Below are 72,089 nucleotides of genomic sequence, written 5' to 3'. Positions count from 1 at the left end.
TTGTATTTTAGTTGTGAATTTATATCTTAAATATCTGTTCTGAATTTTGCTAGACATTAATGAATAAAAAAATAAATGAGGTACTTCTTTTTGAAAAAGGTCGTTATGGATTCTTAGTGTTATCTGGTATTTATTTATTTATTTATTTTTAACCTTTCTAGCTTTAAATAGTATTCAGTAAATTCAAAAGCTTTTTAAAATTTATAAAAAGGTTTTAAATGTTAAGAAGAGTTGGGAGAAGTAGATCCAATATTTTTGCATTACCTCAAAAGAAGCAAAAAATGAGGTGGTCATCAAAAGACTGCAACGTCACGCGAAATGGTTCAAAAAGTGAAAAAGTGACTTGAGCGAAATCTCACGAAGTGGCAATCAAATCAAACTGAAAGATTTGAAAATATCTGACCATAGCATCCACCGCATACTGGAAAATTATCTCAAAGTCAAGCCCTACAAGATCCAAAAGGCGCAAAACCTCACACCAAACCAGCAACAAGTCAGACTTGAGAGCGCGAAGGAGTTGCTGTGCTTGACCGAAAGCTGTCAATTTCCGTACATTGTGTTTTCTGGCGAGAAAATGTTTCAAATTGAGCAATTCGTTAACTCCCCAAAACACTAGGTTTTATTTGACTGGCCGTTCAAACGAGAATTTGAGGCATCGATTGGCCACCGGGAGGCTTTGGGCCGCTTTAACCGCATATTGGTGCTCTCCAATCGTTTTCATCGAGCCTGGCGTCAAATATTATCGGGAAAGTATTTTGGGCACACAAACATTTCGATCGCAGACCATGGATGTTTCAACAAGACTCGGCACCGTCTAACAAACTCGAGTGAACCAAGAATGGTTAAAAAACAACGTTCCGAACTTCATAACGTCCACACAATGGCTCTCAAATTCACCAGACGCAAATCCGACGGATTATTCTCTTTGAGCCATTTTAGAGAGCAAGGTCCGAACTAAAAGATTCACCAGTTTTGAGGCGCTGAAAAAAGTCGTTGTGCGCGAGTGGACCAAAATATCTGCAAGTCACATTCGGGCAGCTTGCAACTCGTTTCTAGACCGTCTCAAGGACATAGTCAAGGCAAAAGGTGGTCATGTCGAGCAAAAGTAAATTAATTCTTAATTTTGTATTATTTCCACACATATTTTTCATTGAATTGAATAAAAGTAATTCTCCAAACTAAATTTATGGACTTTTTAATTGGTTACACTTCGAGTGCCGGACCCTGTAACTCAAATGTAGTTAGGGAAAGTATGTTTGTAAAGTTGTTTATAAGAGGCTTTGGACAATTTTAAAAACACACTTTGATTTAAATTATTACGTTTCACCTGAATTTATTTTAAAACAAATATGTATGTAATTATAAATATTTAAATTGCGAAATTTTTCCATTAACGCAAAAATGAAATGTTTGCGTGAGTTATTTTTGGTGCCATACTTCTGGCAACCCGCTATTCCGGCTATCAGCCCAGAGATCGGCAATGCTGCCAAGTATTGATACGAGTTCCTGGGCGCGCTCTCACATAAAACGAAAGAGCATTTGCGCATCTTATTATCTACTTTTTGGTTGCTCACAACTCTTTGCCTTAACGACAAAGCAGTGCCAGCCGAATATTTTTCTACTTTTTTATTTTTATTTATTTTTTATGCAGACCAAATGTTTTTGGTAACTTGTATTTGAACAATTGGCAAATATACAAACATATGTATGTATGTAAATGCCCTTTTTCTTAGAATATTTATCGTAGTGTAAATAAATAGAATATAGACTTTAGTAAGCCATCAACAAAAATATTTTGGCCGAAATTCGAAGGAAGTACTTAATAACAGTTTTGGTTTATACGAGTATTTGATCATTAAAGGGATAACAATCTAACATATTATCCTCTTCATCAATTTATGATAATTGATCATTGATCATTTTTTCTGCAAATAAAAAAACACCTATCTAGCCTAAAAGTGTTCACACTCACCATCGAAAACGTACGCCCGTATCAGCTGACACGATGCAACCATGTAAATAAATTCTCACCACCATTCCGTTCCGTAGTATCGTAGATCGTTGTTTCATGCTGAAAACAGTGAACGACGTACGCAGTCCCTTACCGCAGCCCCTAACGAGCACAAAAACTCAACCCGTGAGAACAACTGCGTTCTTTTAGTTACATATTTACACAATACATCGATTTGTGTGTGTATGTGTTTGGTTGTATCTACACAATGTTGCAATTGATATTTTTGCTTACACACTTTTTCACACCTCCGCGTTATCAGTTACAATTTTTCATTGTTTAATAAACCAAAGCCAAAAACCTACAAATGCAAATAGTTCATTTATCTATAATTAACATTATTCAACAGTGTTTTTAAGTTATTTTAATAAAAATTATAATTTTTCTTAGTTTATTTTGTAAATGATTTCGAAATGTACTGTTTGGCAACACTGTGTGGTGAGAGAACAATGAGCTGACAGAGTTCTACGGGAATTTTTAAAAATCCTGAGATAAAATCTACGATACTACGATACGGAAGGAAGGAATTTTTCATTTAAAGGGGTTCTCATTAGTTTGATCGTAACAGCTGACAGGAGACTGCGTTTACGTCGTTCACTGTTTTCAGCATCATCGTTTCAGCTGATATGGGCATACGGCATGGTGAACAGATTTTTAGAGGTGTACTACCTAGCAGACCGTTATTCGGTTCTGAGTGAATTTGACAGATATACCGACGTCATTAGTTTTTTGTTTCACTAAGCTAAAGCTAAATTATGTGAAATACAAAACGAATAACGTAGATTCCAAAGTTCCCCTCAAAAATTTTATTTTCACCATACCTAACGAGCAAACCTGGTATCTATCGTCCTTGGGCGTACGTTTACGTTGGTGAGTGTGAGCACCATACAGGTTGCATTAGGGAAGAGGCGAGTGAGAGAAGGAGGCACTTTACTCTAACTAGAAATTCCATAAAAAGTTGTTATTTTTTATTTAAGTGATAACTCAACCTCCGGCCTGCACTCTTATTCCCTTGCATCGAGATTGCCGCCCTTTTTCTATCAAACCTTGGTCATTATTGCATATAAAGTTTTTGAAATAAATTAACCAATAACAGGTGGGCAATATGGAATATTCTTTTTAATATTTGTATAATTTTTATTACAAATCTGCACTAAACATCAACCCACCATCCTAGTTACAGTACATACATACGAAACCACGAACCGCACGCCTAAAAGTATGCTTCAATATAAAATCAGATGGCAACAACCACAGAAACATAATATATCTTGTATAGAAAACGTACCAAAAAGCGGAACCTGTCTAGCTTTTCATAACTTCTATTTCTGCAAGTGAGAACTGGCCCGGTAGTGATTTGATATTAAGCATTTAATTAATAAATTTAGGAAGTCCACATCAAAAAATTGTCCTTAGACGCCCTTTGTGCTTCACGGCAAAGTAAGTCGTGAGAGCGGATACGTGGATACGGCTTTTGGAGAAAAAATTTGACATTTTTTTTGTTTCTAATTTAATCTTAATAATATTTTTACGAAACTAATATGAAAAATTTCAAACTTCGAACAAGTTGAAAAAAAAAATCTCATTAACTTTTCAAAACAATATCAAACTTTTTAATTAGAATTATAATACAAATTTGAAATATGCAGTTTTATAGTTTAAGGAATATTCCAAGTTTCTAATGGCTCGAAAATCGCCATTTTGTAACTGATTTTTATCAATATTTTTGCTGACGCCGTTCGGTATATTGTGAGTGAGTGGGTTATGTTAGAGATGATAATAAATAAATTTCTGTGAAATCAAAATAAAATGTTTTGCAGTGTCACTCTCGTTCTTTAATAGCCACACTGCGTATTAAACCAGCTTGATTTTAGGTTAGCCGAATGGGTTGATTCGTGACTATCATTCGAAAGTGCGCGGGCTCGAATCTCCGGGCATGAAACACCAAGTGATAGAAAAAAAGTTGTTTCCTCGACAGGCAATGGTAAGCCTTCAAGTGCATCTGTGCCATCCAAACAAGGCTGCTCATAAAAAACCGGTTTGCCATTCGGCGGCGGCATAGAACTGTAGCTCCCTCCATTTGTGGAACTATTTACATCTAACCGCACACCACAAGTTGGAAGAGGAGCTCGGTCAAACACCAAAGCAAAGGGTGTAAGCGCCAATTATGTATGGATGTATGTATGTAGGTTAGAATGGTGGCGAAAAGTCTCAATGCCACGGCAACAACTAAATGCTGTTACTTTCATAGCAAAGTCCCCGGAAGTCTATCCTAAAGCAAACAACGCAGTTGATAAAGTTGAGGATGGCATAGATATTGTGAATGCACAAATCGCGCAGCGAACTCTACTCAAACGCGCCTGAGCAATCCACCGTTTCCTCGATAAAGCTGCTCATCTACATAGAAAATGAGTTTACTGTTCATTTTGAACCCTACAACTTCTGTAGTAATCCTTGTGAGCTGTAGACGGCCTGTAAGTACGCCCGTTTATAGGTACCAATTTTTGTGCAATCAAAAAACAAAAAAAAAAAAATTAAATTTTCTAATACTTTCTATAAACGTGTTTTATTATTTCCATTTAAATTAATTTACTAATTTATTAAATGCAACACGAAATAACGAGATTTATTGAAACTAGTTGTCACATTTTTCATAAGAATTATTTATTTAATATTTGCGTCTGTGCGTTTAATTTTTTAATTTCTTTGCTGTATTCTTGATCCATTTACGAAGCTTACTGATTTCTGTGTAAATGACTGGGTGGCCCTTATCACCACAACAACCATAGCCCCATGAAACCAAACCAACCAAATTTCTTTTAATTATCAACGGTGTGCCCGGTTGTGCATCACATACTTGCGCATCCACCGGCGCTGCACAGAGCATACTAGCGGTTAGGTCATCACTCCTATAGGCATATTGGCCAGAACCACATGCCTTAGTGCTGATAATTTTCGCTTCAGCTTCGGCGAGCTGCTCATTGGCATTCCAACCGACTATCGCACCAATTTTTCCAGCTTTTGGTTCCTTCTTAGGCATTTTTATGGTACGCACCTTCTTTGTTTTCTTAATTGATTTTGCCAGCTTAATTACAACCAAATCATTGGCCATGGTGTCGCAATTGAAGTCCTCATGAATTTTGTAGGAGGCAATGGAAATGCGCTCTCCACCACTGCCATAGTCGCTGGTGCCCAGACGGACGTACAGGTCTGCAGGATCGTTGTACTCCAAGCATTGCGCAGCAGAGACGACCACACTCGTGCTGACTAAAGCACCGCCACAGACAACTGTTCCATTGCTTGTCTCCAAAGAGGCCACGGCTGGATAATTCTGAATTTTGGTTTGTATACCGCCAATGAAGCCATCGGCATGAGAAACGGTGGTATAGACCGCAATCAAAAGCGGCAGTGCGCGACAGGCAATGTGCGCAAACATTTTAAGTGCGAAATTATTAAGTACTTTTCGCCGTGACTATTATCTGCCAACTGTACATGGAAGTGGTGGTGTTTTTATACATATAACTAGAAATTGGCGGATGGTTCATTGTTTTGACTCAATCTTACATTCTACGCCAGCCAAATGTGTTGTGTACGTATTTTGTCCTAACTTATTTTCAAAAGTTTTTATTTGAACAACTGCGAACATTGGTGCTTTTTGGTGTTTTTAATATTTCAGAGTAAATAATTATGAATAGATGTTTAAATATCCGTTAACTTGCGTATTCTGCGAGCAAATATGTATATGTGCGATCGAGCTTCTGTGTCAATTTCATTGGCAGAACTAATACATCCATAAACAACCCATTATGGTTAGGCTTACCATACATTTTTAACGTTTAACTATAAAAACAAACAAGTAATGTATTTGATTTTTTCTTCCATAAAAAAATAAAGCGTCGAGCATTCGTTTTATGGAGCAAACGCAGCGAAGCAAAATGAGCGTAGACCAAAATGATTGTGCCCTCCGAATTCGCCGTTTCGTAAAGGCCCATGAATAAACAAACAAAAAGAAGGGAATTACTTGTTTGAGAACGGGAAGAGTAGGCAAAAACAATAGAAAGCTACAGAAAACAACAGAAATTTTACACACACACAGACACACCTTATTGCCACGGGGTTACGCTTTCGATGCTTATTGCCACGGTGTCATCCGCATTATAACGCAGAAAAACTGCATTTAGGGGAATTTTTATAAATTGTGCTTTCACAACGCGGCTCTTCGTTTTCACAAATCACAAGCCATTCAAGCAAACATGTAATTTCTCCTACTTTTGTTTAGTTATTTTGTATTGGGTATCGGAATAAGTTTCCCTTCTTTCTTAGTCAAAGTTACGAATTATTCAAACAATTAAAGAACCGCTCTCCAATAAGGGCTGACGGCAATGATCGCAACAGATGGTAATCCGAAGCTGCAATGTCTAGGGAATACGACGGGTTTCCCAATGCAAGATTTGGCAATTCAGTCCCTATAAATATTTCTGGACGAATTTAGCAATGTGTGACCTGGCGTTGTCATGCAGCAAAATCAGTTTGTCGCAGGTCCCATTTCGGCCACTTTTCTTTGAGAGCTCGATTCAAATGCATTAGCTGCAGTCGGTAACAATCGCCAGTGATGGTTTCAGATGGTTTAAGGAGTTCATAACAGATTACACCCTTCTGAACCCACCAAATGCACAACATAATCTTTGAAACATGATTTTTTTTTTTTGTTGTCGATGGTCCTGGTTCACCTGGCAGGCTCCAACATTTTCGACGCTTAGGGTTATCATAATAGATCCATTTTTCATCGCCAGTGACGATGCGATGCAGAAAACCTTTTCTTTTCTGCCGTTCAAGCAGCATCTCACACGTCATCAAACGGCTCTCGATACCCCTCTCCTTCAGTCGATGTGGCATTCAGTTACCTGCTTACTGGACCATTCCTATCGCGTGCAAACGTTTACCGACGGTTGATCTGTCAGCATCCAGCTCTTTAGACATATCATATCGAACCCTTGATGACATGCGTCTTCAACCAATAATTGTTGTAGTTGAATTCGAATTTTTTTCGGTGCCCCTTCGCGAAATTGTGCGATTACCGTAAATATTTAGCTGCACTTTTCTTTAAAAGGTAATAATGAAGCATGACTTCCCGAAAGTGCTGCTTTTTCGGAACGTCGGGGCCAACGTAGAGGGCGTATGAGGGCGGAAACTTATTCCCGTACCCAATTTTTTTTTTTTCAAAAATTTACCGCAGATATAAAAGTTTACGGTCCAAAGGGTATACATTTTATCCACGTAGTGAAAATAATGAAATTTTTTTGATATTTTTAAGTTGGTTCAGGTCACCACAGTATTATATGGTGCATAACGTCAGCTTTGTCAAAATCGCAAAAAATAAAGAAACGGTTTTCGGAAGTCGCCACCTTCGATATTTAATTCGCTTGAGCGTAGACTGTATTGATTGTTTGCGTATATCACCAACACAATCTCAGTTTTTTCGTAAACAAATCGCTGTCACGATCCTGGCTTCGTCAGCCAATCAGCTGATTCCTTCAAATTCGCTGAGAACCGGCTAAAGGTCTGATCTCGGCCACACATCCCAAAAAATTTGGCACCATGCTATAAAGTTGCACATATTGAAATGCCTTAAAAACGTGAATTGTTGAGTTCAAGTTTTATTGAGAAATGCATAGCAAGGCATGTTAGGCAATCAAGAAATATTATTTAATGACCAAATATCTGACGTCTGGGTTTGTTGCCACTAAGCGTGTTTAAGTGCAAACACCAGCCAAAACACTTGTGAAATCGCGTTCAAATATTTCTCATAACAAAAATCCATTTGAAACCCATCTTTCACAGCGTGTTGTGTTGGGCTTATTTAGTATATACGTTTATGAATGGCGCTTAACCCCTTTCTGGGTGTTAGGCCGAGCTCCTCCTCCTACTTGCGGTAAGCGTCTCTATGAGGAGTTTTTGAAGTGAAACTTCTTAGGCGTCGATGGACGAGCGAGAATGGAGAGTAAAATTTCAAGGCCATGCAACGTTTTCGGCATTTTCGTTCCGCGAAAGAGAAAAAAGTTATAAAGTAGAGGAACAAGAGAGAGCAAGAGAGAGCAAGGAGAGAGAAAGCTATACCTTATATATTATATAACTTAGATACACTTCAGGCTATTCACGTCTCCCTTTGTGCGGTCCTTCGTCTTTTCTCCCACTCCTACGCTAAAGCTCTAGTCTAAGTCGTACGACGTTACTCGTATTGTAGAAACAAGAGAGAACCACGTTTACATTATATACAAGGCGTTAGAATATAACAGAGAGAGAAAGAGAGTGACGTGTAAACGTACAGCACTAACGCCATATTACTATAGTAGAGCGAAAGATAGCAACATATTGTTAGAATAGGATAGATAGTATTGCGCATGCACGTGCCTTGTCTATGCACGTTACATCGGAGCGAGAGAGAGCAGCGTATAGTTAGAATACGACATATCGTATTGTGGGTGCTGTGGCAGTACGCGTTGGCGACAAACGCTATATATACGCAGTTGTCTATTTGTATTCTCTGGAAATGTTGTGAATTTATTTAGATGTGTATTCTTTCTCTCGCTCTCTCTCATTCTCTCTCGGGTCTCTCCCTCTTTCTTCTTTCACTTCTGTTATGTGTACTACGCTACACGCACTTTTTTTCTGGGCAGAAATACACTCGGAGGTTTGCCATTACCTGCCGAGGGGCGACCGCTATTAGAAAAAACTTTTTCCAAGATTTTTGTGTTTCATGCACGGAGATTCGAACCTACGCACTTGCAAATAGTAAACGCGCGCCAATGCACTCGGCTATGGCGGCCGATACGGCGGTTTTATATGCATTTTAATATCGAATGTTGTCAATAGTGTTTATATACGTGATTGTTTCTGTTTTGTTATTGCATTCTTATCAGAAAATGGGGCCATTGTTTTGCAGCTTGTCAATATCGAAACGATGTGATTGGCTGCTAGCGTCTAAAATATATAAATACAGTGAAACATCTCTCCTAATGGGCAAAAAAAACCTCTATTCAGGAGACGCGAGCCTCTTATCAGAGGACGTAAAGATTTCTTTTCATAACAAATCAAACAAAAACCCCCTTTGAGCGTACGTGTTCTCTTCATAGGCGGACAAAATATAAAAAATGTGAGTGAACAGCGAACAGTTACTTGGGTTACCTTTTTCATTTTTTCTTTAAATCTATCCGACCTCCGAAGAAGTCTGAGTAGATCTTGTGGTCGCTTCTTAACACATCAGTGCCAAAGACCTCAAGCCAGATTCGAGCAAAGGCCGGGCAGACGCACAGAAAGTGATCCGCCGTCTCATCCTCCTCTCCACATGCTGGGCAGAGGGCATTGTCTGAGATGTCTACCTTTCCATGGGCTTCACCCATAAAAAGTGACCCGTCATCAGTCCAAGTAACTACCTACAGTCCACAGTCCCTTCTGCTTAATGACAGTCGGTCGGACATGACAGGTAACATGAGTTTTGTCCCTCTACCTCCTCTCTCAGCCTACCAAACTCGCTTGTGGATTGAAATGGAAAAGAGATGACTTCCCGGATAGGTGAACGGTTCCATCAATTGCATTTACCGTACATTTATATATGCAGCCAGAAAACGCATCCCGGTTTATGTTGGTACTCAAGTCTCTCACTCATGCCGACGAGTTCGGCCGTTTTGAATGTTCAGTTAATTATTGACAGCTGCTTTGCTTGCACGTGTTTCGACGCGTCTTCGATTTTTACCTATTCAAAAAGATGGATCAAATAATCTGTTTTAAAATTTGTAAAAAGTCTCACCTAGTAAAAATTCAACGACAGCAATCGAAGATTCTTCGAATTTTGACCATGTCTGACAGGTACACGAAAAATGATGACATCCACAGGACTTTTAATATAGCAACAGTAGACGAAGAGACCAAAAAAATAGCAAGAAGCCACTTTGAAAAAATACAGGAACACAATAATGCAGAAATCAACAAACTTCTGGAAAGGGGAAAAAACACTGAAAGACGCTTAAAGAGAACTCGACCAAGCGACTTAATGAATGCTAGAAAATAATAAATGTGCAAAGGGGTTAAATTGCTGTTAAAGTTTTGTAAAATTGTAATTATGTAGAGTAAAACTTGTATTGAATATTATTTAATTGTATATATATTAGTATTATTTCGTTTATTTTAATTTTTATCGCTTTGGCACTGGTCATTAAGCGATGGATGTAAATCCTGGCCAAATTGTTAAACAACGTACTTAATGCCAATGGACAGATGTATTAAATAAAGGGGACAAAAAAAAAACAAAAATTGATTTCAAAGACAAAATTGCTCAAAAATGATTACAATTTTAGCATATGTATATTCACTTTAGCTCGATATGACCACCTTTTGCCTTGACTATAGCCTTAAAATGGTAAAAAAATGAGTTGCATGCTGCACGAATGTGATCTTGAGGTATTTTGGCCCATTCTCGTATAATCGCTTTTTTCAGCGCATCCATACTGGCATATTTTTTAGTCCTCACCTTGCTCTCCAAAATAGACCAGATGGAATAGTCCATCGGATTTGCGTCTGGCGAATTCGAAAGCCATTGTGTGGAGGAAATGAAGTGTGGAACACGATTTTTTAACCATTCTTGGTTCGCATGAGCTTTATGAGACGGTGCCGAGTCCTGTTGGAACGTCCATGGTCTATGACCGAAATGTTTGCGTGTCCACGGCTCTAAAGCAGCTTTTAAAACATTTTCCCGATAATAAGTCGCATTCACTTTGACACCAGGCTCGATAAAAACGATTGGAGAGCGTCCATCAGCGGTCACTGCGGCCCAAACCATTACTTGCGATGCGAAATTGCTTCGAGTGGCCATACGAAGGCTCAAATTCTCGTATGAGCGTTCGGTCAAGTAAACACGATCGTTTTGAGTGTTTATGAACTGCTCAATTGGGAACTTTTTTTCTTCAGAAAACACAGTGTTAGGAAATTCGCCACGTCCGTGCAAGCGTAACAACTCCTTTGCTCTTTTGCACCGAACTTTTTTTGCTGGGGTGAAAGATCGTGTTCTTTTTGGAACTTGTACGCCTTGACCTTGAGCTCATTTTTCAATATGCGTCGAATGCTGTCTTGCGATATTTTCAGTTCTTTGGCCATTTTTCTTCCACTTCGACGTGGATTTCGTTCAAGTCGAGCATTCACTTTCCGAACCATTTCTGGCGTTGTTACGGTTTTTTTTGGTCCACCTCCATAGCGTTTTGCAATGTTACCAGTATCGTTGTAACGTTTTATAGAGCGATACACAAACATTTTATTCGCTTTGAGGTGACTGAGCTCACGAACAATGGCTGGTTGTGATTTTCCAGCCAAATATAACGCAATCACACTATTACGTTTGAATTCCATCACAGAAAAAAATCAACAAAACTGAGACGCAAATGTTTTTGATGGCTTACTCGTATAAACAATATATTGAACGGTCATTAGAACAATTTTGACGTTGATGTCATGAGCTGTGTTACAGATACAAGCAGTGTGAAGTTGGTAACACTTCATATCGTTCACCCTGAATACTTAGTGCCACAAGCACAGCGCATTGCTTTAAATTTTGTTTTAAAATATCCAAATGAACACACTTATTCATTGTAGAATCAATAAATTGCAGTTTTCTCACTTCACCAGTTGGCATACATCCCCACACCATCAACTTTGACACAGATTTCTTTCACACCATTTTTCCTCCTTTGATAGAAAGGTAGACAGAAACCTGAACTCAAGGCCGCGGCGAATACAACCTCCAAGTGTTACCCATGCATGCACGTCGGATTTGGAAGTTTCATTCCTCAACCCCAACAACCTTATCCTTCCAATCCTTACTCCCACACAAAAGTCCGCGCTACTTTGTGTGGCTGTTAAAACAAGCAAAAAACAAAGAAAAAGACACAGTTTCACATTGCATCAGTGGTGCCAGCAAGAGGAAGCGGGCAATCGCGGTAATAGCGCAGACACACGAGTTTATCGAACTCCTCAACCATCTGTGTGATCCTTCTGCCAGAAAAATGTGACACACAGATGGCGCTTCAAGCACTACTTAGGACTGGTAGCGGCAGGCTAAACACCTACCCTGTCAGAAAGCAAAATAGATTAACGAAACCAACGCAAGACTGAGTTCTGCCGAGGCCCTATGCTCTTGAGTGCAGTGAACAAGGAAAAAAAATCGTGATTTTATTCAAATAATTCTACGACTAAAACAAAAGGAATTGATGATGATGGATCTTGCACTTTTTCGTTTCTGTTAGTCTCCAAGGATGCTCTGCTCTTGGCCTTTAACTTATAATTCCGGTATTTTCGTATTTTTGAATTACTGTCCGAACCGATGTCCACACCCTGCCTGCTGTCCTTCCTATTTCTCGATAATTTTGGACTTTTTCCCACATTTCTATTATAATTTTCCTCTCGCCAAATTCAATTTCTTTTATTTTTGCCTCCATTGTAAGGCTACGCTCACAATTCTATTGAAAACCAATAAATTAATAGCTTAATAAATGAAAATAATAATTTTCCTTACAAAAAAATTGTCCTAACAAACAAAAAACCAATCTGCAAATGATTAGCGTACACTTTCAACAATTGCCTTACTCCGTATTACCGATTACCAGTACCGTTAGACTTAATGGCGACACATTGCGGTGATAATATTTTGTCGTCAGCATGACTACCACGAGACTAAACAATAAAGATGAAAATGAAAAAGAATCTAAATTCGCACTGATCTTACCTTTAGAATTTCATTGACAAATAGTATTTAAAAATAGGAGGAGCGTAGAATTATGACACTCACTGTATATCGTAGAGTACAAACCCACGCATTCTGGAATAACAGTCGGTATGTCGTCGCGTACAAATAAAAGAAATAACGACCACCACTTCCCTGCTTACATTTCTATGCTCGATTAACTTGACGAAAAATTTGCATGTGAAAGCAACAACAAAGATATCGAGTAAGATTGGGCGCCGCTCATTAAACTGGTATAACTCACAATCTTACAAACACATGTCACCTAAGGCAATCACTTGCTAACGTTTGGCGAAGAGAAGAGGCCTATTATTTTGCCGCTGGTCTCTGTGAGTGTGAGAAGGAGGCACGGAGGCGAGAATCAAATTTTCATTTCTATTTTTAAAACAAAGAATCGCATTCCTAAAATTATGTTTTAGTTCTTTGGCTAGATACTAGTAGATGCCCACAACCACCAGAATATACCCTGTAGAGAAAACGTATCGAAAGTGGCAAATGTCTAGCATTTATTTCGTCAAGTTTGAACAAGCATGGCAGTGGCTTGGTTTTGCAATATCTTCTTATAGAAGTCAGTGGAAAAAGTTTGCAATACGGCCTAACTATAACAGGTGTTATTTTGAATAGCCCGCTTTTTCGGTAGATGTCACTTTTGAAGCTGTCATTTTTTGATATTTGACAAGTAGAAACAACGCCATGAATAAAAATGGAACGGTACACGCTTAAGCAACGCATTGAAATTATTAAAATTCACTATAAAAATGGTAAAAATTTGGCGGAGACGGTTCGTAAAACTCGAGCATTTTTGGGTCATCGTGAAGCTCCTTGTCGGATCGAGCTGTTGGGACAAGTTAATAATGTGAAGAATAAAACCCGTGCCCGTCGCTCAAGAACAACCGAAAATATTGCTGTTGCAGCCGAACAGGTTACAGGTTTGTCCATTCTTCGTCGTTCTTTGGAATTAGGCATTCCACAAACGTCATTACACCGTATTTTGCATAAAGATTTGGGTATTAAGGCTTATAAAGTCCAGTTAACACAAGAACTCAAGCCGGCCGATCATCAACAACGCCGTGTCTTTCCTGATTGGGTCGCTGAAATGCATGAAAATAATCCGGAATTCCACCGAAAAATCATGGTGAGTGATGAGGCCCATTTCCACCTCGTTGGCTTCGTCAACAAGCAAAATTGTCGAATCTGGGTCTCAGAAAATCCAAGAGTTATTGTTGAAAAACCTCTCTATCCACAGCGAGTGACTGTTTGCTGCGGTTTATGGTCTGGCGTTGGACCTTACTTTTTAGAAAATGAAGCTGGAGCAACAGTTACGGTGAATGGAGTGCGCTATCGAGAGATGATTAACGATTTTTTATGGCCGGAATTGAATGGTATTGATCTGGACAACGTTTATTTTCAACAGGACGTCGCTACGTGCCACACAAGCAACGCAACCATTGATCTTTTACGGGAATAACACCCTTATTAGAAAACCCTCTATTAACACCCAAAAAACAAAATTCATGGTTGTTTCAAAAACTTCTCAACAAATCACCAATTCATACATTTATCTACATGACAATCCGATCCAAAGAGTATCCCGATTTAAGTGCCTAGGATGTTGGCTCACTGAAACATGGACAAATGACAGAGAAATTTGCTGTCGGGAGTCTGAATCAACAAGTGGCCTTGAACGCTCTTGGAGTGCTTTAAAAAGTTATTCCTTTAAAGTAATTTGTGAGAGCCCGTGCTGCTTTTTTGGAAGAAAATCCGATGCTGCTTGGCTGGAAATTTTCTCTCTTGAATTCGGTAACTCTTGCTTATGTAAACACATCTGACTATACCGCACCGGCAGCACTACATGCAGCCATCACATCTGGTAGCTCTTTTTTGAACTTGGCAAATCTCCCAATTCCTTTTTGATCACTTTTTTGACTGGCAGTTATTTTTCAGTTATAAGCAATTTTCCGAATACATTTTTGACACTTGAATGTGGGCAAGGCGAATCTATTAAAGGTGGGGTCACTAGACCAACAACAATGTTTTGTACGTTTGATTTTCACGGCAAAGTATTAGAAAAGTAGAAAACAAAAAGTTAATTTGCCTTGTTTTATTCTGTACTGACAGCCACATAGACAAAGCCAAAGAAAAAAACAAAAAACAAATCAGTTGATTTACCAACACCACCTTTAATATATTCGCCTTACATGTTGGCTATTGTTATGGAAATGCAAAAACAAATTGTTGGAATTTTCAAATGAAACTTGGAAAAAATGCCACTTAAACTTGTAATTTTTAGGTACTTTTCGCCGAGACTTTATTAAAAACTATTCGCGCATAGAAAAAATGGCACAAAGGATAGCTCTGTAATAACTATTGTTAACCTGTGTCGCTTCTACAATAATAAAAAAAGAGAACATTTTTTAATACCAATTTCGTCCGATAAGCTCAATTTATATTTCATTTCACTTTGCTATCCATTACATGAACAAAAGCAAGGCGAAGCTAAATTCATCGTCTGTGTGTACGGAATAAAAGACATTAAGAGATTCTTATGCTCATCTTAATGCACTCCTTAAAAAACTGGAGGAATGTCTACAAGAATACAAGACCATATTCAGGCAGCTAACAGAGCATACTTTGGCCATATCTAACTTATGAAGTCTTCATTGATATCAAAGGAACAAAAACTCCAGATGTACAAAACTATAATAAGACCGGTTCTCACCTACGGCTGTGAAACATGGGTCCTTAAAGTTAATGACGTGAATTTACTGATGCGATTTGAAAGAAAAATTCTTAGAAGAATATTCGGCCCGATACGATTAGAAGACGGTACATACCGTATACGGTATAATCACGAGCTCAGAGTTTTAATCGCTGTAGGAAAGTAACACGGTTAATAAAGTCCCAAAGATTACAAATAATGAGCAGCGAAAAAACGACCACAAAAGTATTTGAAGCAAACCCTGAAGGAACAAGAAGGAGAGGCCGACCAAGGAGTCGACGGTTGCAAGACGTAGAAGACGATATACGAAAGACGAAAATCTCACAAAATAGAGCGAAAGCGGACTGTCGCGAAGAATGCAAGTGTATTGTAGTGGAGGCAATGGTCCACCCCGGACTGTAATATCAAAATGATGATGAACTCTGTCAGCTATTTTTTAATGATGAAAAATATAAAATAACCACAGAATCTTGTGTAAAATAGGGATCACGAAAAGGAACATCCAAACAACAAATAATCACTGTAAGCCCAAACAGAGAACTTATCGATTTTCGCTTTCGAAACTTACACTGCCACCAATTTTTTCGAAAAAAGTTTATAAGTTAAATGGAAATATTATATATAGGTATATATAAACGCACCCATTCGCAAGAACACTTTTTTGCTGTTAAAAATATGATATCACAAAATTAAAACACTAAATGAAGAGAAAGGGCATTGAAAGCTTTTAGATGAAAACAGCGGAAGCATGCCTGATGAAAAGATTTTTAGAGGTGTGCTCTTTAGGGTACCAACATAAGGCTCTGAGCGAATTTGACAGAATCAGAATCAACGGAAAAAATCATCCAATGGCACTTCGTTGCCGTTTGAACTACGACTGATTGGACGAGTGTGTGAATATGTGTGAAATGTTTGTGCAAATTTCGGCTGACGATAAGATTGTGTTAGTGATGTATGAAAAATAAATCAACACAGTCTATGCTCTATAAATGGACGAACGTTTTAATGCATGTGAAATGATTGTGCAGAATTCGGCTGCCGCATCCCCTGTAACGTGGCAGCCAAATTTCCCCTTACAATTTTCTTTTTCGCCGCAGTTAAAGAGCAAACCTGGTAAATCGATCATTCTTGGAAGCATGGGTGAAAAATTAAAAAAAAACCCGTTAAGTTCAAAGAAATGTTTCACCAAAAAATTTAAAGAGCTTTTGTAATTAGTGTCCAGAGGCACTCTTAAGTGTTAGAGGGTTACATAAATCCCGCCTTCTAGCGTGAATACATACGCGCTTTTACTAATTATACTTGGACTGGTACGGATTTTTGTACAGTGGAGCATTTTTGAAAAAAGAAAAAGAAAACATTGCATTTATTGGTCAATCCTTCTATTAAATTATTTTGTATACTCGTAGATTAATTAATCTATTGAAATATTGAATACTTGAAGTACACACATTTATTGAAAATATTTGGCACATTTTTCGTAAGAATTCTTTATTTCTTATTTATGTGCGCTTACTTTTCTAATTCGTTTGCCGTCTTCTTTATCCATTTGCGGAACTTGGTAATATCGGTGTAAACAGCTGGGTTTCCCTTATTACCACAACCATGGCCCCATGAAATCAAGCCGACCAAATCTTTTTTAACTATCAAAGGACTGCCTGGTTCAGCACCACATATTTCCGCATCCACCGGCTTTGCACAGATCATAGTTTTCGTTAAGTCATCACTGCTATAGGTATAATTGCCTGAACCGCAGTCTTCGACACTGATAATTTTCACATCAACTTCTGCAAGCTGCTCCTTGGCACTCCAACCGGCTAGCACACCACTTTTGCCAGTCTTCGGTTCCTTTTTGGACACTTTTATCGAACGGCTCTTGTGTGTTTTGTGAATAATTTTGTTCAGCTTAACCACAACCAGATCACTATCCATGGTGGTAAAGTCGAAGTTCTCATTAACTTTGTAGGAGGCAATGGAAATGAGCTCTCCACCACTGGCATAGTCACTGGTGCCAAGACGGACGAACAATTCTGAAGGATCGTAGAACTCAAAGCATTGTGCAGCAGAGACGACAACACTCTTGCTGACTAAAGCACCACCACAGACATGTGCTCCATTGATTGTCTGCAAAGAAACCACGGATGGATAAGTCTCAGCTTTGACTTGGGTACCGCCAATAAAGCCATCAGCATGAGAACGGGGGTATAGACCGCAATCAAAAACAGCAATGCGCGACAGGCAATATGTGCGAACATTTTAAGTGCGAAATATTAAGTACTTCTCGCCGAGACTTGCAGATAACTGTAGTGGCGCAAACATAACTGGTGCTGTTTTTATATAGGTATAAAATTTTAAATTGCTGGCTTTCATGGTAAAGAAAATATTGTTTAGGTAATTAAAACGCAAACCGTCATATTGCATAGCGGGTCGTTGTACCAAGGTCAGGGTTCAAAACCTACACTAAATGTGAAAAATGAAAATTGTTAAGAAAAATCTGAAATAGCCTCTAAAACCATCCGTTTGTGTTTCGAAAAAAACTGTTGATTCATTATATGTAGAAAAAAAGAAATGCATCTATCCTCTGCATTGGATGGATCAGATCGAGAAGGGCTTGGCTTCACTTGGTGTTTCCAACTGGCGCTGTTGGCAAGAAACGACTGGTGCGCTTTGTTAAACTCGGCCAAATTCGGGTTAGCGAAGAAGAAGAATATATATTAGTTTGGAGAAAAAGAAATGAATTAAATTCAAATGGCTTAAAACTGTTTTATGGTCGCTATTTAGCTCCTTGGTGATGCTACGACTACTAACAACCCGGTCAACTTTGATTATATCTGGGAGTTTAACATCAAAAATGACTCAATGCCGGAATCGACCCTACAATGAGCACAAACTTTAAATTGTTTGTCGAAACTTTACGAGACTTCGATCACCGAGAAAATAAAGTATTTCAAAGAAGAGCTTGGGCCTCAGTTGCCAAATAAGAGCTTTCGAAAAAAATTTTGCTCACTGAGAATAATTGACGTTTTTTGTTTATGTTAATACATAAAGGGTGATTTTTTAAGAGCCATAGGAAAGTTTTAAAAAAAAACACACGTAAAATTCAGAAAAATGCATGGAATTTTTATTCAAATCGATAGAACAGTCCATATAATTTAATGTTTGAAGATTTTTTCATGCAAATGTTGACCGCGACTGCGCTTCAAATGGTCCATCCGCTTAGTCCAATTTTGGCATACTCTTTCCAATGTTTCGGCCGGTACCTCATATTTTTTTTTTTCCTGAAATCAATAGCTTAGATATTCATGAACATGAGACACAAATTTTCAGAGTTAAATTCCAAGTATTTGCAGAGCTACAGAGCCGAGCGTAGTGCGGCGTCGAGCAACCGTGCGTTTATTGTTGTACTTTGAAGCGCGTTTTCTCGGCTTTTCATTTTCACGATTTTACCTAATTTATGTACACGATTGCAAAAAAACTAAACGAGCTATCCATTTCATTCAAAATGCGTTATCTTCAGTATTGTTTTCTCTTCTATGTGAACTAAAAAAACATCCAAAAACTTTTTTTAAGCGACTTTTTTACCCAGTTGAAGAGTTTTTTTTTTCCTTGAAAAACCACTTTTTTTTCTACCTTCCCCAAAAATTCGAATTTTACGTGTTTCTCCCAATTTTCTTAGTTCACATCGAAGATAATTACATCAAAATTAATAATCTTTTTTTTTTGTTTTCAGATGAAAATTGCAAGTTGTATCTTGTACAGAAGTTGGATACTTCAGTGGCAAGGCGCTCTGGGAATCTATTGATAACTCGGCTTACAATATATTGTTGGAGATTGTACGAATTTTTTTTTTTTTTTCAAATATATATTAAACTATCCCCAAAACTTCATTTGGTTAATTGTTTTTTTTCTCATCCTACAACGCTTCGCGAAAACTACTGAATTTATGACATCTAATTGGCCCGCCGGCCTTAACATAGCCCTACAAAAAATAATCTAAATGCGTTATATTGCACGATCTGGGTGGCCAATTGACAGGTCCCGAACGTGAAATAAAATGTTCACCGAACTCGCCTCTCAACAAGTCAAGCTCTTGCACTTTGGGCAAAAAAAGGTGGATATCATTTCACAGTAGCGCTCACCATTCACAGTTACGTTACGGTTCGCAGCATCTTTGAAGAAGTACGGTCCAATGATACCTCCAGCCCATAAACCGCACCAAACTGTGACCTTTTCTGGATACATTGGTAGCTCTTGCAATTCTTCTGGCTGATCTTCACTCCAAAATCAACCATTCTGCTTATTTACGTACCCATTGATCCAAAAATGAGCTTCGTCGCTGAACACAATTTTTCGATAAAAAGGTGGATCTTCGGCCAACTTTCCAAGAGCCCATTCACCAAAAATTCTGCGTTGCGGTAGGTCGTTCGGCTTCAATTCTTGCACCAGCTGTATTTGAGGGGTTTCACACATAAATCCTTTCGCAAAATGTTCCACGTTGTTGAGTAACAGAGGCCCAGAGATGGTCATCATTAACACTGGCCGATACAGCTGCGATATTTTCTTCAGTTCGCACTCTACGTAAGCGTGTTGGTGGTTTGATGTCCAATAATGTAAATTTCGTTCTAAATTTAGTCACAATAGCTCGAATAGCCGTTTCAGTGGGTCGATTAAACTGACCATAAAATGGAAGAAGCGCGCGATAAACTTTCTTAACAAAACACGCATTTTTATAATAATAGGTTAAATTATAGACCAAACTGAAGATGTTTGACAGTGAAACAAAACACGAAATGTGCGTCAGCTGTTTAAACCAACTGTTTAAAAAGATAATAGTTAAAAAATCACCCGTTATAAAGAAATCTAACGGGGAAGCAAATATTTTCTTAGCTGTAGACCTTTTTATTGTCTTTTTATTTGCTGTCTTCGACGACATTTTTTCTAATTTAGCACAACGTAGTTATTTCGTTTGAACAGTTGGCAAAACCGTGAAATAATTGGTGGTATTTATTCAAGATGTCAGCATCAAGCGCAAGCTTTGGTGTGCTCGAGAGAAGTTGTTTTTATATTAATTTACTTATTTTTTTTATGTTTCAGTGAGACGTTTTAAAAATTTATCCAAGCCAAGCTAAATATAAATGCCACTTTCACTTACCTTTTAAATTCGTTTAAATTTTATTATAAAAACCTGCTGGCATTCTATCCAAATTATTGCTTTATTTAAAGTTTCTTAGCGTTTTTCGTTTTTTATAAAGTTAATATGTTTTAAATTTTTATTGCATTAATTAAAAGTGAATTTCGTATTAAAAATGAGTTGGTAGCCCTATTGAAATGGGTTTACAGTGCTTTAATGAGGAAAAAGTCATCCATTATTTTCTCGGTAGATGGCTGTAGTTTTCCACATCTCATAAAGTATCGATCAAACAATTTAAAGTTTATGCTCGTTTTCAAGGTGACATTTTATAATAAAAAATTCTTTTGCTATTTTTTGTTTATTCCATTCAGCTGTGAGTTACAGGGTGTCAACAATGGAAGTCAGCAAAGAGAAAATTCGGTACAGCTTTTCTTTGATAAAAGCGAAAATGCACGACAGGTCGCCCAAGAGCTTAATATCGATCATAAAAGATTTCTAAACCACCAAATAATGGATTTCTTTTTTCCCAAATTAAAATGTATTTCATATTTTTCTTTTAAGTAATTTAAAACAGATGGCAACCTTATCAGATTGTTAACTGAGATAAAACCTATATAAATAAAGCTACTCTTAACATTTTTGCTTGTGAACATTTATTGTAAAATAATTAATTAAATACGAAGTTCTTACTACAAATTAGGTGGCAACACTATTAAAATAATATTATTGATTAAAATTAATTAAAGTACTTCTCATCTCATGCACAAGTCATAATAATGCATTTAATTTTAAATTTCTTGCACTTAAAAAATGTTGTGAACAAAAACCCTGAAGTACTTCTAATTTTTATTTTCTTATTAGAAATAGGTGGCAACCATATACGAATAATTTCAGTGGTAATAGAGATAAAGCTTTCTTAACATCTTTCGTTCGTTATTTATACATCTGTGTACAGGGTTGCCAATATTCGATGGACCCATCTGGCAACCCTGTATCTTTTGACGGAGACGTCAGATCGCTTAATATCATACCGCGTTGGAAGCGTCAGTCCAAGCAGATTTTTACCATGGAACAGTACACGCCACGCGAGGGCTCCCAAATTGTTGAAATTTCCATTCAACAAAAGAGGTCAATTGTGAAAACTCAACGTGTGTATAAAAAATTAAATAATGTGAAAAGTGCGCCTTCTAAGAACACCATTAAACGTTTGTACGAAAGGTTTTCGAGTGGTGATGCTCTTTCTAATCCAAAGAGGCCAAATCAAAACCGACCAAGGCGTCGCCAAGGACATCCCAAAATCGCCGTTCTCAGCAGTTGGGCATTGCTCGGACCACTTTACAACGAATTATCCGCATTGATTTGCATTTATTCCCGTATAAAATTTAATTGACACAAGATTGTTTGCTGCGGACAAGCCTCGTCGATTGGAATGGGCCCAAAGAGTCATCGAAATCCGGCGGGTCCGTCGAATATGGGCAACCTATGCATTGCATCGCAATTTTTTTAAATAATTAATTAAATACAAGTTTCAATTATTAAATGCAACTTTATTTGAAAATATTTTAAGCATTAAAGTTCTTATTTCAAATTGTAATATTTCATTTATTTTTAAATAATTTAAAATAGATGACACCCGTATAGAAATCAGGCATAGACTATTTCGTATGTGATTGTTTAAGTAACTAAATCAGAATTAAGTGGCAACCACATTGCCAAATTTTTTTGAATTAACAGTATAAAATTAATTTTTATTTATTAAATTAATTCTAATTTATAAAATTATTGTTTTCCCCATAGATAATTTACGTTTTACAATTATTAAAATATTTAAAAGTTATAAAAAACAGTATTCTCTCGGATGGAGTCTATCTATGTAGATAAAGAATTTTCACTTCTTTCACTTATTAATTGTAAGACATTATTTAATAAAGAATTTTTTTTTAATTATGTGGCAACACCATTCCCAAATTTTTCGGAATTCAAACTATAAATTACCTTTCATTTCATATCCTCATTCTGATATATATTTTTTTTACGTTTTCAGTAATTTAAAAAAGATTGGAAGCTAATACAAATAATTTTCTGTTTAATTAATAATAGACGCCTGTATAAATATTTTAAGGATTACAACAAAAACGTGTATAAATAATTTAAGGATAACAACAAAACAAAAGGATTCAAATATATTACAACAAAAAAACTGTACAGTTTTTCCAAGCCCTTTATATGATATAATTATTAGTGAGCTAAAGTTATTGAAAACGCTACCAAAAAATGTATATGCACTTCAAAATGTATCCCCTAAATGCTTGAAAAATGTCAAATAAAATAATAAAATTTTTACATAAATTCCAACGCGATTAATTTCACGAATAACCAACAATGTGCTGAGCAAAACTATTTGGCGGAAATCATAAAACATACCGATTTTTATGATTCATTCGGAAAAAGAGCAAATATCTTCTTTTTTTATGTTAATCACCTTTTCATGCACATACAAACATTCTGGTATTTATGTTCAGTTCATTTCAATTTGTACAACGAATTGACAGCAACATTTGACTCGATCCACTGACGCACATGCGACACATTCACATAGACACCGGGGTATTCCGGACGTGCACAACCAATGCCCCAAGAAATGATACCGGCCAGTTGACGTTCCACCAATAGCGGACCACCTGAATCCCTCTGACAAGCATCCTTGCCACCATTAACCACACCCGCACACAGCATAGCGTCCGTAAAGCGGTCGCCATAGGCCAGACTGCATTCCTTTTGGTCCAGCACGAAAACATTGACTTCTTGCAATTTGCTCGCAGCCACACCACCCTCTTCAACTGTACCCCAACCAGTGATGGTGGCCTTTGCGCCAACTGCTGGTGCAGTCATTGCCAGTGCAGCAGATGCAATAAATAAATTGTCGATTGTCAGCGGTGTGGAGAGAAAGAGCAATGCCACATCATAATCCGTTGTAGAAGCATTGTAAAGTTCGTGCATGAGCAGTTTGTCCACGCGCGCCACTATGCCATCGCAACTGGCGCGTTTGTCGGTGCCAGCGATCACCGTAAAATTACGCACATCGCGATTCAAAACACAATGCGCCGCCGTCAGTATGGTGTCCTCGTTCAGTATGCTACCGCCACATTCGTGCACGTAGGCGCACTCGACACAAGTTCTGTGTCGCAACGAAACTTGATGCGGATGACGTACAATCGATGCATCTTTGCCGCCTATGATGCGACCCTCGTTCAGCTGTATTCGGCTGTTGTCATCTGTAGCGGCTGTGGCCACAAGCAGGAGCGTCAAAAGAATTAACGAAACAGCGGACATTGGTTGGATGAGGTTGGATGATACGCTTGTACGGCACTCAAAACGAAGACTAAATGCAATTTCAAGTGGAGGTAATCATATTAAAATGAGTAGTCTCAACCGTTAACTTTTACTGCTACTAAAGCTGTAAACTTTTGCCACACTGGTAATGCCGCCTTAGCTAAAAGTGATAGTGCACGGCATATCGATTCTTAATTAGGGAGTCATGATTTCGCACCCAACTCTGTGAGTGAATTATTCGTAGGCGTAGAAAATGTTATAACTTAATGTGATTGCTCCTTGAATGGCCAAGTTAAGCGACCAGTACCACGAAGGAGCTCCGTATAAACATCAAGATGCGAAAAGAGTAGGGTCTTTATGCCAAACAATTCAAAGACCCACAATACACAAATGAAAGAATATTCTCGGCCTAAACTTGACAACGTCTTGTGCGCCACACTACTTTTATTACTATTATCAATACCGTTATCGCGCACACTAATTGCCAATAGACAAAAAAAAAACGAGTATTATTTCGTATGTGTTTACTTAATTTTGTACAATCTCAAGAATCTATAAAGCTACAACGGTCATATAATTTAGAAACTATGTATTTATAAATTTTTTTCTCCATTTCTTCATAAAACACTTGAAGCGATGCTTGGCTAATTGCTGCCAAAATGCTGAGCACTTGAATAAACTAATAAACAGTAGTATTTATCACGTGAGGAAAAGGTCCCACGAGGTGTAGATGAAACTTTTAAAATCAGTCGAAACAAGTTGTTGAAAAGTTATGAATTCTTTGTATTTTCAAGCAAATATTTTCATCTGTCTTTATTCTAATTCTTTCATCGAGTTTACTACGGAAAGGATACAACTTTTGTATGAAAATTTCCTCTTGTCTATTTTCACCACGAACTTAAATGCAGTTAAGAGCTCTGTTAAGGTGTCAAAAACTGTAAAGAGTATGTACAGGGTGTCCGGTAATTAAAAACGAGTTGCTAATGATAAGAAAAATTCATTTCAATAATTATTACAAAGCAGGCAAGTGCGCATTTTATTTTTCAAAAATAATTTGCTCTAGAAGTTGACCTTTTTTTTCCTTGTTCACTCCACTCGGAAGCATAGGGCTTCGACAAGTCTCAGTCTTGCGTTGGTTTCGTTAATCTATCGTTGTCCATTACGTCGGATAAATTTGACCGCTGTACTTCGTGCCACTCGCTGGACAATATACATAAGTACATATGTCGAAATGTCATTGCTGCAAATGCTGCATCTATACCTGCTATGGGCAATTTCATACGATACATCGTAAGAGATAAATAGCTTGTGTAGACCGTTCATAACAAAAGGTAGAGTAATCAAGTAAGATATATCGTATGATTTAGTTCGCATGCCATGAACTATCGAATTCAGGATTTGACAGCTAATTCGGTAGATTTTCTTTGAAGTCAATGAAGCGGAAAACAGTGAAATCCGTGAATAGCAACATTTGGATATTCAATATTTTCTAAATTTTTTTTTTGATTTTTTTTTTTTGAATATTTGTAATAATTTTCGAGTTAAAATTTTTTAAACTGGAGACTTTATTTTTTTCTGCAAAATACGCATTCCGCTCATGCTTAATTTTGCGCTTCACTACCCCAAAGTCTCTATTTAGCTCGTTGGAGGTTTGTATTCATACGTTTTTTTTCTGAACTGAAACTTCTTAGGCGTCGATGGACAAGCGAGAATGGAGAGTTTGGGCATTTTCGTTCCGCGAGGGAGAAATAAGATATAACGTAGAGGACAAGGAGAGAGAGAGCTATGCCTTATATACAATATATCTTAGATACACTTTAGGCTATTTTTCCTCAGTTTTTCCATGTGGTTGCTAATTACTAGTGAGAAATAATACTGCCTACTATTTGGCGCTTGTTTGTTGGTGCAAACTTGTAGGAAATATATTTTTGGCGTTATATTTTATTGGGGCCTACTGTTTGGGGCGTTTTTTTGGTCCCAATTCTTTTGGCGTTTTTTTTTTTTGGTGCTTATTTCCGTTTCCTGGCTAGTGCTTGTGCGTACTATAAAGTGCTATCCACTCCGGCGTCAGATTTATTGGTATTGCCTTGCGGTAATTTGTGCCGTTGCTGCTCCTGGAATCGCTGCGTTGGGATGGGTGATACACGCTTGGAGTAGTGCGCGTTGTTGCCACGGTTCGTGTCCGGCGTTTATCTACACCGGTCGACCCTTCTCCGTTTTTTGTAAATTTTGTATATTTGTATTCTCTGCAATTGTTGTGAATTTATTTAGATATATATTCTTTCTCTCTCTCTCATTCTCTCTCGGATATCTCCCTCTTTCTTTATCTGCCTTGAAAGTTTCACTTCTGTTATATTATGTGTAGTACGCTACACGCACTTTTGTTTAATTTTTTTTTTTTGTAATACTTGTAATATGATACTTTTCGAGTTAAATTTTTTTGATTTTGCGTTTCACTACCTCGAAGTCTCCATTTAGCTCGTTGGAAGTTTGGATTCATGCGTTTTTTTTTCAAGTCTCAGCGTCTTGCAATGTTTTGATTGTATTAAAGCAGCGGGTGCTTTGCTCGACGACATTTTTCAAATGAAATGATATGCGATGAATTGCCGACGAAGAGATTCTCTCTTTAGTTGACCGTTTCGTTTGGGAGAAAACTGAGAGTTCGTATGCGATCGGCAATCGCAAGTATAAATGTGCAGTTAACCTCGCGTACAATATTTTATTTTAGTTCTGAAATGGTTGTTGTTGTTGTAGCAGCATAAACATTTTCCATGCATATACGGTGAATGCTCCTGAAGTGACAGTCCTTGGCCGGATATAAATCCGGGTCGTTCCGGTTACGTAGAACCAACTGCCGTGGGAACGGTTCTGAAATGGTCGCTGGGTTTGCTTCATATACTTTGCTTTTGAGGTACCCCCACATAAAAAAAATTCATAGTAGTAAGTTCGGGAGACTTGGGTGGTCAGGATAGGTCACCGAAATGGCTTATCGATTTTGTTAGGTAAGAAATCACGCGGTATCGTCATGGCCTCTGCGGCGTCATGCGATCTTACCAAAACCATATGTGTGTGTGTACTGAAGGAAGGCTGTTCTCTCATTATGGGCAGAAAATCATCGATCAGCATGCGTCGATGTGTCTTATAGTCCACAGAAATTGCATGCCCTCGGCGATTTTCAAAAAAATTTGGTGCAATTTTACGCTGCTTGGCAATGCACACCAAACCGTCACTTTGTGACTAAGAAGTGGCTGTCGATGTTTTATTAGTGATGACCTTTAACGACAATTTTGCTTATTTACACTTTCATTTAAATGAAAATGGACTTCATAACTAGAAAATATAGTGTTTACCGTACGAAATCGCTCCAACATTGTCTCGCAGAAATTTTTGCGCAAATTGTGGTCGTTAGGTTTAAGCGCTTGCACGATTTGAATTTTGAAGCGGTGAAGCCTAAGATCTCGCTCAGAAAATCCTTCCGTATCACTACATATTATAAAACAAAGTCGTTTTTTCTGTCCCTATGTCCCCTTATACGCTTAAATCTTTAAAACTACGCAACGGATTTTGATGCGGTTTTTTTTAAAGATAGATTAATTGAAGAGGAAGGTTTATATCTATATAATGTGAAGAAATATGTAAAGGGGGCGTGGCAATCGGTCAAAATGTGACAAAAAAACATAATTTTTTTGTTTTCACGGCCATAAATCATAAACGAATCAACCAATTAAAATGAAACTTTCTTGAAGTTTAACTTTGAAATATTTACTTTCGTTCTGCATCAAAAAAAATAATTGAATTATTTGTTATTTAACCAAAATTGTTTAAACAAAAGCAGCTCTTTTTCCAAAAAAAGCTGTTTGTGTGTGTGTTCGCTGTCAACCGAATGAAGCAACAGGCGTTAATCGATAATCTCACCACACCTCATTAATGTTGAATTACATCGTATGGTGACGTATGTATGTATGTATTTACGAATCGCTCGCATTATTTCATTTCGGACATATGTACATATGTATCTATGTATGTACTGAATTCCATGTAATTATATGTACATACAATTTTACAGCGAAATAAAACGCTATTTTCAGGTTCTATATTAGTAAATCGCACATAATTAAAATACAGGTTTTGAATAGTTTTTATTGATTCGGAGCGCGTTTAGTTTGCTATCAATTCCATACAATAACATTTTTTGTCATTTACTTTTTACGACAACTAATAGCTTATTTTCGAAGCGATTTCAACAAATGGGTACAACATTAATCCTTATCCAATTAAATACCTTAAATACATTGTTGTTTTCATATAGATCTATGTATATGGCTCTTTACAGCATATAATTAAAAACAATATTTTTCAAGATATTACAACAGTAATTATTAATTGAGATCTACCGGAAAAATTGCGTTAGCTGTTGCGTCATCCGGCATTGCCGCTACTCTTTTGGAAAGAGGCCGAACCACACACTCTACAATGAAGCACCCGCTGAAAATCGCCACCGATGATGATAACAGCGTCTGTAGTGTTTCTAGACAGAGCAATACAGGAAAATTGATGCGTGACTGCTCATTAATAGTCTGGGACGAAGCTACCATGTCAAACGAGACGTCTGTGGAAGCACTGGATAGGACAATGCGCGATTTGCGCAACAAAAATGCACCTATGGGTGGATGTACAATTCTGTTCTCAGGAGATTTCCGTCAAATCCTACCAGTTGTGACTCGAGGAACACGTGCTAACGAAATAAATGCTTCGCTAAAAAGATCCCACCTTTAGTCGTATGTCAATAAATTAGAGCTTAAAACTAATATGAGGATTTCGTCATCTTCACGTGAGAACAGGCTATTTCCAGAGATGCTGCTAAAAGTTGGCAATGGAGAATTAACACAAAGTGAGGGAAGGATTAACCTAGAAAACCTTTGTGTTTTGATAGACAACATCCAAGAGTTAGTCAACAATGTCTATCCAGACATTGATAACATAAGTTATAAGACAATATCTTGGTTTAAAGAAAGAGCTATTCTGTCACCAACTAACGAACAAGTAGATAAAGTAAATAACTTGATTATTTCAAAGATTGATGCGCCGACGAAAATATACTACTCGGTCGATACTGTTCTCGATTTGGAAGAAGCTGTTCAATTTCCTACAGAATTTCTAAATTCTTTGAAACCGTCTGGACTCCCTCCTCACAAAATGGAGCTGAAGATAGGTTGTCCTGTTATTTTATTAAGAAACCTAAGTCCACCTAAACTTTGCAATGGCACGCGTTTGCTGGTAAAATCACTGAAAACTTTCATAATAGAGTGCACAATACTCACAGGATGTGGTACCGGAGAAGATGTATTGATTCCCCGAATCCCTCTGATACCATCGGATTTACCATTCCAATTTAAACGCTTACAATTTCCGGTAAAGACATCTTTTGCAATGACCATTAATAAATCTCAGGGTCAAACCTTCAACGTTGCAGGCTTAGATTTGAGTGTTGACTGTTTTTCACATGGCCAACTGTATGTCGCTCTTTCAAGAGTAACCTCTAGAGAAAACATGTTTGTATTGTCTAATGACAAGAAGGCTATGAACGTTGTATATAAAGACATTCTGTAATATAGTAATTGTTGTAAAAATAAAATAAATACATATGTAAAAATGCAAAAAGTTAATATGCAAAAATGTAGGGTATGAATTTAGATATCCCAAAGATAGCAGGAAATCTTCATGCTATAAAGAAAGGAGAATTGTTTTACTCCAAATTTAACGCGTGCGGGCCACGGGCAATAATGAATAAGCCAAAACTACTGGATCGATTTTAATCATTTTTTCAGTGAGTGACATAGGGTATATATTTTATACCCGTGCGAAGCTGGGCGGGTTGCTAGTATAAAATAAATGAAGGGCAGTTGCACGCTCAGCGGTTAGGAATAAATTTTCAATTTAAAACCAAATTCTGCCACTGGACACCCTGTACTTCTTGTATGCGATAGGCGAGAGGCTATTTTTAGATAATCGAGCATAACGAGAAATCGATGAAGCTTTAATTCATAGCCTATAATTTAGACTTTCTATAGGATTTTTAGGTTATGTATAATACTGTGGAACTTCAAAACGCCTTATCTGATTTTAGTTGAATTTGCTTTAGGTACATTGATACAGCTGTTATGAATAATAGTTAACATATAGCGTTAAAATTGCAAAACAGTTAGAAAGTTTTTAGTCATTTTAGGTGGTTTTATATAAAGTCTAGAGAGTTATTGACCGAACCGACACAGCTGGTCGAGATAAAGCTGTTCAGGAAAACTTTCGCAGGTAATGTTCGTGTGGGTGGGAAGCGTGCGATGCAAAGTGATGGAGGCGCATGAAGAGGTGCTAAGGCGGTTTAACCGCAGTTTCTTGATATTAAGTGCGCAACTGAGTTTCCGGGTTAGACACATTATTGTTGCTAGCGATTTATACAGTTGATTACGTGCATACAATGCCTGTAGTTAGTTTCTGTTATAGGCTGAACATACAAACATGCACCTGTGCTCACATAAATAATTGACTTAGCAGTTTTCGATACTCGCAAAATTTTCCATGCCAATTTTTTTTCGTTACTTTTTAAGAAAAATATTAATTCATTAATTCATTGTACAACAATGAACATAAATGAAGGTTCCAAACCTTATAAAATTCAAATAGCGAAAAATATATATTCTATCAAATCAAGAACGTAAGCAAAAATTCTCTCCCAAAGAGAAGTAAAAGCAAAACAGTTAACGAACGGAAAATTATCCACTTGCAAAGCAAATAGAAGAAGACATATGAACTGAGTTTGTAACCAATTAAAAAGGCCATACGTTTAGTTTCTAGAATTACTTTTATTCCGTTTAAAGTAAAAAATTTGTGAAAATAATACAAAATTAAGAATCAATTTACTTTTGATATGACCATCTTTTGCCTTGACTATGGCCTTGAGACGGTCCAAAAACGAATCGCAAACTGCCCGAAAGTGACTTACATGTATTTTGGTCGCGAACAATGGCTTTTTCCAGCGCCTCGAGACTGGTGAATCTTTTAAATGCTCGTGCATCAGCTGCGCGAGCGGTCCGAAGTTGGTTACACATCGAGTGCCGGACCCTGTACACTTTTTTCTTGGAATGTACGCATCTGTGTTTCAAGCGGAGGTGTATGCTGTTCAAAAATCAATGAACTTTGTTGTGGAAAACAGGTTGAGAGGCAGATCTGTATGTGTCTGTAGCGACAACAAAGTTGCCTCATGGCCTTAGATAGCCCTCCAAACACTCGAAGGGTAGCTGAGTGCTGTAAATCCAGGCTGAACTATGTCGGTAGACCTAATATCCTGATGCTAATATAGGGCCCGGAACACGTGGGTAACGCGGGTAACGAGACCTCTGATTTTTTAGCTAGGAGCTAGCAGCTATCAAAGTCAACCCACAAGCGAGCTTGGCAGGATAAGAGAGGCTGTAGATGGACAAAATTGATTTTACCTGTCATGTCCGATCGACTGTCATTAAGCAAAAGGGATTGTAGGCAGCTGGTTGGACTGATGACGGGCCACTTTCTATGGGTGAAGCAGATGGAAAAGGTAGACATCTTAGACAGTACACTCTGTCCAGCATGTGGAGAGGAGGATGAGGCGGCGGACCACTTTCTGTGCGTCTGTCGGGCCTTCGCTCGAATCGGGTTTGAGGTCTTTGGCACTGATGTGTTAAGAAGCGGTCATCTTGGCTCCTTGGCACCACAAGATCCACTCAGATTTCTTCGGAGGTCGAGTAGATTTAAAGAAAATTAAGAAGGGAACCCGATTGCAGTACAGTGGACTTAATGTTGTCTGAGTGTTGTATGAACTTGCTAGTTGGCCGACAAAAAACAAAAGATTCGACAAAAAATTAATTTGTTTGTTTGCAAGTGGTGCGTTACTATCATTCGGAAGTACCCAAGTTTGATAGAAAAGGTGTTCATCCAATACCGGCCACTCCTCGGCAGGCAATGACAAACGTGCGTGTGTATTTCTGCCATGAAAAAGCTACTAATAAAAAATATCAGCCGTTCGTAGTCGGCTTAAAACTGTAGGTCTGTCTCTCTATTTGTGGAAAAACATCAAGACGCGCACCACAAATAGGTGGGGGAGCTCGGTCAAACACCTAAAAATGGTATAAGCGCCAATTATATACTTATATATAACGCGACTATTATCCCGCCGAAAAAAATGTCCCCAATAGGCTTATTTTTCTCGCCGCTTAAACCAGTCAAATACATTATTCCTCCAAAATTTTTATTAACCTTTTAGCCACCTTGACTACAGAAACTTTTTTCTGTTATCTTTTATTTATTATGAAATACGCGACTTTACCATATATCAAACATTTGCACGCGTTTTTTCTTTACAACTCTGCCACAGCATTCAATATCCACTGGCGTAGCTCTGGCGGCACGCTAGCATACGCACCTGGATAATCTTTCTTTGCACAGCTTTCTGCCCACGAAACAACAGTACACCGTCAGCCACCAACGGATCACCCGAATCGCCATTGCAGGCATCCTTCTTCAATGCATAAGCACAAACCATCGACTCCATAATTTGATCCCCATACTTATAAGTGTCCGAAGCGCAACCTTCGCGTTGTACAATGTCTACATCAAGCGCCTGCAAGATCCTTGCTGTTAATATGCAAAGACTGGCACATTTAGTACCCAACCGGATACCACAGCCTGAGTGCCAGTGGGTGGTACTGTCTCTGCTAAGTCAATGAAGCGGATACTTTCCGATTGCGTCACTTTTTGCGCCAAACGTAAGACTGCAATATCATTGACTGTAGTTTTGCCGTTGAAACCTTCATGATATTTCAAAGCAGTCACCTCAACTAAGAGGCCACCACTCCTGGAATTGGTCGAACCTAAACGCACAAGCATATCAGATGGTTCAAAGCCAAGTCGACAATGCGCTGCTGTCACGACGATATCTTCACTAACGCGACTGCCACCACAGAAGTGCATTCCCTCTTCAATTAACCATAACGAAACTTGGTAAAGATGCGCTTCAATAGAGGTATCCTCACCGCCAACAATACGCCCACTGGATTCATCTAGTATAGAAGCGGTAAAGGCGGAGCTAAGTAGAGCACCTAAGATTAGGAGACGATACATGACGTTGTAGAACTTTTAGGAAACTGCTGATAAAACGGATTTGGAAACGTGTTCTTATAAGTAACAAAACGATGATTTAAATACAGTTAGATCAAACTTCTTTCGCCAAACATTTGGCCGAGCTTCTCCACCAAAAATGGGGACTATAACCTATTTTTATAAGAACCTCTATTTCATGTGAGAAATTCACTCAGCCCCTTGCTAATTTCTGTGGAGGGCGAACGCTAATTGAAAAAAAACTGGCACTTACATATATTTTAAAATTTTTCAAGCTTCATAGTAGGCATTGAGCTCTTGGCGAGTAGAAGGGTAGTCACACATATGCCCACTTGGCTTCGATGGCCGAAGAAAACGAACGCACAATTTAATCTTTCAAGAGTAACGGTAAATATACCTACAATGTTGACCAAGAAATTTCAAATGCCCATAATTTATGATAAACGATTACGTAGCGCAAATCAAACCACAAATCAGACACCTGTTTCATATGCATTATTTATATCTATATCTATTTAATCTCTACCTAGCGGCCGCTGTAGCCGCTGGAATGAGTTGGTATGTGACTACTATTCGGTAGTGCTCGGGTTCGAAGCACCGGGCATGAAACAGCAAAATGAGAGCAGCAAAGAAAAATTAATAACAGTCGTCCCCCGGCAGGCAATGGTAAGCCTCTGAGTGCATTCTGTCATGAAAAAGCTCCTCATTAAAAACTATCTGCCTTACGAAGTCGGTATGAAACAGTAGATCCCTACAATTAGTGGGAAAAATTCAAGAAGAACACCGAAGCTTTCACCTCTGTCTTCACTGACGGCTCGAAGATGGAATCGGGAGTCGGAGCAGGGGTTTCCTCTGAATCTCCTTTAAGCTGTCGACTACTGCTAGTGTTTTTCAAGCAGAAGTCTTTGCGATCCTGCAGGCATGCAAAATGCTTAGGGAACGCGGGAGCGAGGGAGATATTAACATTTTCTCTGATAGTCAAGCCGCGATGAAGGCTCTGGCGACGCCATGGTGCAGAACGAAATTGGTAAACTCCTGTAAGGAGGAGATCAAATATCTTGGGTGTGCAAGTAACATTTGTCTGATCTGGGTTCCAGGACATAGGAACTTAGAGGGAAATGAAATTGCTGATGAGCTTGCCAGGAAGGGGACTGAATTGGCCTCAGAGACGTCCTACCCGGTCATCGGCATCCCCCTGACAGTTGTTAAAGGGGAACTGCACAAATTATTTCTCAGGAGAGCGTACAAAAGATGGAGCTCCATTTCTTCATGTGATATTTCGAAAACCCTTTTGCCCCCCTTTGACAATATACGAAGGACTCAGAAAGTTCTGGGGACTATTCGCCATTCAATTTCCAAACTCCTAGCTGTGTTTGCCGCTCACAGACGATCGGCACACACGCGGAAAAGCTAGGGTTACCATTTTACCCTCATTGCAAAAGCTGTGGGACCTTTCAGAGAAGGAGACTGTGGAGCACTTTCTTTCTAAATGTCTAGACGATTAAGGTCACTGGGTGCTCTTTTCTTCGACGGCCTGGGGTAGTGCGCCAACCAAAATCCCATCAATCTTCTCCCTTATATCAGCAGGCTGTAGATATCTGTCTGTTGGAGGTCTCATAATGGTATCAAAACAGCGCTTCAGTGTTATTTGAGGAGTGCCAGACTAGCACTTCAACCATTTCACCTGCCTACCTACACCACAAATAAGAGGACAAGCTCGGCCAAATACCCAAACAAAGGTTTCAAGCGCCAATTATATTTCATTTTATTTATCTATTTAATCTATCTTATCGGAGCTACCGATGAAATGAACATATGCGCTTGTGTTCCTTCCCCACTCCTGCCCATACAAAGTCTGCTATGAAGTGACGACATGAATTGGAATATGCCTGTCACGAATTAAATGATGCCCTGCAGATGTCTAATACGGACCACAAGAAGGCCAGTGCCTTAGCTATCATTTGCTACTAAAATAAAAATGCATTTCTTCAGTTAACTACATTTGAAAATTTTAAACGCTTTCCGCAAACTTTCTTGTATAAAAGCACCTTTAAATTTCGGCGGTCGCCTCCAATATCCAACCGCGCAACGAGGCGACATCACTGTATACACCAGGGTAACCCTTTTTAGCACAGGCATAACCCCATGAAACGATGCCGACCAGTTTTCCCTCAGCAACCAATGGACCACCCGAATCGCCCTGGCACGAGTCCTTCTTCAACGCATAGGCACACAACATCGACTCCTTGATTAGATCGCCATACTTGTAAGTATTCGAAGCGCAATCTGCACGTTTTACAATCTCCAGCTCGACGGCTTGCAAAGTGGTAGGCGGTATTAAGCAGTAGGCAAAACATTTGGTACCCCAACCCGTCACTACGGCTGATGTGCCGGTAGCCGGAGACGTCTGAGCCAATTCTATGTATCCTACACTCTCCGTTTTTTGTATAGCTGTAGCAAGTTTTAATATGCCAACATCATTTTCTATGGTTGAGGCATTATAGTTGGGATGATATTTCACAGCTGCAACCTTCACCAATTCACCACCCTTTTTATTGTTCGTGGAACCGGCGCGTATACGGATACTCGAAGCCTTGAAACTCTGCAAACAATGGGCAGCAGTAACAACAATATTTTCACTAATGAGACTGCCGCCACAAAAGTGACCGCCCAACTTGGTGGAGAGTGAAACTTGATAGGGATGTTCTTCAATAGTCGTAGCCTTGCCGCCCACGATGCGTCCATCCAGATGAGGAGGCATGTATGCACCAAATGCTAGGCTGAGGAGTGCGCAAATAATAATTACGAAGCGCAACATTGGAATACTTTACTGATGGCAGCAGACATCGGGGATGCACTTTTATAGTGGGAAAACTTGCGTCAGCAGCTTAAACATTGAAATGCATAAAAATGTCTGCTTTATCAGCGTGCCAGTGCCGGTGGATGGGAATCGTAAATAAGTGGCATTAGCTAAGTAATGCATAAATAATGCAAGCTCTAAAGAATCTCCCATAGTTGATCGTAAATATACATTGTGCTGAAAGGAACGTATTTTTATTGGCCCTATACCCACTTAAGGGGACAGATAACTGTAAAATTTCAAAAAAAAATTTTTTTTTTTTTTCAAAAAATGTTAATATAATCTTTTAAGAATATGTCAAAAAAATGTAGAACGTAAATTTAAGTATTTCTTCTATTATAGATCGTCAACCGTGACGACTCTATTCTTTGCGTTCGAGCGCTGGGAGAGGTATAGTTACGTTGCCGACTTTAGACGCCTTTTTCTCAAAACTATATTTTTTGAATTGGCGTACACGATAACTCGAAAAGTTATTGAGCGATCTCCATAAAATTGTGCACACATCTTTTTTATGATATTACTTTCTATGTGTTTCAAGTTTTCTGAAACAATTTTTACTAGAAAAAGATATTGACATAGCATTGATTGCAGAAACACACTTCACTGATAAAAGTCTTCTGAAATTTCCTAAATACAAAGTGTATGTGACAAACCATCCTGATGGAAGAGCCCACGCAGGGACTGCTATAATTATTAAATCAAGCATAACGCACAATGAACAACTCCAATATTCGACGCCTTATCTTCAATCCACGACAGTACAAATCTATGACAAAAATGGACCAGTATCTATCTCCTCCATATACTGTCCACCTAGACACATAATAAACTCGGATCAATATGACAAATATATAAAGACGCTTAACAATAGATTTATTGCAGCTGGAGATCTCAATGCAAAACACATTGATTTGGGCTCAAGACTCACCAACAAAAAGGGGGGTATTCTTATTAACGCAATTAATAAAAACAATTGCAGATTTATAAGTACCGGAGAACCTACCTATTGGCCAACTGACGTAAAGAAAATTCCAGACTTGATCGATTTCTGCATAACCAAAAACATAAGCCATAACCAATTGACAATTCAGTCGTGCTATGAGCTTTCTTCTGACCACTCGCCGATATTATATTACTTGAATATGTAAGTCATATAAAATCTATAGATATATCTTTTCGCATACTTAATGACAGAACCAACTGGGAAAAATTCCGCCACCATATTGACGATCAACTTATACCAAATGTGATATTAAAAACGCAACTTGACATTGAGCGTGCCATTATCCATTTCAATGACGTAGTACTAGAAGCAGGGATCAGATCGGTACCAAAGCAAGCAAGTAGAACAAATACACCAACAACTGACATTACTATTAGAAAAAAGAAAGTTAAGAAAAAGATGGCAAAAAACTAGATCATCTGAACAAGAGAAAACTAAACTTAGCTACAAAAATTCTTAAGGATACCTTAAATAAGAGAAATAACAAAGAAATCGAAAACTATTTGAAGAATCTGACTCCCTATCAAGATACAAACTACTCTATATGGAAATGTACTAAAAAATTAAAAACTCAAATAAAACATCAACCACCACTAAAAAAAGATGACAATTCATGGGCTGTTACAAAAGAGGAAAAAGCGAAAACATTGGCAAATTTCTTCGAAAAAGTTCTATCAAATGAGGAAGAAAAGAAAATCAACAACCAAAACAACTTCCACTATGATTTTACAAAAATAAAAAGGACGAATACACACGAAATAATAGCTTGCATCAAAAAAGGAATAAAACATAAAAAAGCTCCCGGATATGACATGATAACAGGAAAAGCATTAGCGGAGCTACCAACCAAGGCATATATATACTTGCGAAACGTTTTTAATGCAAAGTTTCGCTTACAATACTTTCCGAAGCTGTGGAAAGTGGCAGAGATTATTGCTTTGCCAAAACCGCGTAAAGATCCAACTACCGTGTCATCATATAGACCAATAAACTTATTACCGACAATATCTAAAATTGCTGAAAAATTACTGCATGATCGACTAACCCAATTTCTAGACCAAAAACGTATAATACCGGATCATCAATTTGGATTTAGAAAAAAACATTCGACTATTCAACAGATCCATAGAATTACAAATAAAATCCAATCAGACCTTGAAAACAATCGATACTGTGCCGCAGTATTTTTGGACGTAGCTAAAGCGTTTGACAAAGTGTGGCATGAAGGCTTACTCCACAAAATAAAAAGAATGCTACCTTTTGACTACTATCTCATCATAAAAAGCTATCTAACCGACCGAAGCATCTATATTAGATATGACAATCAATGTTCAGGTATTCATCAAATAACTGCTGGAGTTCCGCAAGGAAGCGTTCTTGGCCCTCTACTATATGTTTTATTCACCGCAGATATACCACCTCCTGACGAAACTAATTCTTCAATTGCTACGTTCGCAGACGATACAATACTATTAGCGTCAGACAAAAGCTTAATTATCGCTACTGAAAAACTGCAGCGATACACAAACGCAGTTAAGGAATGGTTTGATAACTGGTGCCTAAAAATCAATGAAGACAAAACCGTACAGGTTATATTTACTAACAAAACAAAATTTACTGCAGTTTCAATTAAAATAAATGATAAAGCAATTACAATAGAATAGGAATAGGAGGATGGTTCCATGTGTAGAAGTCTACGCAAGTGGGGAAAGTTACCGATCGCCATTCACTTGGGAATGGCCAGGACGATTCTTCTGCATATGGTTCAAGCAGCTCACAACGGCCGGGATTAGCCCACGTATCCCCTGGGTAGCTTCCGAACACCCGTTCGGGAGTGAGCTAACGCGAGAAGGCGAAACATTCCATAATAGCTGGTTGTGCGTTGGGTTTGGGACCCGCCACTTAAAAATCCCCCCCAATGAAAAGTTTGAAAAAGCCTCGGATGAGACCTCCCTATACTGATGACGACCCCTGCAAACGAAATAAGGAATATGATTTGAGGGCATGCATCTGGAATGTCCGGTCCCTTAATGGGGAAGCTGCCTCTGCCCGGCTGGTTGATGCCCTCGTGAGAGGAAAGGCTGACATCACTGCCATCCAAGAGATGCGATGGACGGGGCAAGGTAAGAAAACCATAGGACCTTGCGACGTCTACTACAGCTGCCATGTAAAGGAGCGCAAATTCGGTGTCGGATTTGTTGTGGGAGAGAGACTTCGTCGCCAAGTACTATCGTTCACTCCGGCGGACGAGCGTCTCGCAACAATCCGCATCAAAGCCCGTTTTTTTAACATATCGCTAATTTGCGCCCACGCCCCGACGGAAGAGAAAGACGATGCGACCAAAGATTCTTTCTATGAGCGCCTGGAACGCTCCTATGAGCGCTGCCCCCGCCACGACATAAAAATCGTACTTGGCGACTTCAACGCCAGGGTGGGCAAGGAGGGAATTTTTGGTCCCACAGTCGGAAAATTCAGCCTGCACAACGAAACATCCGGTAACGGACAGAGGCTGATCGACTTCGCCGGGGCCCGAAACATGGTTGTCTGCAGCACCAGATTCCAGCATAAGAAGATTCACCAAGCCACCTGGCTGTCTCCTGATCGAAAAACACGAAACCAGATCGATCATGTTGTGACAGATGGAAGACACGCTTGTAGTGTATTAGATGTACGTACGATCCGTGGACCCAACATCGACTCGGATCACTACCTTGTTGCAGCCAAACTGCGCACAAGCCTCTGTGCAGCAAAAAACGTGCATCTACCTACGCAAAGAATGTTCGACATTGAAAAGCTGCAATCACAACAGACAGCCAGAAGATTCGCCACTCGACTCTCACTCCTGCTCTCAGAGAGTACTGCCCAACAAACCGGCATCCACGAACAATGGAGCAACATTTCTCGTTCTCTACGTACCGCCGCCGAAGAAGAAATCGGATTCCGGCGAGCCCGAAAAAACAATTGGTACGACGAGGAATGTCATGCTGCCGCAGAAAGAAAGGATGCCGCCTATAGAGCCACGCTGCGATCGGGCGCAACGCGAGCCATGTGGGATCGCTACAGAGAGCTGAAAAAGGAAGAGAGACGTATTATCCGAAAGAAGAAACGAGAGGCCGAAATACGTGAGTGCGAAGAGCTTGAGATGCTGGCCAACAGGAACAACGCCCGAAAATTCTACCAGAAAGTTCGGCGGCTTACAGAAGGTTTTAAGACCGGGGCGTTTTCCTGTAAGAACAAAGACGGCGAACTGGTGACTGACGTACAGAGCAATCTTAAATTATGGAGGGAACACTTCTCGAACTTATTAAACAGTGACAGCTGCGCATGTCACCGAGAAAGTGAAGATCCCGATACCCCAATCGTTGACGACGGAATTGTCGTTCCGCTGCCCGATCATGACGAGGTGAGAATAGCGATAACGCGGCTAAAGAACAACAAAGCCGCGGGCGCCGACGGACTGCCGGGTGAGCTATTCAAACATGGCGGCGAGGAGCTGGTAAGGTGCATGCATCAGCTTCTATGCAAAATATGGTCGGATGAAAGCATGCCTGCCGATTGGAATTTAAGTGTGCTCTGCCCAATCCATAAGAAGGGCGATCCTGCAATTTGTGCCAATTACCGCGGGATTAGTCTTCTAAATATCGCCTATAAGGTTCTAGTGAACGTATTGTGTGAAAGGCTGAAGCCCACCGTCAACCAACTGATTGGACCTTATCAGTGTGGCTTCAGACCTGGAAAGTCTACCATCGGCCAAATATTCTCAATACGCCAAATCTTAGAAAAAACCCATGAAAGGAGAATCGACACACACCATCTTTTCGTCGACTTCAAAGCTGCATTCGACAGTACGGAAAGGAGTTACCTGTATGCCGCGAGGTCTGAATTTGGTATCCCCGCAAAACTAATATGGCTTTGCAAGATGACGTTGCTCAACACCAGCAGCGCCGTCAGAATTGGGAAGGACCTCTCCGAGCCGTTTGATACCAAACGAGGTTTCAGACAGGGTGACTCGCTGTCGTGTGACTTCTTTAACCTGATGTTGGAGAGCATCGTACGAGCCGCAGAACTTAATCGCTCAGGCACAATTTTTTATAAGAGCGTACAATTGTTGGCGGATGCCGATGATATTGACATCATCGGCCTTAACAACCGCGCTGTTAGTTCTGCCTTCTCCAAACTGGACAAATAGAGAGGCAAAGCGAATGGGTCTGGTGGTGAACGAGGACAAAACGAAGTAGCTCCTGTCTTCAAACAAACAATCGGCGCACTCGCGTATCGGCACCCACGTCACTGTAGACAGTTATAATTTCGAGGTTGTAAAAGACTTCGTCTATTTAGGAACCAGCATTAACACCGATAACAATGTCAGCCTTGAAATCCAACGTAGAATCTCTCTTGCCAACAAGTGCTACTTTGGACTAAGTAGGCAACTGAGCAGTAAAGTCCTCTCTCGACGAACAAAACTAACACTCTACAAGACTCTCATCATGCCCGTCCTAACGTATGGCGCAGAAGCTTGGACGATGACAACATCCAATGAAGCGACGCTTGGAGTGTTCGAGAGAAAGATTCTGCGTAAGATTTTTGGACCTTTGCACGTTGGCAATGGCGAATATCGCAGACGATGGAACGATGGGCTATATGAGCTTTACGACGACATAGACATAGCGCAGCGAATAAAGATCCAGCGGCTACGTTGGCTGGGTCATGTCGTCCAAATGGATACAAACGCTCCGGCTTTGAAAGTATTCGATGCGGTACCAGCTGGTGGTAGCAGAGGAAGAGGGCGGCCTCCTCTGCGTTGGAAATATCAGGTGGAGAAGGACTTGGCTTCACTTGGTGTGTCCAACTGTGGCCGGTTAGCACGAGAAAGAAACGACTGGCGCGCTTTGCTAAACTCGGCCAAAATCGCGTAAGCGGTTATAGCGCCAATTAAGAAGAGAAGAATTACAATAGAATCAACTACTAAATATCTTGGAATTCACTTGGACTCCAAACTAAATTGGAATCACCACATAAAGCAAAAGGTTAAACAAATAAAAGAAAAACTTCGACAACTTCACTGGTTAGTCTGCTCCAAATCCAGACACACTATACAGAACAAGCTGTTAGTGTACAAAACTATGATTAAACCAATCTGGCTATATGGATTACAGGTGTGGGGAACGGCTAAAAAAACTCATATAGAAAAAATCCAACGACAGCAATCAAAGATTCTTCGAATTTTGACCATGTCTGACAGGTACACGAAAAATGATGACATCCACAGGACTTTTAATATAGCAAGAGTAGACGAAGAAATCAAAAAGATAACAACAAGGCACTTTGAAAAAATACACACACACAGTAATACAGAAATTAACAAACTTCTTGAAAGGGAAAGAAACGGGAAAAGTCGTGTAAAGAGAACCCGACCAAGCGACCTAGTATGATAAATGCTAAAAAACCATAAATATGTAAAAAAAATAATTAAAAATAGTTGTAAAATGTAATCATGTAAAGTGAAACTTGTATTATATTATTGTTCAATTGCTATTATTCGTATATTTTAACTAGCGTACCCTCGCCCGCTTCGCTAGACGATAAATTCAATGATTTGCTGAAAGAGAATAAAATTAATACGAAACAAGGCAATTCTTTGATACAATTTCATTCGAACTTTATTGTAACACTTTTTGGTAGACAACGTTTTTGGTTTTTTCATCTTTCGCGTAAATGAATAATGACGATGGTTTGCCTACTCGTGAGCAAGCTACATACAATTGTCCATGAGAAAAAATTGCGTATTCTAAATTAATACCGCACATTTGTAGAGACAAGGCGAATAGGGAACTGCAAACGTTTGAAATCGAATGGTAAATCCGTCGGAATCAGTGGAATTCAGGGTATCAAAATGTCTTCTCCTTTGTACTTCCCTTTCAAAATTGTTGCTTCAATAATGTTACCTATTAGCTTCTTCACAGCGAGTCTGGTACCGTTGCAAAGTCGTGGCACATTAATGTTGCGTAGCATAATAATCGGTGCTCCAATTTTTAATCGTAAATTATGAGGTGGTAAGCCTGGCAAATCGAGTGAGTTTAAGAATTCAGTTGGATAATTTACGACCTCATCTTGATCAGTAATAGTATCCATTGACTTATACGCAACTATGTCACCAGGTATTTGATCTAAAATAGCTGAATTTATATCATTGACGTCCTTATTTTTCCCAGCTAAAATTGCTCTTTCGCTGAGTCAATCATGGTTTTTGTAATGTTGAACTATGTTTGGAAATACACTCTGTATCAATGCCTCTTTAGACTGTGCAAAAGTGCAGAAATTGTTAGGCAATGTTATCATTCCTGTTGTTTTTGAAAAAAGGTTTATTTTTTTTTGTTAAAAAGTGTTTTTTGAAGTTTTGAAAAACACTTCGCTCTAACAAATTTCTTCTCAGTTAATTGCTGAAAATTAAATATTTTGAAAAAACAATTTTTTTTTTAATTTAACGTTTTTGAGAAAATTTTGTTCTTGAAAAAATTTCATACTTTTGTAAAAGTTTAAATTGATTTGTTAAAAAAGATTTTTTTCCGCTTTGAAAAACACCCCCTCGAAAAAATGTATTCTCTATTAATAGTGGAATATGAAATGCTTTGAAAACACCATTTTTTTTTTTAAATTTTGTTTGGTTTTCAGAAAATTTTGTTTTGAAAAAATTTCATACCCTTATAAAAGTTGTATTTTATTTTATTTGTTTAAAATTTTTGAAATTTTTTTTTTGTAATATTAGAAAAATACCTCTTCGAAGAAATTTCTTTTATCTTTTTGAGGAAAATTTGGTTTTGAAAAAATTTCATGCTTTCGAAATTTTTTTATTTTACTTTATTTCTTCAAAATTTTTGAAAACCATTTTTTTTATAACTTTCGAAAAACACCCCTTTGAAAAAATGTTTTCTATGTGTCATAGTGGTATTCCATTAACTTTTAGGATTATAGTCAAATACTTACAAATATCTACGCTTTCACAAATAGCAACAATAAACAAATTTCCTCAAAACTAAAAAATTTACTTTTTTTCTAAAAAAATTCTAAACAAACAACGTAATAAATTTAGAATTTTGTGTTCACGAAAAAACAGTATTGTTTTTATTGTATTAACTGAAAACCAAAATGTTGCAAAAAATCAAAACAAAACTAAATTATTTTTTTGTGTTCATTTGGTCCATATGTTCCATAAAAAGTTGATATGGTAAATAATATGCAGGGTCTGATACACGCAAATTTCCATTGACCATTATAGTGACAAAATTATCGATCACCAATTCCAACAGGATTTCAAAATCAGAGTTGGAATGAGTTGTTGTATGGTGTACTTCTGAAAAAAATGAGAAATAAACAAAATAAATCTAAAAATTCGAATTCTAACTTTATCTTGTGTATGTTCTTATTACCTTTGAATTTTCCAAGAATTTTTTTTATCATTTCGCGTTTCTTTCCTTTTTCATTCGATTCCAACATTTGTTCATAGCCGAAAACATCGTTTGCAAACGCATTCATTTCCATATAGAATTGGTCAAAGAAAGCATTGCTCAATTGAATTGAAACATTATTTTCATAAATACTTAGGACCTTAACTAATGCACCTTGGTACATACCTAACGCAGATATTCATCGCGACCTTGACATCGATACTATTGATGAAACAATACAAAGCGCTAGCAGAAGACACATAAATAGACTATTAACGCATACAAATCCTATGATGAGAAGACTACCAAATAAAGAAAAATCTACCCAAAGTCGGCTTAACCGTCAAACACCAACAGATCTTGCAAAATCCTTGTAATCAATTGTCAACTAATCGTATATATCATTGTTTGTTAACCACTTGTTTTTAAATAATATGTATATATTTCTTCTAAATGAGCTTGGGGGCATTGGCCTTTCAATATCACTCTCATTCCATCTTTTTGTAAATCAAATTACTTATTGTCTAACGACAGGTGTAATATTTTATGGAAGAAATAAAAAAAAAAAAAAAAATTTTCATTCGAATCATTTGAAATTTCTGTATACAATACATTTCTGTATCACAATACAAATACAAAAAATTCAAAAAAAGTTGTACACATAAAATGAATGTCGATTCGAAACTTACTTTAATCTAACAATCGAGCAAGTTTTGTTTTGGACAATATTTTAATTTTTTTTTTTTTTTATATGAAGAAAATATTTAAAAGAAATTTTTTTTTGCTAAAAACCTTCCCCTAGTGGATCCCTATAATATGAAAAAAGAACGAATAAAATTGGCCTCGTATCGGCCCAAAAAAATGCGGACAAACGAACATCATTTCATTTTTATATATATAGATTTTATCGCTTTTGACACTGGCCATTAAGCGATGTATATAAATCCTGACCAAATTGTTAAACAACTTAATGTCAAAGGACAGATGTATAAAATAAATGGGGAATATAAAAAAAAAAAAACAAAAAAAAAAAAGTTTTCGGAAATTTTTTTATAAAAAAAGTTTTTTGAAGCAAAAATAGTACAAAAATTCGCCCCAAAATTCATTTTTTTTAAGCATTTTATTCCGCGATTTTTTCTCCATTTGTTTTTAATTCATATAGAAATTATGTATTAATGTCATAAAGCAAATTTTTGGTTTCAAAAAATGTATATTATTTTAATGTATAAATAAACTGTATGCAAATTTTGAAAAAAAAAAAATGTTTACTTCTTCATTTTAAATAATTTTAATGAAAATCAGGGAAGCACTTTTGTATGTTTTCAACTATGCGTAGCAGTGATTTCCTTTATTCCAGGTGAACTAACGCATAGTCTTTTTAAACAGCAGAGGCAGATATGTAGATGTATTTGAATATATTGGACTTTATTATCTAATCAGCAAAGCTCGTTTGAGACGGCTAGAGTTGCAATGCAAGCACTAACTGATATTGCCCAGTCATAAATAAAAGCTTGAAACGTACTACGAGCCCTCTCCACCAACGATCGGAATCTTCCGGCACTAGCACAATTTCGTTGCACTCTTTACAGCACAGATGACACCGGGCGTTTCGGCAAGCACGTACTCATATTCATGAGTCTACGGACTTATCACATTTTCAATATTAATATTTTGCGACTATTTGGATATAAAGTATCTATTCATAAGATGGCCACTGTAATTAACAACAAACGCATTCGCTTGACTACTTCAAAGTAATGTTTGGCGGTGTTCGATTGCATTTCGCTTCTTAACAAAACATGAATTGGTGACAACCCACCAGAGATTAAGCTACAGTCTAGTGGGCTTCCCGTAGTGAATCGTAGCCAAGGAATGTCAAGATGTTTCCGCCGGCAAATGAAGTAGTAGAAGTAGTTTTTTGGTATTAAAAAGGGTAGATCCCAAACAGTCGAATGAAGAGAGGCCATCGATGAAACGAACGTTGGATAAAATAGTGTGTCGAACTAAAAAGAGGCTATGTTGGAAAAAAAAGCTTTTTTTATTTAAATTTTTTTTTAAATTATAATATTTATTTATTTTTATTAAATTTGTTCCTTATTTAAATTTTCACCCAATCATTGAATTTTCCTCGTATCCACAAAATATCGTTAAATTAAATACTCGAAAGTAAGTTTGTGCGGAAAGAAACAAATTGTGTGCCATTATGTGGTTTTGTGTCGACAATTATTTCACCCATTTATTTTGCTCTGAGACTGCTTTTAAGCTTATATGTAAGTCGAATTTTAATTTATTTTGTCATATTTATTGTTGCTTATTTGCGACCGAGAAAGAGCGAAAAACAAATGCATGCAAACTTTGAAAGTTTACTGAGTTAGCAAATATCGAATTCTAATTTTACCGAACTTGGACTCAAGACGCCGCGTAAGAGTGTAGGTAAAGGACCTTTCAAAAGAGACGCACAGATGTCAGTAGTGAATAACTCCAACTACAACATAGTGCGAAAATTCGTTATTTTTTTGTGGAAATAATCGCCCAAATGAGTGGAGAATTCAAAGGCTGGTGAAAAAATTAAAAAAAACTGGTTTTGTTAAGGATATAAGAAGACGGGTAGACTAAAAATTGGACGTTCTGTAGCACAAAGTACTGCTGAACAACCTTCAACATCGATATCTCGACGTTCGCAACAATTATGAGTCGACTGTTTGGAGAAATTTACCCGTAGACGAGCTCATGGTGGACATTTAAACGATGTAATTTCTCACATATATTGCTAAGAGCCTTGTTTTGAATACAAAATAGTGAAACCTGAAAGAATCTACATTTTTACATGGTTTATTTTAAACAACATCTAAGCGCATTTTTGAAAAACCCTTTAATACAAGGCTAAATGAGGTGCAAGCAAAATCACGCTTAAGTAACAGTTCTTCATTTGGTCTCAATCAAAACGGATTCATATAATATGTATATACGGTGGTCACCGTAGCCGAAAGCGTTAGTGCGTGACTGCTATTTAGGAGAGTGGAGGTTAGACTCTCTCATTGAGAGTACGAGTAAATGATCTAACATCAAGTCCGATATTTCCGGTTAATCGTCGAAATAAAATTCAAACACAGTTTTTTTTTAATATTTGCTTTTTGTGAAAAAATTCTTTATTTGCTGAAAATTATCGATTTAAGCCATGCTAGCCATGGTAAACTCGACCCACGAGCGTAGTGAAGGTACATCAGAGTATACACCAGGGTAGCCAGTCCTGGCACAGCCGTAACCCCATGATACAACACCAACCAATTGGCTGTTAGCCACCAATGGACCACCAGAGTCACCCTGGCAAGCATCCTTACTCATTGCATAAGCGCAAACCATTGTTTCCTGGATTTGCGAACCATACTTGTACGTGCTAGAGGCGCAAGCCGCCTCATCAACAATATCTACTTCGACTTCTTGGAGAGTAGTGGGCAAAGATATGCAAGTAAGGTAGCGTTTAGTACCCCAACCGGTGACTACAGCCAAAGTGCCAGTTGCTGGTGTCTTTTCGGCCAATTTGATGTATTTAATATTGGCGGACTCTGCCACTGGAGAAGACAAGCGGATCACAGCAATGTCGTTGACCATGTCTTTGAATTGTAGCCAGGATGGTAAGTGAATGATTTTACAGAAACCAATTCGCCACCACTGTTGTAATAGGTTGAACCCAAACGAACGTAGATTTGTGATGCCGAATACGTTTGCAAACAATGGGCGGCGGTAACGATGAACTCAGAGCTGACGATACTGCCACCGCAAAAGTGTGAACCGGACTTGAGTTGCAAGGACACCTGGTAAGGGTGAGCTGAAATGGTGGTGTCTACACCATTCACAATACGTCCATCTAATTCGTCTGGCAAGGACGCACCACAAGCCAAGCTAACCAAAGCGAAGAGGGCTACAAAGCGAAACATTTTCAAAAATTGACTGTTGATTGTGTAAAATCGGCAACGGTTTTATATAGTGGCCGGTGTGACTGATATCACAAGAAGGGAACAACAACAATAACGCAGATAATGGACAAACTTAAGCGCTATCTCTTGATGGAAGGACTATGCCATAATAGCAAACATTTGATATTATTATCTCTGCTATTTGATATCGTTCTTATAGCTTTTAATGCTTTCGATACTCGTAACATGTCTTTCGCCGGACGCCTTTATCAGTGAAAAGACGCACTTCCAATTAAAAAGATTCAAATCAATTTTTTCTTTATATAATATAATTTTTATATATAATTTCATATAATTCCACTAAGTTATGTGGTCATTCTTGTTGTGACAATCTTTCAGACTATTTTATGCTAAAATATCTTCTAATGCCAGAGTGTGGTTTTGTCGATACTGCTCGCGATATTTCTAAGCAAAATTCTTTGACTTGGAACTGTTTACTGTCATAAGCTGTTGCTGAAATTACCCAATTTGTTTACAACCTACAGCTACGCAATTTGTTTACAAAAAAATATGCATCTGAACGCAAAGAGATGAATTATTCTACATTCTATGATTGACTACCGTTCGGGAGTGCGTAGGTTCCAATCTCCGTGCATGAAACAACAAAATTGTAGAAAAAGTTTTTTCGAATAGCGGTCGCCCCTCGGCAGACAAGGGCAAACGTCCGAGTGTATTTCTGTCATGAAAAACTCCTCATAAAAAATATCTGCCGTTCGGAGTCGGCTTAAAAGTGTAGGTCCCTCCATTTGTGGAGCAATATGAAGATGCGCGCCACAAATAGGAGGAGGAGGAGCTCTTTCAAATACCTAACAGAAGTTCAATCTGGAAAGTAGCGTACCTCGCAAACCTTCAACGTCAAATTCTCAACAGTTACTCCAGTGAAGAATACCAGCTTTTTCAAGAAGAGGCAAGCGTTTCTCTTATTGAAAGAGAGACGCTCTCAATTTAAACTCAAATGAGTTTCTTCACTGGGTCTTGAACATAACATAAAGTATGATACTTCCATTCCTCCTGGAAATATAGTGTTTTATAAATTTTTAATATGAACCAAGAAAATGCGATCAACTACGGCATGAAAAGTTGGAGCAGGCAGTTGAACAAGTACATATGAGTATGTGCCACCTTTTTTTTTTTGTTCACTCCTCTCGGGAGCATAGGGCCTCGACAAGACTCTTCCATCGTACACGGTTCTGTCTACTGTTGTTTTTATACCGTCCCATGAAATTTCGGCATCTGGCAGTTCGCGAAGCATCGACCTTCTCCAAGTGTTTTTTAGTCGACCGCGACCTCTGCTCCCTTGCGGGTTCCAGTCTAATGCCATTCTCTTAATGCTATCTGGTGGTTTTCTCAATATGAGAACAATGAAATTGACCCATTTTTTGGTGCGTATGGTTGCTGGCGATGAAAATGGGTCTCATATGAGACAGCCTAATGTTCATATGGTATGGATGATCACAACTTGACGGCGATGGCCACACAGCCAACGAAGCAGTCTATGTATTGCAAATGAAGTTTTCATTAAGAATAATTTCACGAAATTCTGCACCAATTTGGTCGCCAATATTGGGTTATTTTACGCCTTGAGACTATTTGATGTGCGGCCAAATCAAAGATAGGGTTCATGTGAATAAACCAGCAGCAATTGATGAACCCTCAATTGAATTGAAAGGTAATTTGCGACGCGGAAAACGAGACCCAATTATATCTAAATTACATCGGAAATTACACAGAAAGAAACGACATTTGAGGACATTTGTGAAATATCATTTATCAGCCATTCATTTATCAGCCCGACACTACTTGTCTTGCATTGGTTTCCTTAATCTATTTGATTTCTGACAGGGTAGGTGATTAGCCTGCCGTTATCAGGTATTAAATGAATACCCATTCAAAAAATGTATTAAATTTGAATTTAAAAAAGAAACTTGAAAGACCCTGTATTTGCACAAATTAATTGTATGAAATCTCGGCAAGACTGCCAAATTTAATTTAATTTTATTTTTTAACTGCACTTTTATTGTTTCTTACACTGGACAACTGGCTATTATTTTTATTTTTTATTTTTTGTTTTTGTTTTTGATTCACTAAGAAGGCACGCCAATAAAAAAGTACGATCACCTGTGTTGACAATAATAGCAGCGCGACATATGGCAAAGTTTGGCCATTTATTTACTTTTTATATAATTCTTTTTATTTTTTATTTAATAGGAATATGAATAAGTTCGTGCGGTTTTACAACAGATGGCGTAACTTGATTATTATTCCATCGATCCACATTTCCAAACATTCATTGGAGAGCTACTGTCGTAAGGCACAAACGTCAGTATAAGTTTTTTATTTGAAGCGTAAACAACAATATTTTTACCACACTTGAAAATGTCGAATTTCGTGCCAAATAATGTGTTTTTGCGGGGAATTCTTCTTCATTATTTTAATATGAAGAAAAAAGCAGCCGAAAGTCATCGTATCTTGTTGGAAGTTTATGGTGAGCATGCTCTATCTGAGCGAACGTGCCAGAAGTGGTTTGCACGCTTTAAAAGTGGTGATTTTGGCTTGGAAGACGAAGAACGCGAGGGTGCGCCGCCAAAGTTCATGGATACCGAATTGGAGGAATTGCTCGATCAAGATCCGGCTCAAACGCAAGAAGAGGTTGCAAAAACTTTGGGAGTTGATCAATCAACCATTTCCAAACGTTTAAAAGCCATGGGAATGATCCGAAAGGTAGGCCATTGGGTGCCGTATGAATTGAAGCCAAGAGACGTTGAACGCCGTTTTATGGCATGCGAACAACTGCTTCAACGGCACAAAAGAAAGGGTTTTTTGCATCGAATTGTGACTGGCGATGAAAAGTGGGTCCATTACGACAATCCAAAACGTCGGGCAACGTATGGATACCCTGGCCATGCTTCAACATCGACGTCGGCGCAGAATATTCATGGCCTGAAGGTTATGCTGTGTATCTGGTGGGACCAGCTGGGTGTTGTGTATTATGAGCTACTGAAACCGAATGAAACGATTACGGGGGATGTCTACCGACGACAATTGATGCGTTTGAGCCGAGCACTGCGAGAAAAACGGCCGCAATACGCCGATAGACACGACAAAGTTATTTTGCAACATGACAATGCTCGGCCACATGTTGCACAAGTGGTCAAAACATACTTAGAAACGCTCAAATGGGATGTCCTACCCCACCCGCCGTATAGTCCAGACCTTGCGCCATCCGATTACTATCTCTTCCGATCGATGCAACATGGCCTGGCTGACCAGCACTTCCGTAATTACGATGAAGTCAAAAAATGGATCGATTCGTGGATTGCGGCAAAACCGACCGAATTTTTCACAAAGGGAATCCGTGAATTGCCAGAAAGATGGGAAAAAGTAGTAGTAAGCGATGGACAATATTTTGAATATTAAATTTGTAACCATTTTACGTCAATAAAGTTTCAAATTTCGAAAAAAACCGCACGAACTTATTCATAGTCCTATTATAAAAATATAGTTTATACTACAATAAAAATCGTATTAATCAACCAATTTTTTATCACAACTCCTCGTATGCAGCTTTATTGCCCGTTGCAGTTTTATTGCTAATTGCAGTTTTATTGCCCAAAGTATTTGCTCTCATTTGCAAGAAAAAGCCCAGCGCCAATAACGAAAAAAAATTCCCAAAAATAAACGGCGCTCGTAGTCATTTCAAACTTGGTGTTGCTATACAAAAATTCAATAAGTCAATTTTTCGCAAAATTTCAAACTTTGCGTTACATAATTTTTGTTGTAGTATGAACTATAGTATATTTTCATAAAAAAAATAGTGGTGTGTTTATAATTTTGTAACGAGATGTATAATGAGAACGAATTGTAGCGGTACAAAATAAAAGTGTTTAGGACAAATATATACGAGTATATAAAAGGCGGCCGCCGTAGCCGAATGGATCGGTGCGTGACTACCATTCGGAATTCACAGAGAGAACGTCGGTTCGAGTCTCGGTGAAACACCAAAATTAAGAAAAACATTTTTCTAATAGCGGTCGCCCCTTGGCAGGCAATGGCAAACCTCCGAGTGTATTTCTACCATGAAAAAGCTCCTCATAAAAATATCTGCCGTTCGGAGTCGGCTTGAAACTGTAGGTCCCTCCATTTGTGGAACAACATCAAGGCGCACACCACAAATAGGAGGAGGAGCTCGGCCAAAGACCCAAAAAGGGTGTATATATTATACAACATATATATATATATGTAAAAGGTCATCAAATTGGTGGTACTTTTTCAAATAGGGTCTTTTTGACAGATCACGCATGACTACTGTCAAACTACGTACATAATTTTTTCAGTATTTATTGACATTTCATCATGGAAAGACTTACGCTTCAACCACGTTTATAAATTGTACAAATATGTATTACGAAAATCGACGCTCTGTGAAAAGTGTTCATCGCACGTTCAGGCGGTGTACATAGCCATCCTACCGAACCAACTATTCGGCAAACCATCGACAAAATTGATAATAATTTTACATTATTGGATGATACTCGTCCAATTAGTAGAACCCGTACAGCCCGAAGAGAAGAGAATGTAGAGGCTGTAAATGAGAGTTTTGCCGAGGACACGGAAGAACAACAACTTGTTGTTGTTGGGACCCGAATTTCGTTCAGCGATGACGTCCATTTTTAGCTTAATGACGACGTCAATAAACAAAATTGCCATATTGGAACTGAAGAGCAATCCGAAAAAATTTTTTTTCAAGATTTATCGGCAATTTTGTTCATCGGGTCACAATCGATTTTTTTTTTAGCATAAAAGAATTTTTTTTTTTTCAATTTAAAATCCGATACCTCTAAGTTGATCACCCTTTACATATATACCCATATCAATAGGTTAGGTTGTAATGGTTGCCCAGAAAGTGGGCCCACTTGGACGAAAGAAGTTTGGTTCATCCTTTGTGATACCATTGCAAGGGGGGAAAAAAGAGGTGAAGGAAAACGATAGGGCGAAAAGGAGTGGGGTAGGGTGTATTTGTGAACTATGAACGGTGACTAATTTGCGGCTGTGTTAGCCGTTTTATGCTGCTGATGAAGTTCATCAGATTTTTGAAATCAAGACCTACTATGTCAGCAGGGCAGAAAAGAAGTGGGAGTTAAATCTTATTCCCGCGAGAGCGAGCAGGTGCTGAGATGATCCCATCATAAAGCTAACGTAAAAGGGGCACGAAGTAATTCCAAGTCTCACGGCATGTATGCTCCGCGGATACTGCCCCTTGAGGATTCTCACAATATTTGAGAGCTGATCAAGAGGAAAATGGTTACAATCGAAACCAAATTTTGTTCGCTTTTCATTGTTTGGATATCGCCCTACATGAAATATTTTAACAGTGCGGGATGAAATTTTATTTTCTTTGTTAACCTTTTTGACTAATGTCATACCAGTCATGAATAAAAGCTTGAAACGTACCACGAGCCCTCTCCACCAACGATCGGAATCTTCCGGCACTAGCACAATTTCGTTGCAGTCCTTACAGCACAGGTAACACCGAGCGTTTCGACAAAGCACGTACTCGTATTGATGAGTCTACGACTTATCACATTTTCAATATTAATATTTTGCGACTATTTGGATATAAAGTATCTATTCATAAGATGGCCACTGTAATTAACAACAAACGCATTCGCTTGACTACTTCAAAGTAATGTTTGGCGGTGTTCGATTGCATTTCGCTTCTTAACAAAACATGAATTGGTGACAACCCACCAGAGATTAAGCTACAGTCTAGTGGGCTTCCCGTAGTGAATCGTAGCCAAGGAATGTCAAGATGTTTCCGCCGGCAAATGAAGTAGTAGAAGTAGTTTTTTGGTATTAAAAAGGGTAGATCCCAAACAGTCGAATGAAGAGAGGCCATCGATGAAACGAACGTTGGATAAAATAGTGTGTCGAACTAAAAAGAGGCTATGTTGGAAAAAAAAGCTTTTTTTATTTAAATTTTTTTTTAAATTATAATATTTATTTATTTTTATTAAATTTGTTCCTTATTTAAATTTTCACCCAATCATTGAATTTTCCTCGTATCCACAAAATATCGTTAAATTAAATACTCGAAAGTAAGTTTGTGCGGAAAGAAACAAATTGTGTGCCATTATGTGGTTTTGTGTCGACAATTATTTCACCCATTTATTTTGCTCTGAGACTGCTTTTAAGCTTATATGTAAGTCGAATTTTAATTTATTTTGTCATATTTATTGTTGCTTATTTGCGACCGAGAAAGAGCGAAAAACAAATGCATGCAAACTTTGAAAGTTTACTGAGTTAGCAAATATCGAATTCTAATTTTACCGAACTTGGACTCAAGACGCCGCGTAAGAGTGTAGGTAAAGGACCTTTCAAAAGAGACGCACAGATGTCAGTAGTGAATAACTCCAACTACAACATAGTGCAAAATTCGTTATTTTTTTGTGGAAATAATCGCCCAAATGAGTGGAGAATTCAAAGGCTGGTGAAAAAATTAAAAAAAAAACTGGTTTTGTTAAGGATATAAGAAGACGGGTAGACTAAAAATTGGACGTTCTGTAGCACAAAGTACTGCTGAACAACCTTCAACATCGATATCTCGACGTTCGCAACAATTATGAGTCGACTGTTTGGAGAAATTTACCCGTAGACGAGCTCATGGTGGACATTTAAACGATGTAATTTCTCACATATATTGCTAAGAGCCTTGTTTTGAATACAAAATAGTGAAACCTGAAAGAATCTACATTTTTACATGGTTTATTTTAAAACAACATCTAAGCGCATTTTTGAAAAACCCTTTAATACAAGGCTAAATGAGGTGCAAGCAAAATCACGCTTAAGTAACAGTTCTTCATTTGGTCTCAATTAAAACGGATTCATATAATATGTATATACGGTGGTCACGGTAGCCGAATGCGTTAGTGCGTGACTGCTATTCAGGAGAGCGGAGGTTCGAATATCCTTCATGAACATCAAATAATAGAAAACTTTTTTCGAATAGCGATCGCCCCCCGGCAGGCAATGGCAAACCTCCGAATGTATTTCTACCGTGAAAAAGCTTTTCATAAAAATTACTTGCCATTCGCAGTCGGCCTAAAACTGTACGACTCTCCATTTGTGGAAGAACATCAAGACGCATGCCACAAATAGAAGGAGGACAAAAAAAACGAACAGAAGTGTAAGCGCCAATTATTATTTTTTTTATATAATAGTGGTATATTTTTTTTTGTGTTCCTTTGTTGGTTTGCTTTTATTCATTTTGACTTTGCAAAAACCAAATACGTGTAAATGTTGTTTTTGCTCTAGTGACTTCTCATTGCAAGAATTTGCTTTGATTACCATTGGTTTTGTCAGAGCATAAATGTTAGACTCTCTCATTGAGAGTACGAGTAAATGATCTAACATCATGTCCGATATTTCCGGTTAATCGTCGAAATAAAATTGAAACACAGTTTTTTTTTTTTTATTTTTGCTTTTTTGTGAAAAAATTCTTTATTTGCTGAAAATTATCGATTTAAGCCATGCTAGCCATGGTAGACTCGACCCACGAGCGTAGTGAAGGTACATCAGAGTATACACCAGGGTAGCCAGTCCTGGCACAGCCGTAACCCCATGATACAACACCAACCAATTGGCTGTTAGCCACCAATGGACCACCAGAGTCACCCTGGCAAGCATCCTTACTCACTGCATAAGCGCAAACCATTGTTTTCTGGATTTGCGAACCATACTTGTACGTGCTAGAGGCGCAAGCCGCCTCATCAACAATATCTACTTCGACTTCTTGGAGAGTAGTGGGCAAAGATATGCAAGTAAGGTAGCATTTAGTACCCCAACCGGTGACTACAGCCAAAGTGCCAGTTGCTGGTGTCTTTTCGGCCAATTTGATGTATTTAATCTTGGCGGACTCTGCCACAGGAGAAGACAAGCGGATCACAGCAATGTCGTTGACCATGGTCTTTGAATTGTAGCCAGGATGGTAAGTGAATGATTTTACAGAAACCAATTCGCCACCACTGTTGTAATAGGTTGAACCCAAACGAACGTAGATTTGTGATGCCGAATACGTTTGCAAACAATGGGCGGCGGTAACGATGAACTCAGAGCTGACGATACTGCCACCGCAAAAGTGTGAACCGGACTTGAGTTGCAAGGACACCTGGTAAGGGTGAGCTGAAATGGTGGTGTCTACACCATTCACAATACGTCCATCTAATTCGTCTGGCAAGGACGCACCACAAGCCAAGCTAACCAAAGCGAAGAGGGCTACAAAGCGAAACATTTTCAAAAATTGACTGTTGATTGTGTAAAATCGGCAACGGTTTTATATAGTGGCCGGCGTGACTGATATCACAAGAAGGGAACAACAACAATAACGCAGATAATGGACAAACTTGAGCGCTATCTCTTGATGGAAGGACTATGCCATAATAGCAAACATTTGATATTATTATCTCTGCTATTTGATATCGTTCTTATAGCTTTTAATGCTTTCGATACTCGTAACATGTCTTTCGCCGGACGCCTTTATCAGTGAAAAGACGCACTTCCAATTAAAAAGATTCAAATCAATTTTTTCTTTATATAATATAATTTTTATATATAATTTCATATAATTCCACTAAGTTATGTGGTCATTCTTGTTGTGACAATCTTTCAGACTATTTTATGCTAAAATATCTTCTAATGCCAGAGTGTGGTTTTGTCGATACTGCTCGCGATATTTCTAAGCAAAATTCTTTGACTTGGAACTGTTTACTGTCATAAGCTGTTGCTGAAATTACCCAATTTGTTTACAACCTACAGCTACGCAATTTGTTTACAAAAAAATATGCATCTGAACGCAAAGAGATGAATTATTCTACATTCTATGATTGACTACCGTTCGGGAGTGCGTAGGTTCCAATCTCCGTGCATGAAACAACAAAATTGTAGAAAAAGTTTTTTCGAATAGCGGTCGCCCCTCGGCAGACAAGGGCAAACGTCCGAGTGTATTTCTGTCATGAAAAACTCCTCATAAAAAATATCTGCCGTTCGGAGTCGGCTTAAAAGTGTAGGTCCCTCCATTTGTGGAGCAATATGAAGATGCGCGCCACAAATAGGAGGAGGAGGAGCTCTTTCAAATACCTAACAGAAGTTCAATCTGGAAAGTAGCGTACCTCGCAAACCTTCAACGTCAAATTCTCAACAGTTACTCCAGTGAAGAATACCAGCTTTTTCAAGAAGAGGCAAGCGTTTCTCTTATTGAAAGAGAGACGCTCTCAATTTAAACTCAAATGAGTTTCTTCACTGGGTCTTGAACATAACATAAAGTATGATACTTCCATTCCTCCTGGAAATATAGTGTTTTATAAATTTTTAATATGAACCAAGAAAATGCGATCAACTACGGCATGAAAAGTTGGAGCAGGCAGTTGAACAAGTACATATGAGTATGTGCCACCTTTTTTTTTTTGTTCACTCCTCTCGGGAGCATAGGGCCTCGACAAGACTCTTCCATCGTACACGGTTCTGTCTACTGTTGTTTTTATACCGTCCCATGAAATTTCGGCATCTGGCAGTTCGCGAAGCATCGACCTTCTCCAAGTGTTTTTTAGTCGACCGCGACCTCTGCTCCCTTGCGGGTTCCAGTCTAATGCCATTCTCTTAATGCTATCTGGTGGTTTTCTCAATATGAGAACAATGAAATTGACCCATTTTTTGGTGCGTATGGTTGCTGGCGATGAAAATGGGTCTCATATGAGACAGCCTAATGTTCATATGGTATGGATGATCACAACTTGACGGCGATGGCCACACAGCCAACGAAGCAGTCTATGTATTGCAAATGAAGTTTTCATTAAGAATAATTTCACGAAATTCTGCACCAATTTGGTCGCCAATATTGGGTTATTTTACGCCTTGAGACTATTTGATGTGCGGCCAAATCAAAGATAGGGTTCATGTGAATAAACCAGCAGCAATTGATGAACCCTCAATTGAATTGAAAGGTAATTTGCGACGCGGAAAACGAGACCCAATTATATCTAAATTACATCGGAAATTACACAGAAAGAAACGACATTTGAGGACATTTGTGAAATATCATTTATCAGCCATTCATTTATCAGCCCGACACTACTTGTCTTGCATTGGTTTCCTTAATCTATTTGATTTCTGACAGGGTAGGTGATTAGCCTGCCGCTATCAGGTATTAAATGAATACCCATTCAAAAAATGTATTAAATTTGAATTTAAAAAAGAAACTTGAAAGACCCTGTATTTGCACAAATTAATTGTATGAAATCTCGGCAAGACTGCCAAATTTAATTTAATTTTATTTTTTAACTGCACTTTTATTGTTTCTTACACTGGACAACTGGCTATTATTTTTATTTTTTATTTTTTGTTTTTGTTTTTGATTCACTAAGAAGGCACGCCAATAAAAAAGTACGATCACCTGTGTTGACAATAATAGCAGCGCGACATATGGCAAAGTTTGGCCATTTATTTACTTTTTATATAATTCTTTTTATTTTTTATTTAATATATAAAAATATAGTTTATACTACAATAAAAATCGTATTAATCAACCAATTTTTTATCACAACTCCTCGTATGCAGCTTTATTGCCCGTTGCAGTTTTATTGCTAATTGCAGTTTTATTGCCCAAAGTATTTGCTCTCATTTGCAAGAAAAAGCCCAGCGCCAATAACGAAAAAAAATTCCCAAAAATAAACGGCGCTCGTAGTCATTTCAAACTTGGTGTTGCTATACAAAAATTCAATAAGTCAATTTTTCGCAAAATTTCAAACTTTGCGTTACATAATTTTTGTTGTAGTATGAACTATAGTATATTTTCATAAAAAAAATAGTGGTGTGTTTATAATTTTGTAACGAGATGTATAATGAGAACGAATTGTAGCGGTACAAAATAAAAGTGTTTAGGACAAATATATACGAGTATATAAAAGGCGGCCGCCGTAGCCGAATGGATCGGTGCGTGACTACCATTCGGAATTCACAGAGAGAACGTCGGTTCGAGTCTCGGTGAAACACCAAAATTAAGAAAAACATTTTTCTAATAGCGGTCGCCCCTTGGCAGGCAATGGCAAACCTCCGAGTGTATTTCTACCATGAAAAAGCTCCTCATAAAAATATCTGCCGTTCGGAGTCGGCTTGAAACTGTAGGTCCCTCCATTTGTGGAACAACATCAAGGCGCACACCACAAATAGGAGGAGGAGCTCGGCCAAAGACCCAAAAAGGGTGTATATATTATACAACATATATATATATATGTAAAAGGTCATCAAATTGGTGGTACTTTTTCAAATAGGGTCTTTTTGACAGATCACGCATGACTACTGTCAAACTACGTACATAATTTTTTCAGTATTTATTGACATTTCATCATGGAAAGACTTACGCTTCAACCACGTTTATAAATTGTACAAATATGTATTACGAAAATCGACGCTCTGTGAAAAGTGTTCATCGCACGTTCAGGCGGTGTACATAGCCGTCCTACCGAACCAACTATTCGGCAAACCATCGACAAAATTGATAATAATTTTACATTATTGGATGATACTCGTCCAATTAGTAGAACCCGTACAGCCCGAAGAGAAGAGAATGTAGAGGCTGTAAATGAGAGTTTTGCCGAGGACACGGAAGAACAACAACTTGTTGTTGTTGGGACCCGAATTTCGTTCAGCGATGACGTCCATTTTTAGCTTAATGACGACGTCAATAAACAAAATTGCCATATTGGAACTGAAGAGCAATCCGAAAAAATTTTTTTTCAAGATTTATCGGCAATTTTGTTCATCGGGTCACAATCGATTTTTTTTTTAGCATAAAAGAATTTTTTTTTTTTTCAATTTAAAATCCGATACCTCTAAGTTGATCACCCTTTACATATATACCCATATCAATAGGTTAGGTTGTAATGGTTGCCCAGAAAGTGGGCCCACTTGGACGAAAGAAGTTTGGTTCATCCTTTGTGATACCATTGCAAGGGGGGAAAAAAGAGGTGAAGGAAAACGATAGGGCGAAAAGGAGTGGGGTAGGGTGTATTTGTGAACTATGAACGGTGACTAATTTGCGGCTGTGTTAGCCGTTTTATGCTGCTGATGAAGTTCATCAGATTTTTGAAATCAAGACCTACTATGTCAGCAGGGCAGAAAAGAAGTGGGAGTTAAATCTTATTCCCGCGAGAGCGAGCAGGTGCTGAGATGATCCCATCATAAAGCTAACGTAAAAGGGGCACGAAGTAATTCCAAGTCTCACGGCATGTATGCTCCGCGGATACTGCCCCTTGAGGATTCTCACAATATTTGAGAGCTGATCAAGAGGAAAATGGTTACAATCGAAACCAAATTTTGTTCGCTTTTCATTGTTTGGATATCGCCCTACATGAAATATTTTAACAGTGCGGGATGAAATTTTATTTTCTTTGTTAACCTTTTTGACTAATGTCATACCAGTCATGAATAAAAGCTTGAAACGTACCACGAGCCCTCTCCACCAACGATCGGAATCTTCCGGCACTAGCACAATTTCGTTGCAGTCCTTACAGCACAGGTGACACCGAGCGTTTCGACAAAGCACGTACTCGTATTGATGAGTCTACGACTTATCACATTTTCAATATTAATATTTTGCGACTATTTGGATATAAAGTATCTATTCATAAGATGGCCACTGTAATTAACAACAAACGCATTCGCTTGACTACTTCAAAGTAATGTTTGGCGGTGTTCGATTGCATTTCGCTTCTTAACAAAACATGAATTGGTGACAACCCACCAGAGATTAAGCTACAGTCTAGTGGGCTTCCCGTAGTGAATCGTAGCCAAGGAATGTCAAGATGTTTCCGCCGGCAAATGAAGTAGTAGAAGTAGTTTTTTGGTATTAAAAAGGGTAGATCCCAAACAGTCGAATGAAGAGAGGCCATCGATGAAACGAACGTTGGATAAAATAGTGTGTCGAACTAAAAAGAGGCTATGTTGGAAAAAAAAGCTTTTTTTATTTAAATTTTTTTTTAAATTATAATATTTATTTATTTTTATTAAATTTGTTCCTTATTTAAATTTTCACCCAATCATTGAATTTTCCTCGTATCCACAAAATATCGTTAAATTAAATACTCGAAAGTAAGTTTGTGCGGAAAGAAACAAATTGTGTGCCATTATGTGGTTTTGTGTCGACAATTATTTCACCCATTTATTTTGCTCTGAGACTGCTTTTAAGCTTATATGTAAGTCGAATTTTAATTTATTTTGTCATATTTATTGTTGCTTATTTGCGACCGAGAAAGAGCGAAAAACAAATGCATGCAAACTTTGAAAGTTTACTGAGTTAGCAAATATCGAATTCTAATTTTACCGAACTTGGACTCAAGACGCCGCGTAAGAGTGTAGGTAAAGGACCTTTCAAAAGAGACGCACAGATGTCAGTAGTGAATAACTCCAACTACAACATAGTGCAAAATTCGTTATTTTTTTGTGGAAATAATCGCCCAAATGAGTGGAGAATTCAAAGGCTGGTGAAAAAATTAAAAAAAAAACTGGTTTTGTTAAGGATATAAGAAGACGGGTAGACTAAAAATTGGACGTTCTGTAGCACAAAGTACTGCTGAACAACCTTCAACATCGATATCTCGACGTTCGCAACAATTATGAGTCGACTGTTTGGAGAAATTTACCCGTAGACGAGCTCATGGTGGACATTTAAACGATGTAATTTCTCACATATATTGCTAAGAGCCTTGTTTTGAATACAAAATAGTGAAACCTGAAAGAATCTACATTTTTACATGGTTTATTTTAAAACAACATCTAAGCGCATTTTTGAAAAACCCTTTAATACAAGGCTAAATGAGGTGCAAGCAAAATCACGCTTAAGTAACAGTTCTTCATTTGGTCTCAATTAAAACGGATTCATATAATATGTATATACGGTGGTCACGGTAGCCGAATGCGTTAGTGCGTGACTGCTATTCAGGAGAGCGGAGGTTCGAATATCCTTCATGAACATCAAATAATAGAAAACTTTTTTCGAATAGCGATCGCCCCCCGGCAGGCAATGGCAAACCTCCGAATGTATTTCTACCGTGAAAAAGCTTTTCATAAAAATTACTTGCCATTCGCAGTCGGCCTAAAACTGTACGACTCTCCATTTGTGGAAGAACATCAAGACGCATGCCACAAATAGAAGGAGGACAAAAAAAACGAACAGAAGTGTAAGCGCCAATTATTATTTTTTTTATATAATAGTGGTATATTTTTTTTGTGTTCCTTTGTTGGTTTGCTTTTATTCATTTTGACTTTGCAAAAACCAAATACGTGTAAATGTTGTTTTTGCTCTAGTGACTTCTCATTGCAAGAATTTGCTTTGATTACCATTGGTTTTGTCAGAGCATAAATGTTAGACTCTCTCATTGAGAGTACGAGTAAATGATCTAACATCATGTCCGATATTTCCGGTTAATCGTCGAAATAAAATTGAAACACAGTTTTTTTTTTTTTTATTTTTGCTTTTTTGTGAAAAAATTCTTTATTTGCTGAAAATTATCGATTTAAGCCATGCTAGCCATGGTAGACTCGACCCACGAGCGTAGTGAAGGTACATCAGAGTATACACCAGGGTAGCCAGTCCTGGCACAGCCGTAACCCCATGATACAACACCAACCAATTGGCTGTTAGCCACCAATGGACCACCAGAGTCACCCTGGCAAGCATCCTTACTCACTGCATAAGCGCAAACCATTGTTTTCTGGATTTGCGAACCATACTTGTACGTGCTAGAGGCGCAAGCCGCCTCATCAACAATATCTACTTCGACTTCTTGGAGAGTAGTGGGCAAAGATATGCAAGTAAGGTAGCATTTAGTACCCCAACCGGTGACTACAGCCAAAGTGCCAGTTGCTGGTGTCTTTTCGGCCAATTGGATGTATTTAATCTTGGCGGACTCTGCCACAGGAGAAGACAAGCGGATCACAGCAATGTCGTTGACCATGGTCTTTGAATTGTAGCCAGGATGGTAAGTGAATGATTTTACAGAAACCAATTCGCCACCACTGTTGTAATAGGTTGAACCCAAACGAACGTAGATTTGTGATGCCGAATACGTTTGCAAACAATGGGCGGCGGTAACGATGAACTCAGAGCTGACGATACTGCCACCGCAAAAGTGTGAACCGGACTTGAGTTGCAAGGACACCTGGTAAGGGTGAGCTGAAATGGTGGTGTCTACACCATTCACAATACGTCCATCTAATTCGTCTGGCAAGGACGCACCACAAGCCAAGCTAACCAAAGCGAAGAGGGCTACAAAGCGAAACATTTTCAAAAATTGACTGTTGATTGTGTAAAATCGGCAACGGTTTTATATAGTGGCCGGTGTGACTGATATCACAAGAAGGGAACAACAACAATAACGCAGATAATGGACAAACTTGAGCGCTATCTCTTGATGGAAGGACTATGCCATAATAGCAAACATTTGATATTATTATCTCTGCTATTTGATATCGTTCTTATAGCTTTTAATGCTTTCGATACTCGTAACATGTCTTTCGCCGGACGCCTTTATCAGTGAAAAGACGCACTTCCAATTAAAAAGATTCAAATCAATTTTTTCTTTATATAATATAATTTTTATATATAATTTCATATAATTCCACTAAGTTATGTGGTCATTCTTGTTGTGACAATCTTTCAGACTATTTTATGCTAAAATATCTTCTAATGCCAGAGTGTGGTTTTGTCGATACTGCTCGCGATATTTCTAAGCAAAATTCTTTGACTTGGAACTGTTTACTGTCATAAGCTGTTGCTGAAATTACCCAATTTGTTTACAACCTACAGCTACGCAATTTGTTTACAAAAAAATATGCATCTGAACGCAAAGAGATGAATTATTCTACATTCTATGATTGACTACCGTTCGGGAGTGCGTAGGTTCCAATCTCCGTGCATGAAACAACAAAATTGTAGAAAAAGTTTTTTCGAATAGCGGTCGCCCCTCGGCAGACAAGGGCAAACGTCCGAGTGTATTTCTGTCATGAAAAACTCCTCATAAAAAATATCTGCCGTTCGGAGTCGGCTTAAAAGTGTAGGTCCCTCCATTTGTGGAGCAATATGAAGATGCGCGCCACAAATAGGAGGAGGAGGAGCTCTTTCAAATACCTAACAGAAGTTCAATCTGGAAAGTAGCGTACCTCGCAAACCTTCAACGTCAAATTCTCAACAGTTACTCCAGTGAAGAATACCAGCTTTTTCAAGAAGAGGCAAGCGTTTCTCTTATTGAAAGAGAGACGCTCTCAATTTAAACTCAAATGAGTTTCTTCACTGGGTCTTGAACATAACATAAAGTATGATACTTCCATTCCTCCTGGAAATATAGTGTTTTATAAATTTTTAATATGAACCAAGAAAATGCGATCAACTACGGCATGAAAAGTTGGAGCAGGCAGTTGAACAAGTACATATGAGTATGTGCCACCTTTTTTTTTTTGTTCACTCCTCTCGGGAGCATAGGGCCTCGACAAGACTCTTCCATCGTACACGGTTCTGTCTACTGTTGTTTTTATACCGTCCCATGAAATTTCGGCATCTGGCAGTTCGCGAAGCATCGACCTTCTCCAAGTGTTTTTTAGTCGACCGCGACCTCTGCTCCCTTGCGGGTTCCAGTCTAATGCCATTCTCTTAATGCTATCTGGTGGTTTTCTCAATATGAGAACAATGAAATTGACCCATTTTTTGGTGCGTATGGTTGCTGGCGATGAAAATGGGTCTCATATGAGACAGCCTAATGTTCATATGGTATGGATGATCACAACTTGACGGCGATGGCCACACAGCCAACGAAGCAGTCTATGTATTGCAAATGAAGTTTTCATTAAGAATAATTTCACGAAATTCTGCACCAATTTGGTCGCCAATATTGGGTTATTTTACGCCTTGAGACTATTTGATGTGCGGCCAAATCAAAGATAGGGTTCATGTGAATAAACCAGCAGCAATTGATGAACCCTCAATTGAATTGAAAGGTAATTTGCGACGCGGAAAACGAGACCCAATTATATCTAAATTACATCGGAAATTACACAGAAAGAAACGACATTTGAGGACATTTGTGAAATATCATTTATCAGCCATTCATTTATCAGCCCGACACTACTTGTCTTGCATTGGTTTCCTTAATCTATTTGATTTCTGACAGGGTAGGTGATTAGCCTGCCGCTATCAGGTATTAAATGAATACCCATTCAAAAAATGTATTAAATTTGAATTTAAAAAAGAAACTTGAAAGACCCTGTATTTGCACAAATTAATTGTATGAAATCTCGGCAAGACTGCCAAATTTAATTTAATTTTATTTTTTAACTGCACTTTTATTGTTTCTTACACTGGACAACTGGCTATTATTTTTATTTTTTATTTTTTGTTTTTGTTTTTGATTCACTAAGAAGGCACGCCAATAAAAAAGTACGATCACCTGTGTTGACAATAATAGCAGCGCGACATATGGCAAAGTTTGGCCATTTATTTACTTTTTATATAATTCTTTTTATTTTTTATTTAATATATAAAAATATAGTTTATACTACAATAAAAATCGTATTAATCAACCAATTTTTTATCACAACTCCTCGTATGCAGCTTTATTGCCCGTTGCAGTTTTATTGCTAATTGCAGTTTTATTGCCCAAAGTATTTGCTCTCATTTGCAAGAAAAAGCCCAGCGCCAATAACGAAAAAAAATTCCCAAAAATAAACGGCGCTCGTAGTCATTTCAAACTTGGTGTTGCTATACAAAAATTCAATAAGTCAATTTTTCGCAAAATTTCAAACTTTGCGTTACATAATTTTTGTTGTAGTATGAACTATAGTATATTTTCATAAAAAAAATAGTGGTGTGTTTATAATTTTGTAACGAGATGTATAATGAGAACGAATTGTAGCGGTACAAAATAAAAGTGTTTAGGACAAATATATACGAGTATATAAAAGGCGGCCGCCGTAGCCGAATGGATCGGTGCGTGACTACCATTCGGAATTCACAGAGAGAACGTCGGTTCGAGTCTCGGTGAAACACCAAAATTAAGAAAAACATTTTTCTAATAGCGGTCGCCCCTTGGCAGGCAATGGCAAACCTCCGAGTGTATTTCTACCATGAAAAAGCTCCTCATAAAAATATCTGCCGTTCGGAGTCGGCTTGAAACTGTAGGTCCCTCCATTTGTGGAACAACATCAAGGCGCACACCACAAATAGGAGGAGGAGCTCGGCCAAAGACCCAAAAAGGGTGTATATATTATACAACATATATATATATATGTAAAAGGTCATCAAATTGGTGGTACTTTTTCAAATAGGGTCTTTTTGACAGATCACGCATGACTACTGTCAAACTACGTACATAATTTTTTCAGTATTTATTGACATTTCATCATGGAAAGACTTACGCTTCAACCACGTTTATAAATTGTACAAATATGTATTACGAAAATCGACGCTCTGTGAAAAGTGTTCATCGCACGTTCAGGCGGTGTACATAGCCGTCCTACCGAACCAACTATTCGGCAAACCATCGACAAAATTGATAATAATTTTACATTATTGGATGATACTCGTCCAATTAGTAGAACCCGTACAGCCCGAAGAGAAGAGAATGTAGAGGCTGTAAATGAGAGTTTTGCCGAGGACACGGAAGAACAACAACTTGTTGTTGTTGGGACCCGAATTTCGTTCAGCGATGACGTCCATTTTTAGCTTAATGACGACGTCAATAAACAAACTTGCCATATTGGAACTGAAGAGCAATCCGAAAAAATTTTTTTTCAAGATTTATCGGCAATTTTGTTCATCGGGTCACAATCGATTTTTTTTTTAGCATAAAAGAATTTTTTTTTTTTTCAATTTAAAATCCGATACCTCTAAGTTGATCACCCTTTACATATATACCCATATCAATAGGTTAGGTTGTAATGGTTGCCCAGAAAGTGGGCCCACTTGGACGAAAGAAGTTTGGTTCATCCTTTGTGATACCATTGCAAGGGGGGAAAAAAGAGGTGAAGGAAAACGATAGGGCGAAAAGGAGTGGGGTAGGGTGTATTTGTGAACTATGAACGGTGACTAATTTGCGGCTGTGTTAGCCGTTTTATGCTGCTGATGAAGTTCATCAGATTTTTGAAATCAAGACCTACTATGTCAGCAGGGCAGAAAAGAAGTGGGAGTTAAATCTTATTCCCGCGAGAGCGAGCAGGTGCTGAGATGATCCCATCATAAAGCTAACGTAAAAGGGGCACGAAGTAATTCCAAGTCTCACGGCATGTATGCTCCGCGGATACTGCCCCTTGAGGATTCTCACAATATTTGAGAGCTGATCAAGAGGAAAATGGTTACAATCGAAACCAAATTTTGTTCGCTTTTCATTGTTTGGATATCGCCCTACATGAAATATTTTAACAGTGCGGGATGAAATTTTATTTTCTTTGTTAACCTTTTTGACTAATGTCATACCAGTCATGAATAAAAGCTTGAAACGTACCACGAGCCCTCTCCACCAACGATCGGAATCTTCCGGCACTAGCACAATTTCGTTGCAGTCCTTACAGCACAGGTGACACCGAGCGTTTCGACAAAGCACGTACTCGTATTGATGAGTCTACGACTTATCACATTTTCAATATTAATATTTTGCGACTATTTGGATATAAAGTATCTATTCATAAGATGGCCACTGTAATTAACAACAAACGCATTCGCTTGACTACTTCAAAGTAATGTTTGGCGGTGTTCGATTGCATTTCGCTTCTTAACAAAACATGAATTGGTGACAACCCACCAGAGATTAAGCTACAGTCTAGTGGGCTTCCCGTAGTGAATCGTAGCCAAGGAATGTCAAGATGTTTCCGCCGGCAAATGAAGTAGTAGAAGTAGTTTTTTGGTATTAAAAAGGGTAGATCCCAAACAGTCGAATGAAGAGAGGCCATCGATGAAACGAACGTTGGATAAAATAGTGTGTCGAACTAAAAAGAGGCTATGTTGGAAAAAAAAGCTTTTTTTATTTAAATTTTTTTTTAAATTATAATATTTATTTATTTTTATTAAATTTGTTCCTTATTTAAATTTTCACCCAATCATTGAATTTTCCTCGTATCCACAAAATATCGTTAAATTAAATACTCGAAAGTAAGTTTGTGCGGAAAGAAACAAATTGTGTGCCATTATGTGGTTTTGTGTCGACAATTATTTCACCCATTTATTTTGCTCTGAGACTGCTTTTAAGCTTATATGTAAGTCGAATTTTAATTTATTTTGTCATATTTATTGTTGCTTATTTGCGACCGAGAAAGAGCGAAAAACAAATGCATGCAAACTTTGAAAGTTTACTGAGTTAGCAAATATCGAATTCTAATTTTACCGAACTTGGACTCAAGACGCCGCGTAAGAGTGTAGGTAAAGGACCTTTCAAAAGAGACGCACAGATGTCAGTAGTGAATAACTCCAACTACAACATAGTGCAAAATTCGTTATTTTTTTGTGGAAATAATCGCCCAAATGAGTGGAGAATTCAAAGGCTGGTGAAAAAATTAAAAAAAAAACTGGTTTTGTTAAGGATATAAGAAGACGGGTAGACTAAAAATTGGACGTTCTGTAGCACAAAGTACTGCTGAACAACCTTCAACATCGATATCTCGACGTTCGCAACAATTATGAGTCGACTGTTTGGAGAAATTTACCCGTAGACGAGCTCATGGTGGACATTTAAACGATGTAATTTCTCACATATATTGCTAAGAGCCTTGTTTTGAATACAAAATAGTGAAACCTGAAAGAATCTACATTTTTACATGGTTTATTTTAAAACAACATCTAAGCGCATTTTTGAAAAACCCTTTAATACAAGGCTAAATGAGGTGCAAGCAAAATCACGCTTAAGTAACAGTTCTTCATTTGGTCTCAATTAAAACGGATTCATATAATATGTATATACGGTGGTCACGGTAGCCGAATGCGTTAGTGCGTGACTGCTATTCAGGAGAGCGGAGGTTCGAATATCCTTCATGAACATCAAATAATAGAAAACTTTTTTCGAATAGCGATCGCCCCCCGGCAGGCAATGGCAAACCTCCGAATGTATTTCTACCGTGAAAAGCTTTTCATAAAAATTACTTGCCATTCGCAGTCGGCCTAAAACTGTACGACTCTCCATTTGTGGAAGAACATCAAGACGCATGCCACAAATAGAAGGAGGACAAAAAAAACGAACAGAAGTGTAAGCGCCAATTATTATTTTTTTTATACAATAGTGGTATATTTTTTTTGTGTTCCTTTGTTGGTTTGCTTTTATTCATTTTGACTTTGCAAAAACCAAATACGTGTAAATGTTGTTTTTGCTCTAGTGACTTCTCATTGCAAGAATTTGCTTTGATTACCATTGGTTTTGTCAGAGCATAAATGTTAGACTCTCTCATTGAGAGTACGAGTAAATGATCTAACATCATGTCCGATATTTCCGGTTAATCGTCGAAATAAAATTGAAACACAGTTTTTTTTTTTTTTATTTTTGCTTTTTTGTGAAAAAATTCTTTATTTGCTGAAAATTATCGATTTAAGCCATGCTAGCCATGGTAGACTCGACCCACGAGCGTAGTGAAGGTACATCAGAGTATACACCAGGGTAGCCAGTCCTGGCACAGCCGTAACCCCATGATACAACACCAACCAATTGGCTGTTAGCCACCAATGGACCACCAGAGTCACCCTGGCAAGCATCCTTACTCACTGCATAAGCGCAAACCATTGTTTTCTGGATTTGCGAACCATACTTGTACGTGCTAGAGGCGCAAGCCGCCTCATCAACAATATCTACTTCGACTTCTTGGAGAGTAGTGGGCAAAGATATGCAAGTAAGGTAGCATTTAGTACCCCAACCGGTGACTACAGCCAAAGTGCCAGTTGCTGGTGTCTTTTCGGCCAATTTGATGTATTTAATCTTGGCGGACTCTGCCACAGGAGAAGACAAGCGGATCACAGCAATGTCGTTGACCATGGTCTTTGAATTGTAGCCAGGATGGTAAGTGAATGATTTTACAGAAACCAATTCGCCACCACTGTTGTAATAGGTTGAACCCAAACGAACGTAGATTTGTGATGCCGAATACGTTTGCAAACAATGGGCGGCGGTAACGATGAACTCAGAGCTGACGATACTGCCACCGCAAAAGTGTGAACCGGACTTGAGTTGCAAGGACACCTGGTAAGGGTGAGCTGAAATGGTGGTGTCTACACCATTCACAATACGTCCATCTAATTCGTCTGGCAAGGACGCACCACAAGCCAAGCTAACCAAAGCGAAGAGGGCTACAAAGCGAAACATTTTCAAAAATTGACTGTTGATTGTGTAAAATCGGCAACGGTTTTATATAGTGGCCGGTGTGACTGATATCACAAGAAGGGAACAACAACAATAACGCAGATAATGGACAAACTTGAGCGCTATCTCTTGATGGAAGGACTATGCCATAATAGCAAACATTTGATATTATTATCTCTGCTATTTGATATCGTTCTTATAGCTTTTAATGCTTTCGATACTCGTAACATGTCTTTCGCCGGACGCCTTTATCAGTGAAAAGACGCACTTCCAATTAAAAAGATTCAAATCAATTTTTTCTTTATATAATATAATTTTTATATATAATTTCATATAATTCCACTAAGTTATGTGGTCATTGTTGTTGTGACAATCTTTCAGACTATTTTATGCTAAAATATCTTCTAATGCCAGAGTGAGGTTTTGTCGATACTGCTCGCGATATTTCTAAGCAAAATTCTTTGACTTGGAACTGTTTACTGTCATAAGCTGTAGCTGAAAAGTGGACTGACTGCTTGAAAATGTGATCTACCCAATTTGTTTACAAAAAATATGCATCTGAACTCTCTGATCTCTTTGAATTATTCTTTGGTAACGTCCACAATATTTTATAAGAGCGTACAATTGTTGGCGTATGCCGATGATATCGATATCATCGGTCTTAACAACCGCGCTGTTAGTTCTACCTTCTCCAAACTGGATAAAGAGGCAAAGCGAATGGGTCTGGTGGTGAACGAGGACAAAACGAAGTACCTCCTGTCATCAAACAAACAGTCGGCGCACTCGCGTATCGGCACCCACATCCCTGTTGGCAGTTATAATTTCGAGGTTGTAAAAGACTTCGTGTATTTAGGAAGCAGGATTAACACCGATAACAATGTCAGCCTTGAAATCCAACGTAGAATCTCTCTTGCCAACAAGTGCTACTTTGGACTAAGTAGGCAACTGAGCAGTAAAGTCCTCTCTCAACGAACAAAACTAACACTCTACAAGGCCCTCATCATGCCCGTCCTAACGTATGGTGCAGAAGCTTGACGATGACAACATCCGATGAAGCGACGCTTGGAGTGTTCGAGAGAAAGATTCTGCGTAAGATTTTTGGACCTTTGCACGTTGGCAACGGCGAATATCCCAGACGATGGAACGATGAGCTGTATGAGCTTTACGACGATATAGACATAGCGCAGCGAATAAAGATCCAGCGGCTACGTTGGGTGGGTCATGTCGTCCAAATGGATACAAACGCTCCGGCTGTGAAAGTATTCGATGCGGTACCGACTACGCTAGTGGTAGCAGAGGAAGAG

The 72,089-nt window shown here is 38.2% G+C and overlaps 5 protein-coding genes across 5 annotated transcripts; all 5 read right to left on the bottom strand.

Annotated features, from left to right (window-relative positions):
• Positions 1-4,656: 4,656 nt before the first annotated feature.
• On the bottom strand, positions 4,657-6,322 carry LOC128866933 (trypsin alpha-3-like). Its single transcript, XM_054107986.1, has one exon. The coding sequence runs from the start codon at positions 5,445-5,447 to the stop codon at positions 4,701-4,703; it is 747 nt and encodes a 248-aa protein (XP_053963961.1). The 5' UTR covers positions 5,448-6,322; the 3' UTR covers positions 4,657-4,700.
• Positions 6,323-17,028: 10,706 nt separating this feature from the next.
• Positions 17,029-17,930, bottom strand: LOC128867245 (trypsin-like). Its single transcript, XM_054108348.1, has 2 exons — positions 17,925-17,930; positions 17,029-17,640 (listed from the first exon to the last, which is right to left on the bottom strand). The coding sequence occupies exons 1-2, from the start codon at positions 17,928-17,930 to the stop codon at positions 17,029-17,031; spliced, it is 618 nt and encodes a 205-aa protein (XP_053964323.1).
• Positions 17,931-22,970: 5,040 nt separating this feature from the next.
• LOC128867986 (trypsin eta) lies at positions 22,971-24,809 on the bottom strand. Its single transcript, XM_054109653.1, has one exon. The coding sequence runs from the start codon at positions 23,978-23,980 to the stop codon at positions 23,171-23,173; it is 810 nt and encodes a 269-aa protein (XP_053965628.1). The 5' UTR covers positions 23,981-24,809; the 3' UTR covers positions 22,971-23,170.
• Positions 24,810-32,647: 7,838 nt separating this feature from the next.
• Positions 32,648-33,130, bottom strand: LOC128867244 (trypsin-like). Its single transcript, XM_054108347.1, has one exon. The coding sequence runs from the start codon at positions 33,128-33,130 to the stop codon at positions 32,648-32,650; it is 483 nt and encodes a 160-aa protein (XP_053964322.1).
• A 2,032-nt stretch (positions 33,131-35,162) lies between these two features.
• LOC128867243 (transmembrane protease serine 9-like) lies at positions 35,163-70,811 on the bottom strand. The gene is given in 7 exon segments (XM_054108346.1): positions 35,163-35,952; positions 47,152-47,240; positions 47,613-48,049; positions 48,052-48,401; positions 55,933-56,712; positions 62,978-63,773; positions 70,032-70,811. Coding segments are annotated over 7 exon segments (3,984 nt in total). The 5' UTR covers positions 70,789-70,811; the 3' UTR covers positions 35,163-35,177.
• Positions 70,812-72,089: the final 1,278 nt, after the last annotated feature.

This window comes from Anastrepha ludens, chromosome 6 (assembly GCF_028408465.1).
Source record: "Anastrepha ludens isolate Willacy chromosome 6, idAnaLude1.1, whole genome shotgun sequence".
NCBI classification, from domain to species: Eukaryota; Metazoa; Arthropoda; class Insecta; order Diptera; family Tephritidae; genus Anastrepha; species Anastrepha ludens.
The sequence above is the reverse complement of the archived record's forward strand: the minus strand, read 5'-3'. Positions and strand labels throughout refer to the sequence as shown.

What these genes read in the sequence shown, in the direction of transcription:
- LOC128867986 (XM_054109653.1), bottom strand. Translation starts at nt 23,980, where the DNA reads ATGTCCGCTGTTTCGTTAATTCTTTTGACGCTCCTGCTTGTGGCCACA.
- LOC128867244 (XM_054108347.1), bottom strand. Translation starts at nt 33,130, where the DNA reads ATGTATCGTCTCCTAATCTTAGGTGCTCTACTTAGCTCCGCCTTTACC.
- LOC128866933 (XM_054107986.1), bottom strand. Translation starts at nt 5,447, where the DNA reads ATGTTTGCGCACATTGCCTGTCGCGCACTGCCGCTTTTGATTGCGGTC.